The sequence below is a fragment of the Phaethon aethereus genome (genome assembly GCF_964289735.1).
Source record: "Phaethon aethereus genome assembly, chromosome: 21".
Lineage (NCBI taxonomy): Eukaryota > Metazoa > Chordata > Aves > Phaethontiformes > Phaethontidae > Phaethon > Phaethon aethereus.
Genome location: NC_138597.1, coordinates 6,814,426 through 6,885,192, shown reverse-complemented (window position 1 = coordinate 6,885,192; position 70,767 = coordinate 6,814,426). Strand labels below are relative to the sequence as shown.

Below are 70,767 nucleotides of genomic sequence, written 5' to 3'. Positions count from 1 at the left end.
GATTGCAGTGTACATGTCCTCTGCTGCTAACACCAACAGCCTATAGAGAGAGGCAGTTGGGGGCACCAATGTTGTTGCCTTGGGATTTGACCTTTATTTAAGCCCACAAATCCACTGTAAATAATTCGGGTTTTGCACCAAACCCCTGTATTGAAAAGTTGTCTGCAGTGCTGGGATGAGGGTTAACTTTCCGTCATTGACAACCATGACTGAAGTAGCAGAGGGAATTCTGCTACTACAACATTTGTACTCCAAGAAATCTCAAACTGTATTTTTCCAGCTCGCATGTAATAACAAACCCTGTTCTCGATCACTGCTGTCTTGGTGAGACAACCTCAAAGGTGCATCGCACCCTTTGGCCACATTTGTGTGGCTGAAATTACGGCAAGGAGCAACAAGAAGTTAAGTGATCAAGGCAAGCACCAAAAAGCCCCATCAACAAAAGGCCCTTGATCAGAGAAACCAAGCAGCTGAGGTGAGTTCCACCCACAGCACCTTTGCAAATCCCAAGGAAACCTGATTTTCCAGGTGCTAACAGGAATGGTGTAGCCCACGCAGACAGGCAGGCACAGAGCCGTGCCTAGCTACTGACAACAAACTAGAAGAAGAACAGTGTTATCCACACCCTTATTCAAGTGCATGACATCCTTAATTGCAACAAGGCAAACGGGGTTTCTGTCCTACTGTAGCATATGGAATACTGCACTATTAATAAGAAGTAAACCAGAAGGCTGAATGAACTCTTTCCCTGTAACCTGAACTAAAAACCTCTTGTGGCCTGAAGAAGTCTGACTGATTGATTTCCTCTCTATGCTGCTTTTTTTTTCTTTCCAGATTTCTAAGTACCTGGAGTCCAGTTGTGACTGGAAAGCAAATGCCAGAACATCACAGGCAGAGTCTTTGCCTGGTGCATTTGGCTCAGATGGAGTCAGGAAGCAACAGCAAATTAAACGGCAACTCCGTCCCGCAGCAGCGTGACGTGCAGCTGGTGCCTGCAAGAAAAGTGGTCTTTGTAAAAGCGTCTATCCCCAAAAGCTGATACAACTCCACCCTCCCTGCCCATGGGTCATCTCCAAGAAGAAATAAGAGCTATCCAAAAGCAGTTTGCAGAAAGCTGGTTGGGTCTCCTTCCCATGTCCTGTTGTGGTAAAGCCTGAGTGACTAGCGGGAAAGCCAGTCCCTGGACGTGCGGCATGGCTGAGCTCATTTCAAGAGATAAGGATGTTTCTTTTCCAGCTGGACTCAGCTAACACTTGCTCCTTTGAAACAGCGAGTGCTGTGTGAGTGGAGGAACTTACGTCTCAGCAGCAGACACAGCTTTTGCAGGTGATTTCGGGAGGCTAAGGCGTCCTGGATGGCTGAAAAGGTGGGACTCTGAACGTAAGAGCTGGTCGCCAACATGGGACCACCATCACCACAGCTAAAATAGAAACCAAAAGGCCAACGTTCCCCTGCTACCACTGACCTCAAGGACAGGCTGGGTCACAGCAGTGCGAGGGCTTGCTAAAGCGATTGGTGTGGAGGGGCCAGCTAGGCCCCCGTGTTCTTTTTCATGGCGAGCGTTTCTCTGTTTCTACCAGCACCGCTCTAAGCTCAGCCACTGACCGCTGCAGTGGCCTTGAGGAGGTTTCCCCCGGGTCCCCCATGATGCAGAGGTCTTACAATCCTTTGCTCCTCACATGTGCAGTAAAATACTGTTGCAGCCCGGGCACTGTATTTTTTATTGATAAACACATGGCTCTCATCAAAACCACATCCAGAAGCGTTAGTCGTGCCGCTGGAATACCGCTCCCTCCGTGTAGATCCACACACACAGATCCACACGAAGCAGGAGCGAGACGCGCAGCCTCAGGGGAGCCCTGTTTAATGCTTATGCACGTGGCACCAGATTTCTAGACAGGGACGGCGTCTTTCAAACTGGACAATAAAGACTTCTGTAACTCTGCTAATGTCTGTGGGAATGGGCTATGAACAGTTTACTCCGGAGCACGGGCTCAGCAGGTCTTTCCAAAATGTGCTAAGCAGACCCCCAGCCTCAGCATCACAACTGGTGCCGAAACAGCCCGGGTCAGTGGGAGGAAGCTGATGAAGGAGTCAAGAGGACTTTTCAGGAACAAAGCAGGTATTCTTGGCCTTCAGCAACAAGAGGCTTATGTCTGGGAGGAAGTCTGCTCCCCTGGTTTCTATTTTTACTTCTGCTCATCTCTTTAGGGTCTAGGGCTTGGTTTCCTTAGTTCTATACTGTGTGCTTGGGAAACAATGAAAGCAGACACAAGTGAAACTGGTGGCAACTGAAAGCAGAGAAGCAAACCAGACAGCACCACTGTTTCCCTGACTGGTTTGTTTGGGTTTTTTTTTTTGCCTTGCTTCTTATCTTTCCCTGAGGTTCACACAAACCATTGAAAACCAGGTCCAGCCCTGCACATCCTGTCTACTTTATACCTGCTGGAGGATTGCCCACCGAGTCTCAGGGGGCAGAAGCACGTCAGCATCTTCTGGTTTGACCCAGCAGTCCTTCCCAGCATGGTTTGCTTGACCTTTGTGATGCCAAGCCCACCAGTCTGTGCCGACAGCGGAACAAATTTCTTCACGCAGAGGTGCCCTGTCTCACAATGTAGCCCCAGAGACGGGACGTCAAAACAATCTCCAGCCCCTAAAAGGGTTGAGAATGACTTTTCAGCTCCCCCCTAAATATCCAGTAAGATAACTTGTGCCCGTAGATCTGGTCAGACCCAGGTTTCCAGAGCCTGACAAGTATATGCTGAAACACCACGGGAAAAGAAAAGGGGCAATGTTTCCCCTTCCTCCTCCCCAAATGTCTGTCACAAAAAGTTACCTTCAATGGTATCAAAGGCAGGCCACAGCTGGTCTCTGCCTGTGGGAAACCCTCAACAGCCTTTAATTGTATTCTGCTCAGTCTCGCACCCCGGAGATGCCAGGGATTTGCTGAGCGGCTCACTAGCAGCAAGGCTTTTATGAGCGTTAGACCCCACGTGCAGATTGCTTTCATAGTGACACCCATTAGAGCCAACTGCCTTCCCATGTTTTCTCCTGCAGACGAGGGACCCAGAGCCAGCTCCCTTCACACTCTTGGCCACCTGCCCTTTCAGTTCCCAAGCCGGCCCAGTCACTTTCCCTTCGCAGTTCTCACCGTGTTATCTAAAACCATCTTCCTTAGGCAGGTTCTCACTCGCTAGAGAGAGACAAGATAGGCTCACGGAGGCTGGGAAGCTGCGATTATCCCCTTGCACGGGTAATCACATTAGCTGCTGGCCCACACAGATGGGCAGAACAGCCATAGTGTTATTAGGATGGCAACACTTCACAAGGGCTTTAACATAAAAACCAGTCCCTGCTTGGTGCCATGCAGATAAAAAAGTGTTGACGGAAGAGTAATTTTAGCACATTGGTGTATTAACGCTGCTGCTGAAGAGCAAGAGCAGAACAGTGCTTCCAGGTGAGCTGGAGGAATTAACCTTCCTGCTCAGTGCCATGTCCCTGCTGCCACGGAGTCGCAGACAGAGCCAGAACCTTTGTGACGTGCGTGCTGTCTGTCTGGGTAGCTGCATACAACTCCTTAAATGCTCACCAGCTGGCATGGCTCCACAGGCAGCTCCAAGTTAGGATGCTCTTTAAGGGCCAGCACCCCTTTCAATAGCTCCCAGTCATCTTACTGAATGCAGGGAATGTCCCGAGTAAACATCCTTCTACTCCTCCTGCAGCTGGCTCAGGAAAGAGGAGTCCCTGGGCGTCCTTAGGAAGGAATCCAAGGACAGGTCCCCTGGGAAGCGCTGCCGGCAAACCAGCGTTCCTGGAGCACAGCTTTAGATTGCACTTCGTTTGGTGTAACTCGCGTAGATGCCGGGAGAGTCCCTTGTCCTCCTCTCCACGGTCCTGGTTACACAGTCACCGACGCCTCTCTGCTGTGTAGCCAGGGAGGAGCTGGCTGAGAAAAATGACTGGGATTGAATTGCTTCTGGCATTCAAGTGCACCCACCCACAGCACGGTCTGGTCCTGACACATGGCAGGCTGTCCTGCCCACATCGGCTGCCAGCATTTCCATGAACTCATGCACTGGCAGAGAGGATAAACGCAAAGCAAAACCGTGGCAGAGGCGACCACCCTTGCAGCGCTGAGCATCCAATGTGGACAATTCATGGTTCTTCTCATGAAAAGCGGCTCTTTTGTTGGTCTGATAAATGTCCTCATTTTTCCCACTGAGACCAGGCCGCAGTCAGGACCTGGAGAACGGGGTGTAGATCCTTTGCTTGGATTGCCACCGCACAACCCGGGAGCATTGCCCAGCCTGCCTCTGCGTTGCTCTTTCACATGGGAATGGTTGCAGCCCCTAACAATCTTGCTGCCACAGAGAGGCACAGTGATTACTCCAGCCAGCAGCTCAGCAGTGTGGGAGTCAAGTTCATGTTCAGCTGCAGGAAGTGGTTGGGCTAAGGTCAACGGGAAAGCGATGACGACTGGCTTGGGAGGTGATTGCTGGAGTTACAGAAAATGTGTGCATTGTGCCAGGACACACTGATGCCCTTGAGTTTTCTTTCGTGAAACGACACTAGTTTCCATCAATAGATCGTAGGATCATACCGTCATATACTCCCTCCCCCTTTGCATTTTTCAGCCCTCACCAGCTAAATAGAACCACGTCTGGCCAAATCTCCAACGACAGATGCTGTTAACCAGAAATGGCCTTGCGTAGTCAGAAGGGATTCAACCCAGAATCAACGTCCAAGTGCGTGGTTGCAAAGACAGCCTCCAAGATGCTAATGCTGAGCCAAGGCTCAAACTGAAATGCTGATCCAGCCCGTGTGCCCAGTGCCACTTCCACCCAGTCCCATGGCTTTGTGGGTTCTCAGTCTGGACATAAAGCACGGTGAAGCCAATTGCGTATCGCCTTTCCGGCATCCGTGGTGCTGGCTGTAGCAAACGGCAGGGTGTCCAGGACCGGCTGTCCCAGATCCGAAGGTCTCACTCCAGTCTGGGTGCACCAGAGCACACTGGCATGTTCCAGGCTCAGCCCCACAGCACCATCGTGAGGCCTGGGCACACGGGAGAAGAGCTGCTCCGCCAGGCCCAGAAGGAGCTACACCATGCATTTGCAACCAATATATGGCATTAGGGGAAATTCCATCCTGGAACATGACAGTCAGCTAAAGTAGGACCAAAAAAGATTGGACCAGAGGCCAATCCAGCTATGCACTTCCAGACACCAGCCCCAGAAACACCATGGTCCTGATCGGCCCAGTCCTGCTCCCGGCCCCTGCATCTGCTGTAGCAGCTCACAAAACCACGGCTCACGCTCCTCTAGAGTACGGCTGCACATGTTCAGCGGAAGGTTTTGTGGCACAGAACGGAGTACCTAATCTGAACCTCCTAGGCAAAGCACCCTTGAGGAAGTCCCAGACAACACCTAATGGTGCACAGTCTCTCCACCCACGAGAGCTACATAAGCTGATAGATAAACAGATATAAATCTGATTTCTTTGGAAATAATTCCCCTTCCTCCTTGAGAAACAAAGTGATTTTTCCCCTTTGAATTTCTTGTGAGGAATAAACATACCATGAGGACTCAAATGGGTGACAACTTCTAGCACCTGGAGGTGCCAGGCAATATTCTAGAACGCAGAAGAGACCTCCAGATTCCTTGGCATTATCTGCACCCAGCCTGGCTGGACTTTGGGAGCCTGGCTATTAACACTATTCCTCAAGTAGGGAAACAAAGGCACTCAGTTACTTGGAGCAACATTTACTTGCACTTAATTCCCCAGAGGTTTACTTTTCAGAAACACGTACGTGTTGGTGATACCCGAGTACTTCTCTTGCTCTAGTCTGTCGGTTTTGAAGTGAAATCTTGAACTGGTCATCATAGACTCCAACAGCCTCTTTTTGCTACTTATTTTCCAGTTTGTGTTTTTAGTGTACAGACCACTGAACAGAGATGCGTAATGGTAATTGGTAGGGTTTTTCTAAATTGCAGTCTCTGTGTCTCAAAGAGACCTGGGAAGTACTGTCTACAATGTCTAGCAGATGTACACTTCCAGACTTTTTGTGTTACTATTGATTTTTTTTTTTTTAAATAGAGTTCATTTATTTTCACATTCTTCCACAACTCTTAAACAACAAGCCCTTTGGCAACCTGTGCTTCACGGATAGCTTCAGAGTGGTATTAGCATTTTAACAAAGCTACACAACACACTTGAAGAGGTATACAGTTTCTCTCTTTCCTTCCACCATTCAGAACTTCCAGGGGCGGGGAGAAACCGTGGGCATTTTTGCTGTGAGGGGCTAGTTTGATGTGGGTGGAGGCATTGGTGTGCCAGAAATGCAGGTTAAATTACCACTTTTCATTTGCACGACAGCTCACACAGTGCCCCAGTCAAGTCCCAGGGAAGCATTTCCAGGACAGGTCCGCAGTCTGTGCCCCGTTCTGCGGGCACTTATGTACTGGGAAGGTCTGTTGACTGAGTGAAGGAGCCCTCGGCAGGCTCTCCCTGATTATTCCTTCTTTAGTCGCTTCCATTCATTCTAACCAAATTTTCCAGCTGGAAACCATCATCAGTGTTGAGTTAGCTCAGTGAAAGAGAAGGGAGGTGAAGGAAGACAATGGAAGTTTCCCCAGAGACATTCAAGTTACAATTAAGCAGTTAGCAACACAAATATAGAGAGCAAAAGAAATTGTCAAGCACATGTGTCATTGGAATTATATTACCATGCAGATCCCTGCCAATTAGCCTGGAGAGTTCTTCACAGAAAACTAAGCACACGGCGTATTAAACCGCCTGTGCTGAGATTGAGCGCAATCGCCAATCTCCAAAGAGCACTTTGCAAGTGACTGGTAAATCTGAATCCCGGGAAGAACCAGAACCCGCCCAGGCGCGAGTGCTTGCAACTGGCATTGAGTCTGGTTCCTTTTAGCATCTTGCAGTGCCCTGGATGGTGGAGGAACCATCCCAAGGAGGAACCCTGATCCCCAGTCCCTTCTCTTTGCTAGATGCTGCACGGCTATAACTGGGATCATTCCCACAACCAGACTCGCTGCCCGCAGCACAGCCAAGGCTGACAGAGCACCCCTCGGGAGCAGGTAGGATGCTCAGTTTTCGGTCTGACTTCTTCAGCAGCACAGGTGGGGTGCAGCCAGGCAGCCATAGCCTTACCCTTGGATCGAATGGTCTGCGTTCGGCTTCCTCTCATGGTACGTGCAGCAGGTTCCCGCTTCCTTTCTGCTAGCCTCCCTCAGAGGAGAAATTTAGCATCCTTCCAATAAATGCTGTGTTGTCCTTGGCTCTAAAAGAAGATCTTCCTGATCCGAGTTCAGCTTGACAGATGGTTTTTATTTGCACTGCCCCCAGCTGAGTGCTCCAATAACTGAAGGCATCAGCAGACCAATACCCAGCTGAAAGCACTGGGAAATGGCTTAAATATTTCAGCTAGAATGTTTGCTGAACTCAGAGGCTTCAGCTAGCAAATGCAGGGAACTGGTTATTCAGTTACTGGTTTCCACTGGCTTAGAATGTCCTTGCGTTTTGTACAGGTTCTGCATTCCCTCGGGCTAAAGCGTGCTCTCATTTACTCTGCTGCAAATCTAGAGTGTCTCCACTGATTTCGGTAATGCTAGGCCAGATCTATGCTTGTGCGAGAGAAGAATTTATGCTTTATTTCGGGAGTGCCTGGGCTTATTCATCACTAGCTCTTAAACACAGTACAAATCAGAGAAATTACTTAATAGGCCTGTATGTTGAGAGAAGCTCTTCCTCTTGCGGAAACCTGTTAGTGTTCACTTCCGTCATATTAAATCCATATATAATTGTATATAAAGATTCCATAAACATTTCTCCACAGTGATGCTGAGGCCCATGACAAAGCCCGCCTGTGGAAGCAGAGGGGTAAGGTCATCGGCTCAGTGCTGTCCAGCCGGACAGGCTGTAACAGCACTTCCTTGCGAGGAGGGAACTTTTACAAGTTAGGACTCGTTTCTTCCCTTGCAGCTATATTGCACTTCTTTTTTACCTTCCATAAATCTGTCTCAAAGAAGCTGTGTCATATCATTCGTACTAAGAATATATCCTGCTGTGGCTCAAGGTAAATTCCCTGCTTGGTGCCAACTGTCAGCACTTTCAATTTGTTCTGGGTGATTTTCTATCCTAGGAATTCACACTGCAGAAATTAAATCCTCCTGCAAATGTTGGTTCATTTCACAAAGCACAGAGTAATGTTTTCAACTCACCTTTCTGGATATTTTTCATAGTCTTGAAGAGCTCTTCATGTCTTACCAGGCTGGCTGGGTCATACTCACAGGTGAAGAAGAACTCTCAAATTGATGCTTATAAAGAGGAGAGTTTATCCTAATGACAATGAATGACTTAATCACCGCAAGGCAGGGCAGGAGAGCTGTATGCCCTTCAACAATAGCTGATTCAAAAAACTTGTATTCTCTTATCAGGCCAGATGCATGATCAAAACAAAAAAGGGGAAAAGGAAAGGGAACATGAAAATCATGTGAGTAGGACTGGAAGGGACCTCAAGGGTCTGCTTTTCAGCCCCAGGAGAAAACAAATGCCACCCACAGATATGTATAATTAGTGCTATAAAACACTCCTGGTCTTTCTAGGGAACTCCACCATCCTCCCCAGTCTCCTAGTGCACTGAGACTATTCCAGGACACGAGAGGTTGCTGTCCTTGCAGTCGTGCGTGAGAGTCTTCCAGCCTTGTGGAGTCCCTTATGCAATACTAATATTATAGTAGGCGCAACTACTTTTAAAAGAGCTGCTATTGCACAGTATTGGCTGCAAATACCGCTTTTATCTAAAAAAAAAAAAATTAATGATATATGCTCACAGCACAGCTTATTTATCAGTGCCCTCATGCTATTTTCAAAGGGCTGCCCAGCAGTTAGGTGCCTGATGTTTGCCTTGAAGCCTGACTCAAAGCCAGGAATGCTGGCAAACACCAACATGTGTGCAGGCTGATGAGGAAACCTGTATTGCTACAGCACCTGAGCCCTCGGACTCCTTCTGAAACCTTGCCTGGGGGTATGAGAACTGGTCCTTGTGCTCTAGATGACGATGCAGCAAAGCCATTTATGAGCAGTGTGAGCAGTTGATAACAAATTGAGAGGAAAGGGATAACAAATGAAATACTAAACACTGGTAACCAAGAATACCTTTCTGTGCTGGAGAAGGCAGCTGGAAGGGTTAAAGGCAGGCACATGAGCAGCAGTCCCTAATGAACCCCTTGATAACATGACTAACAAGAGACAGGTGAAAGCCTGTAAAAGGCCTCATATTTTGCTCAGCTTCATGATTCCCCTTGTGTACATTTTTGTTTGTCTATGGATTTAGGAGCCCATCTCTGCGTTAGCACTTGGTCCACTGAATGTTCCCAGGCATGGCATAGGAGTGGCCGTGCAACCGCGTCTCTTCTGTTTTCTCCTTTGCTGTAACAGCTGCTTCCAGCCCTGGTGTGAAAGGCTAAGTCACAGTTAAACACCCACTGAGACATCGCATCCTTCTAGTGATTTCGTTGGCTTTGGGTCTGGACCACTCAGTGATGACAGAGGGGCGGGGAAGCACAAATAAACACTGTACCTGACCAAAGTCTTGTTGGGTGGAAATACATTTTAGTGTCTTCTGAGGTACACCAGTACGAGGTTGGTGCCATGGCTTTGAATCATGGAGAAGGGAAATTAAATGCACACGTAGTTGGACTTCAAAAATAAACCCCTGTTAAAACACTTTTCTTTCTGTCCTCCTTCAGCACCTTGCTAAGCAGAGCTATGCTCTGGAGCTCCACATCGGGCTGGGAGCTCACAGAACAAAGCCTTGCCTATGAGAGTTTAGAAGAGTAGCAGCCTTTCCCTACAACATGTGTGGGCATAGTCCCTGCCTGGCACATCAGCCCTGCAGAAAGCAGGCTGGCGCAGCTGCACTCAGGATTTGATTCAAAGCTGAGGACATTAAGGAGGTCTCCATACTCTCTACAGGAAATTTAGAATCAAACCAGTTTCACATCAGAGCTACAGCACTGCTTGCAATGCATTGTTGTGCGCTCTGCCCATGCCAGGACACCCCTGAGATACAGCCTGAATTCTCTGACATGGGATTTGTCCTGCTGCAGAGAGAAAGCGTGCTTTCAGCTAGACTCATTTCCCCTTTGTTATTAAAACTCTCTGTAGAGAGATTACCAAATTCAAAAAAATACCAAAAAAGAAAAAGAAATTACCAAATTAAAAAAAAAGAAATTACCAAATTAAAAAAAAAGAAATTACCAAATTAAAAAAAAAGAAATTACCAAATTAAAAAAAAAGAAATTACCAAATTAAAAAAAAAGAAATTACCAAATTAAAAAAAAAGAAATTACCAAATTAAAAAAAAAGAAATTACCAAATTAAAAAAAAGAAATTACCAAATTAAAAAAAAAGAAATTACCAAATTAAATCAATTTCTGTTTTATTAGAAGGTCTGTTGCCAATAACTTTTAATTTCTTCTGTAGGGGCAACAATGGGAATGGTTCACTACAATACTTGCACCATGGCTAGCTTTAAGAATACTTTCCTTGTAACAGCAGTTGGATTAAACGACAGGTGAGCAAAAGGAACACGAGCTTCTATCAAATATCTGTACTCAGTCAGCAAACATTGCCTCCAGGCAAAACCTTACTATCCTGTAGCACTGTATCTCCTTTTCATGAAATGGAACTTTCTTCTGTTTTTCCTCAATCCTGTCAGAAACTTAAGACTATTTCTCTTCTTTTAACTCTTCAAGATGAGCCAGCCTGTCAGCAGAGGTGTAGGGAAGAAACAGAAGGCCACACAAAAAGGGAAGAATGGCGATGAGTTGGCGATCACAGTTGGCAGTGTGATCAATTGCAATTTCTTTTTTTCTTTTTTTTTGATGGCTGTTCTACTTCTCATGGGCTGAGGCACAACACGACAACATGGGATAACTACCAATGAAGAAGGCTGGCAGAATGACTCGGTTGAACACACACACGGAGCCAAAGTGGAGATATTGCACTGCTGCCCATCTGTTCACAGCACAAAGATACCTGCTAAGACTGTGACCATCACAAGGTAATGTGAGGGCCAAAGCGCAAAACAGAGGCTCTAAGTCTCTCAAAACAAGAGGTCCAGCAACAGTGCCATGCTTACCTCCAGCTGTCCCAGTGATGTCTGTTTTGGTGGCCGGTCTGAGTGTCCCACTGTCCATGCAATGGGTATTTCCTGCCAATTCAACTCATTTTCACCTGTAGCCACCACTGGTTATTTCTCTGGGTGGGAGTAGGGCTCTGCAAGCTACATAGACTGGAAAAAAAAAAAAAATCAGTCCTCAGAAAAACAGAAATTACACTTTAACTTACAGGAGTATGTACAGCGGTACAATGGGAGCCACATGGCTGTTTCTGATGCAGCCAGTGCTTTGAGACAGAACAGAGACAACCTCCCTCAGTGGAGATTTAGCGTGATCTTTATTTATACATAACACTTGAAATGGTTATACTTGGGAGACAGGGGACCAACAGCCAGTGGGTTGCAGTGATTACAGCTTGCAGTGATCAATAGCACACAGACCCCGCTGACCCGAACGCTAGAGACCCGCAGTGATTTGAGAGAACCGTGCATCAAACTGCCATGCTTTCCCCTACCTGCCATGCCTCCTCACATACACCATGCTTTTCACTCAGTTGGAGTTTATGGCATGTCATATGACAGAGGATCCGTGGTATTGCTTCAGACATCACTGAAGTCAAGAGGGAGATCCAGTTGACTTCGCTAAGCATCGGTTCAGGCCCTGTGGGAGTTCTGCAGAATCACAGGAGAGAACACAGGCTGGGTTCCCCTGCTCAGCAGCCTTCAGAAATACAGTGCCTCTGTAGGGAACATGCCCCAGTTGCCCCACACATCCCCTCGGGTATTGCAGATCACACATTCAGCACATCAGACTCCCCAGGCACCGTCTTACTGACATACTAGCATTTTCATGAGGGCCAGTCAGTCTCTGTTGCCCATTCAGTCCTTGTTTCACACAGAGAATACATACAGTGCCAGTGCTGCAATGGCTCCTAGGTCCTGCAGATAGCCAGCCTTATTGGGGCACTAGAAGATTCACAGCATTCATTAGTCAGTTTGACCCTTTCCAGCTCTCCATGAAACTGCAGCACTACCTAAAACTAGGTAGCTGTGACCCTCAGAAAACAAGACATTATACACTGTCCCTCACAGGCATAAGCTCTTAGCCCAGACCTTGGAGGACTTGAGGTGCTCAGTAGCCACCATGAGTCTTCAGCTCCTCTTGCCTGAAATTCTAAAACTGACCTGAACCCTCAGCCAGATTTAGCCCCAGGAAACACAACCTGACCACACCATAAAGGACAAGGAGATATTTGCTGGTTAATAACCATCAGCCATTACCAGACAGGCATATTTCAGATCAGCAGCTGGCAGGGAAGGACCCAAAGATCAGCATTTGTTTCCACAGCTAACACAGTGACCTGACTGTGGTTAGGAGCATAAGCACTGCTAGAGCCTATGGGAAAGAGGAATTTCTAAGTGGGAGAAGAATATCTGATGTGTAGGAAAGTGGTGGATCCCAAACATCAGACGCAGTGTCCTACAAGCACCTTTGCAAGAGGTTAGAAACATTGGCAGTCCAACACTTGGGAAAACCACAGTTGATTTCTCTTGGCTGGATGCTTCACCAAAGACTGCCTTTCCTGAAGAGACCTCTCCAAGGCATGTAACAAAGTCAGGAGCTGCTCACACCACTGTTTAATCCTGTACACTTGTACTTTATGTCCCACGTGAGGCAGAACATGCTGCCAAGACTGGAAACAGTGCTGTGCTCTGAATGCAACAGGCACTCGGAGGAGTCCGTGTTCTTTTCAGGGCTGAACATGGTCTTTACCATCAAGGACCCGTTTTCTGTATTCCCCTCTCAGTGGGCAGAATCCTACCCACTGGCACAGCTGTAGGAGGCGGCTCATTAACAGATCTCCCTTCCTCTCACATCTAGGTACTACACAGCCTTCATCTGCAGAGACCCCAGGATGGTGATTCTGGGAGGTGATGGTGGGGAGCAACAGGCCAGGGAGAAGAGGGTGCTGGCTAGGGCAGGGCATCTGATGCTGCAAACTCATACCCAGGCCTTGACTTGCGTGTTCCACCCGTTGGCGCAGCTGGACAGGCCTCCCTCCTCGTACCAGCGCCATTTTACCCCCTTGTACAGAGCCCTGCTGTACGGCTGGAAGCACATGAAGAGATGGAGATGCCTTGCCAGGCTGCAGTAGATGGCCATGGCCACCACAATGAGTGGGGACATGATGACAAAGCCAAGGATAATGAGGGCAGAAGAGCTGTTGTCATCCAAGACGCTTTTGCAGTAGTGGGCAGCTGAGTGCAAGACCTGTGGGAAGAGACAGAGCTTGTCACAGACCTGGTGGTGGATACAAGTGGTGATGAAAAAACCCTTGAGTTTCTAGTGATTTCACAGAAAAACACACATCTTCCCTCTCTCCAAGCTGAACTCTGCAATCTTCAGGCTACGCTACATGACAACACATTTTAATCAAGCTTTCAATTATTTTAGCATCACTGTGAGACAAGGGCATGACACACTGATCCCGAAGCAGGAAACACTAATCTTTATTAAGTCATCAGAATAGCAGAGCTTAGCATTTGATAGGCAGAAACCAAATAAAAAGGCTTCCTGCTGCTATATCGATGTGGGCAGCACAACACACTGAAAATTATAACAAAATAAATAAAATACAGCAAGATGTTAGATTCTGCAGACAGAGGTTGGTCATTCCATAGCTACCCACTGGCTGGAGACTCTCCAGACTCCTGCCCTGGAACAGACCCCTTTGTGTTCTGTCTTCTGTGTACACAATGTACTCATTTCTACCTCCTAGCACCAGTTTGCACCGCAAAATCTGCTAGGAAAGCCCATTCTCCCCATGTTGCTGCAAAGCATCCAGGACACTAACTGGTCCTTGCTGAGTGGTATTTAAGACCTTCCTTTCATCCTGGCAGCAGGAGATCCAAGTCAAGCCACTTGGTTGTTCTGCATTAACAAATGCTACAAATAATCCCCATGTCCCCTAGCTTCATTTCCTTTTTCCATATTCTTTCAGCAGTACAAGAAACACAATCCATCATACTAAAAAAAAAAAAGTCCATCTAATGGACCTGCAGTGGAGAAATCTGCCTCTGACTCCTAGGAAGGCACTGGAAAACAGTAACCCACAGACAAAGGACCAGTCTTGTCAAACCATACTGCCACAATCCCTCTCTATGCCTATTAATGAAAAGTTTGTGTTAAAAAACTCCTTAGAGCTGATGGCAACACAGTGCTTTCACTTCTGATGCAGCTGGCTGTACTCAAAAACCTTTTGCATTCCCACAAAGCCTTCGACTGGAGAGCACTGTGTGTGCAAAGAACTTGACGTTTTCCAAGCTGGAAGGAGTCATTCCAGGAGGCAGTCCTCATACTTTTTCCCGTTTTGGGTCCAATTTGAAGTCCATATTCATGACTTTCAAGGACCAGTTTCAGATCATAGGAAAAATTTAAGGGATTTACAGGCAATCTCCTACTAAACCTACCCTGAAAAGCCTGATGTCTTACAGAATCTGCATCTACACTGCACTTTTGGAGACAGACCAGCCCTGTTACCGAGGCAATGGCCCACACTGCACTTTCTCCTAAGGAGAATTTATTAGGTTATTTCTTGTGAAGACTTATTCTTCACTAAAATGAAAGTCATCCTACACACCTGCCCTTTTGTATGCAAAAATCCTAACAGCCGTGGGCTGTAAAAGGAAAGTCTTGCAACCTGCAAAGAAGGGTTACATCAGGACCTCTCTGAGCCACTTTTACCCTCTGTAAGCCCTACAGACCCTCACACTTTACTCTGTTGGGCATCACACACATTTGCATCCCATAGTAAAACATTTCCAGAAGGTGTCAGAGCCACAGTGGGAATTGCCCAGCCCAGAAGTACTTGATTTCTCTATGAATTATGCTTCACTCCCAACTAGCAGCAGCACTTGTGTCTGCCCTGTTCTACAAAATAATTACCGTGACAGATGTGTCCCCGTTCATCAGTTTGCAGAATCACGAAAAGCTTTTCAATAACAGCAGCTATGAGTTGTCATAGTTTCAGGGCAATAAAAACCAAAGCCAAACTTCTCAGACCAGCAAATACATCGGTACTGAGAAAACAATAATAGCACAGTCCCTTTGTCAGGGAGCTTTGAGACAGGGAGCTGTGGGCTGACAATTAGTGTTGCTGGGATGTCAGCTGAAAAATACAATGCAATGGCTGTATTGGAAATGGGAAAAGAAACAGCACACCCCCCAAAGCTGTAAACACTTGGAGACGACAGTATGTCTTAGCATGCTGTTGTGTCTGAGGGTTTAGAGGCTTCAAGCGAGCAAACTAAGATTCTATGTACAGAATGAGCAACTTTACCACGTGTCCACAGCTCCTCAGAATAAATATCACCGGATTAAAAGTGCTGCCAAAGAAGTCCTCCCAGAGCTGAGTGACACTTTACACAACTGGGAAACAAAATTTTACACATCAGCTAGGCAGAGAGGGTGTCTCCTCCTTCACTGTGGCATGAGACCTCCACAGCTCTATCCATGCACAGCTCCATAGCAGTCAGTAGAGCCTTACTGGGTTAAACTGGGCAAATGGCTGACCCCTGCTGCATGGCTGGATCCTTTCCTACAACCCGTGCTAGGGTCTGCTCACTCAGACAGAGGTCCCAAGGACTTGGGTGATTAGATAAGATGCACAGATTTCATTAAAAGAAAGAGGAAAAGCTTTCTTCTTTCGATATTTCTCAGGTAATTACATCAGTTTGAGAATATTTAAATAATCTTCCATTTATTTCAGACGCTGTGGAACAGGGAGACCAATAGCATCTATATCTTGAATCAATTTGCCCTGCTGGAAGAAGGTATTACAGTGTGATTTTTTTAGCCAAAAGTAGGAAGTCAGAGAGCTCTTCTAACTTAGGATAGTCAGCAAGAAGTCATATCAAGATAGTCTAACAGTTACCGCCTACGAGGAAAACAGGAGAACTGCTTTTTCACATCCACACTTAGTCAGGTGATTCCAAAAATACTTATAGGAATATACCAAGAAGAAGTTTATAAGTAATGAAATAATGAAATCCAAGGACAGCAACCAGCTGGAACAGACATGCACACAGCCAGAGCCCTTACTGCAAGGTAGGCTCATTTGTTGGTGTGAGAAACTGTACAGCACATTTGGAAACACATCTGAATGTTAGATTGGCATAAGGAGGGGATTATATACTGTTAGACTTTACTAGTTCTATAATTAGTCATTAGGCAGATCAAATATGACAAGCACTGTGGAGGGCTTACTTAAATAAAATAACAAACCCTATCAGAGCCCATGTAGGACTTGTGTGAATTATGGAGGAGTTCAGGTTGGCAGCTCTCAGTAACAGAGGTCACAGGAAAAAGAAAAAGAAAATAGAGAAATACTGTGACTTTAAAATGCAAACGGTGACTCTGTCAAGCCAGGGAGTGTATTCACCTGACCTGTCACAGCTGCTTGTAATTTCCATGGGAATACAACTTTATTGCCCAATCAAGCTTCCATTTCCCACAATACTGGAAGAAGGGAGGGGTAAAAGCGTATCTTGCTTGTTCCTGCCAGCATTCAGGTGTGCCCGCAAGACGGGCATCTCATGCGAGCTTGTTGTGAAATGCTGTAAATTTATCACTGATCACTTTACACTTAAACAACTGTACAATGCACAGGGGATCAGGACCAAGGGATCCTATTCTATCTCAGTCCCCAGGGAGCTGGGCGGTCACAGGCAGCTTCTGTCAGAGTTGTTCCTGCCTCTTCAGTGGGAGCCCTTCTGTGCTAACCTACTGACACTGAATGTACGGGTGCCAACCAACTACTTTACTACAATTAGTCCAGAGACCATAAAGCCTGTACTTCCTTAGACAAATCCACATGCCAGCCTCGCCTACAGCTGTGTCACAGGCACCAAGCAGGAGTCTGCTCCCTTGCACAACCAAGAGCCTGCAGGTCAGCATGAACTGCCGTAAACCTGTTCTTGTCAGCCTGGTCTATACACATAGACACCCTCCCGGCCCCTTATGAAAAAAATTCTATACACGTATACACCCCTCATGAAAACAAAGCTGAAGCTTGGGGCATCTAGCTTTACAGCCGCTGTTCCCCATGGGCTAAAATAAAAGCCTTATGGACAGCCCTGCCTTAGGGGTGGCTGTCAACAGCCAAATGGAGCAAGGCTCACTTACCCGAGAGTGGCACTGGAAGCCAAAGTAAACCACCACAATGGTTGGAAGCAGCACAATGGTGAAGATAACAAACATCAGGAGCAAATTCATGAAAAAGACCAAGGAGTTCATGACGACTACCACCAGGGTCCATGCCAAGCAGCACCAGGCATTCCGTGGCTCCCTGGGAAGAAGCTGGTCATCCATGTCATATGGTGGGAGGCTAGGAATCATCTGAGACTTGTCTGAGAGGTTTTCTGATCCAAAGTCCTCAGTGACCTGGCCAGACATTCTTCAGGAAGATTGCTAATCAACCCACACTCTTGTCCAAAATCGTTGCTCTGCTTTTGGTAACAGACGTGGGAAGTAATTTACAGATGCTTTTCCGACCTCTTCCACACGTGGACAAGAACACTTAACCAGAGATCACAATCGAGCAAGGAAGGAGAGGCCTCTTTTGGCCACCTTCTTTCCAGTTGCTGGCCAGCACAGGTTGTTTCCTTTCAGAATGTTTTCCAGCAATGTTCCAACCTCAGTTTCAAAGTAGATGCGGTTGCTGGAAGTTTGACAATAGCTATTACTTTGCTTTTGAATCCATAGTACTCCTAAATTTGTTGTTGTTCTTCCTAGGATTACGATCTCAAGAGGTCCCAAACAGTTGCTGTCTTAGCTTGGGTAGGCTGCTCGGTTCCAGAGAGTGCCTAGCTTCTGTATCCTACTCCACCTTTGAGCACTGCTGTTTGCTAAGAATATCAGGCTTAAGCACTTTCAGACAGTTTCTTGACTTCAAATCATCTTTCCATGCTCTTCACCCTGTATCCAAGTAAATATTCCTGCTCAGCTCTCATCCAAATGAAGTGACCAGTGAAGATAATGAACAGCAGCTGTTTCCCCACTCTCTGCCTTGCTGCAGTCCTTGTCCACACCTCACAGAGCTGGAACTGGAGCAGTGTGTGGTTTCTCTGCTCTCATCTGCCTGCAGTCACAGCCACTCAGACACAAGCAGCCTCGTCCTTTCTGAGCTGGCTCTCAAAGCTTTGCAACATGGCTCTTGTTTACAGAGTAGATTCTGAAGCTGCTTTCTGTGCCAGCCAAGCCTTTACATCTGTCTCACTACTGAAGTGATTTCACACACAGCACCAAGAGCCACGCTGAGGCCATACGTTCCCAGGCCAAGATGGTCCTTTTCAATTTTAATTATTCTGCCTCTGATTATTTTTCTACAATTTCTCTAAGTTAAAAACCTTAGAGAAATTTACAATAAACACTATATACCTCAGAAATCTTCTGTTCCCTGCAGTCATCACGGTTATTGTTTGCAGAACATATTGATATTCTTGTAGTGAAGGCTCAGCAATTACCAGTTATTTCATCTGCCTCATATGATCAATATTATTTAAGAATTTCAGTGGTATCTGCACACTTATGTAGCCTTTCAGATACATTCATACATGCACAATCATAGTACTGCAGGAGGCAGAAAACCACCTTAACTCCAGAAGAAACTGAGGTAGCATAGGTCTTAACAGAAGGCACAGCTCATCTGTGGCACGAGTCAGGGAAAAAATCCCAGAGTCCCGTGTTCCGCTTGATGCTATTTATCTCAGAAAATTCTGCCCTAGAAAAAGGTTATCAGAAAAACAAGGTTTACTCAATGCTAAATCTAAAGTGGTTTTATAATACAGATGAGCGCTAGCTTTCCTTCATTAAATGCTTTTGTTAAAAATCGTACATTTTGGGTGCACATGCCCCTGCCATTGCGGGCTCTTTTGGTGTTTTTATCTGCCTTATTTATTTACTGGCCAGCTGTAGCAATATGCACAGCAGAATTAAAGCTAAGACAGTTTTCTCCAAGGATTTGGACAGACCTGCTCATGAAGCATTTACCAGCGGCCCATTAGAACAGCTCTACTGGATAAGTTAGGGCTAGTGGATCTCTGAGCAGCTGCACCCCAAACATACCACCGGTTAAAAACAGCCCCTGACAAAGCCGTGCCACTAAGAGGAGGTGACGAGCACACCACAAACGCAACGTTCAGGCTCGATATTCGTCACGCAGGGATGAAGCAGACCGTTACTGATTTCTGGTATTGCTTTTAACTGAAGTTAAGCTTCATAGTGCCGGGCACTCCATACACGTTAACTAAGTGCATAGCATACCTCACCGTGCAAGTTTCAGAAGCAGAGGACAGGCATATGTAGAGTTAAAAGGGTTCCCCAGGCTTCTTTCAAAGCTAAAATTCGGATGTAGATTTCTAAGTCACAGGCCACTATTTCAATTAGTGAGCACACATGCGTTACAGGAGTCATTTTCCAGACTGCAGAAAGAGTATCACCCTACAAAGATACAGGCCTGTGTAGCCAGAAGGATTGCCTTCTAATTGAAATAGAATATAATTGAACAGCCTCTGTCTTCTTGCTGCTGAATGTGCCTTCTCACCCTGGGCTGGAAGACTGTTACACGCTACTTGTAGAAAGCAAGCAGTGAGACAAATCAAGACTATGTGCAATCTCTCACAAAAGAGAGGCTTTAAAATTGAAGTGAGTTGAAAAGCTGTGTGAGGATACAGATTTCAAAGGTGTAATGAGTGATACCAGTGAGAAGGAAGACTTTTGAAACAAATAAGTAGTATTTACTGCTATATTTACCATAGTGGTAATAAGTAACAAATAAACAGCTCAACAGTGTCCGTACTTGTTATGCAGTTCCCCAGCTATGAAAGTTACCAGTTGATCCACACTTACCATTTCTTTTATAGCTCTTCTTGTAGAGCCTCTCAGAGATCCAAAAAAGTCTCACAAACTTCAGCTCAATCAGTATCCAGAAGTAAAAATTCATCTGGCTAATCTGTACCAGAGTACAAATCGGGTGCATTATTCTTACTAACAGCAGAAATAACTCATAACTATGTGGGGCACTTTGTTCCCTGTTTACCATTGACAGATATCGAAGCCCATCAGAAAGATACCTAGCTTCAGCCACCGGAGGCTGCGAGAAGCTTGGCAATAATTAAGTTCTTCCCACTCCCTAAGAGCTGGGGAGCCAGGCACAATACCACAGCCAGCAAGGCAGAAGATGGCTAGCCAAGGCTCCATCCCACAGTATCCAACTAAGGTGAAACCGGCAGGCTCTGAGATGGACGTCAGATTCAACTAAGAGTTCAAATACTGCGGGCAATCTTACAATTACAAGGCAGGCCCGTGGTCAACCTGGGAAGTCAGTCTATAGGTCAGAGTCCAAAACAGGGTCCATGACCAGCCTTGAGATGTACTCTAACTAGCCCCAGAAACAGGTACTCCTACAACAGCAACTCAGACAGAAAGGATGTTCCCAGGCCTGAGCTTAAATGGGCCCCCAGGCAGAGGGTGCGGCTGGAAGCCCCAGCTGAGGTTTATCATGGCCATTAAGGCCTACTGGTGACCTGAGGGCCCTAACACCCCATCTCTTCCTCAGCCCTTGGTTCCCACCTCCTTTTAACAACGAAACCAGATTTACTAATCAAAAGTTTGCTATTAATTTGCTGGAAACACACATGTCACTGCTACTGTCAGCCAGCTCCCTGAGGATCCAGGGTATAGAGCTGGAAGACACATAGTGATGAAAAAAAATATTTCCCAAGTGAGGGAAAAAAGGTTAAAAATAGACTCTGAGGCTGCCAGCAGCCTGTTCCTGTTTTGTTTCAGAAGGAATATACTGGTAAATAAGAGAAAATGTTAACTTGTAGCACAGGTTAAAGTCAACCTGTATTGAACTCAGCTGCCCTTGAAGGAGCAGGGTAGGGAAAAGTGTGAAATCCAGAAAGCAATTACTCTCCTGTGGGCAGCAGGTACCAAGAATTCCTGGTACTGGGCTGACCAAAGCAGCGAAGGTATTTGTCCACAGCCAGCCTGCCAGTTTCCCAGCAACAAAGGGGAGTCCTGGGCCATCTGAGCCTGCCTCACCAAAGAGGAGTGAAACCAGCAGCACAGAACTGAACAGACGGAAGGGGTTGAAGGAGCCAGGGCATAAGCTGAATTTCCCTGTGGAATACTGCCCTGAGGAATCCTATTTCCTTCCACTGAAAGATGATTCTTGTGTTTGGTTACCCCACATAGCTGGAGTGCTAAGGAACATCTTGGGTACCACAGTCTACTGCATGCTCTCATCACAGGGAATAATGGTTCTCCTTGTTTTTCAAGCTGAAAAATATCTCTGAATATTACTTCTTTAAACTGATTATAAATTTCTTTACCACAGCTCTGCATTGTAAGTCAAAAAACAATAGACAACTGTCTCACAAATATGAAGATGTTCCTCTACTTTTTCATTTTTGAAAGTCAAGCATTGAAATATTTTTAAAAGGTGTACTAAATAATCCAGATGCTTAAAATTTATTTCAAAAGCACTTCTGCTTGCATCCCATCTCTTCCCTACAGCCCTAGACTAGGCCTCTCACTCCATGCTGCCACTTCCCTCTTGCCAAGCCCCTGGCTGATTTGCATTTTGGGACTCTGTGAAACTCACTGCAGGGCAGGTGTAGGAGCCAGAAATGGCTCTGACAAGCACCAGAGGAGCTTGAATAAGGAACTGTTCTAACAGCATCTACACCCCATCACCACAGTGATTGTCCTTGTGCGCATTTTATTCCTTTGTAAATACAAACGGGTTTTAGCATCTGTCGGTCATGTGGTAAAAAACAAAGCTGCTTAAGTAGTCAGAAAAGTGCCATCAATTCTAAAAAGCTTTGCTAAATCCAGTGAAACTTTCCAAAGCTCTTTTGCTACAATGATAATGCATTTTAACCTGTGGGAGGTCTGAAAATTGCATTCTTTAAATTTATTTTCCTTTAGAAAAAAACACACATTCTAATAGTTCTTCTAATAACCAAGTGAACATCATGTCATACAAATCCCAGTGATAGTAAGAAAGATTCCCCAAGCCTCTAATTCTGTGAAATTTCCACATCCTTAACAGATACCTGCCCGTAAGTGGGAAAGATATCTTGATGATGGTGCAAGTTATGGAGCAGTTTCTAACAGGAGTGTCATCGCTTTGAGATGCTGAAACTGCAAGTTATGGAGCAGTTTCTAACAGGAGTGTCATCGCTTTGAGATGCTGAAACTGGTAATGATTAAAGATGATCAGATTAATTCATTAGCTCTCTTCTCTGACGGCAGAGCGCCTTATTGCTAAGAAATATTTTTCCATTGTCTATAATGACAGCACCATCTTGTGGTTTGTTATCGTTAATAAATTTTCATTTTACATCTCACAATCTCTTGCACACAGAAGGATACTATAAGACATGCTACCCAGTATGGAATTATTCTGGTCACTGAAAACAAAACAAAAACTTTTCACGCTGCTTTCGCATTGCTAGTTTGAGCACTACTAGCAATATAGACCAGTAGTACAGAGATGGGTACCGAACAGCGACTGCAAACGAGGCCAGGCATTCGCGTAACTTCATAAATAGCTCCAGTACCTCGCAGGACAAACAGCAATGCAAAACGGCAAAGCGTTTGGATTACCATTTCACTGAAAGCATTTTGCTGAGCAAACTTGATTACCCGCCATGTCTAAAGAAATAAAGTTTGAGGCTTTGCATACCAATAACAGGTCATCATGTAACTGTTTTAGACTGCAGAGACAGGTCACTGATTATCAATATGTCTGCAGTTTAACAGGGCTATCACAATAACCTTTCCTTGACTACAGTTCTTGTCTAATACCATTTGGTCTGTTGCAGTTGCACTTACCTTCAAAGGCTGTCAGCAGCTGACAGCTAAGTCACTGATGGAGTGAATCTATTGTTATCTTTGACTAGAGAAGAGCTTAGCCAACAACAGAAAACAAAAAAACATGGAAAGCAGTAGACCTGTAGATTCTTACTGTAGAATGCAGTGCTGACAGCATTTCTGAAAGGAGTTTGGTGAACAGAAGAAAAGGCATTACCCTGTCCACAACAAAATATTAGCAGTGACCACAATTCATTCAGTCTCTTGACTGAATGAATTGTAAAAAGCATTTGGCATCATGCTACAGGCAGGAAATAAAGTGTTTTAAGAGCCTGTATACCTCATTCTACAGTCTGTGGTCATTACCAGGAGTAATCAAGCACTGTCAAAGGAACACTATTGTGCTTTATCCCCAAACATCCACTAAATCCTCTAGATCCACAACTACTGAGGTGAATATCAAACAAAAAATACAGGCATAGTTCAGACTGAGAAATTATCCTGGCTTAGAAATTTCAGTGGTAAAGGCATCAGAGTAAAAGATGAAGGCAGGAAGGTGTAAAGGCTTAGCTTACACGGCAATTTCCACACCTGCTTTCTGCAAATATGTAAGAGAGAGCTTTATGTTACTTAAGGTGTTAAAAAAATAGCTCAAGTCACAAAAACCGCTTGAAAGTTTAAGCGACCAGAGAAAAGGTAAACAGAAGGAGAAGCCTTTGAAAATATAAAAATCCAAACATCACAACACAAACCTGAACTATTATAAAAAACCTGAAAGTTTGAGTTTCAGAAATGAAACAACAGAAAAAAATATTGTTTTTAAAAGAAACTTTCAACAACAATGAACAGGCAGTGACCTATAGACAAGGTGTAAAGGCATTCTTTATTAATAAACCAAACAACAGTTTCATGATGTATTGTATAAGTCTAGTTTCCAAAACAGGCCTCAATATTCAAAAAATGCTTTAATAACACTTATTTCTATGAAATCTTACACTCAAGTTACGGCTTCCTCAACCAAAAGCAAGCCTGCGCAGCAGGCTTTAGGCTTCGTTGCAGACGTCCAAGAGGGTTGGAGACCAGGGAGGAAGGGCCAGGACTCTGGACACACATGGTCAGCGAAGGGGCCACGGGCTATGCACGCACAAGAGCCTCACCCCACACTTAGACGGGGGGCTCGTTCTGCAACTGGCTCAAAAAAGCTGCCTCTTCCACAGGGGCCGAAAGAAACAGCTTGGCCCCTGCACTCCAGGGAGCCCAGGTGCTCAAGGCACCACAGGCCTGTCCGCTTCTCAGACCGGCAGCTCTTGCGACTGTCACTTGGGCCTAGAGGTAGGCAGCTCGCGGCTTCCACTCTGCTGACAAGGGAGCCACAGCACGCAGGCTCACATCGCGTGGCATAGTGCCACCGGTGCAGAGAGCGGGACCCCATTTACTGGGTGGTCCCACGGCTCAGGCCTCTAAAGAGCTCCCTCTCCGCCAGAAACGGACAGCCTGTGACTTCCTCCCTCCTTACAGGGCAGTCACAGTCAGTGGCCGGCAAATGGGTAGCTTGGCAACAGGCCAACTGAGGAGAGACCGCAGCCCTCTTTACAGGCAGGCCTCGCTGCTCAGGCAACAAGGGGGCTCAGGAGCAACAGCGAAAGCCAACCTGCGTCCCGAGCCCTACCCACACGGAGGTGACAGTGTTAAAAGTCCCTTTCCTTCTCTGCCGTCTTCTGTCACTTGCATCTTCGGCCTCAGAACTTGGTTATCTCTGCTTTTTGTTGTCTTTTGTTTTTCTTGTGTTCTGGAAATATTTTTATCATCATGGTCAGGTATTAGACGAAATATTTTTCTACAATTTGCAACATCTATTTTAGAAAAAATAATAGATATTTGATGATATTTCAGTATTTTCTGTACTACCATCTATTTCTGTTGCACCATCCACACTCATAATGCATGAAATACGGCCATGTGTCTCATGTGTCTCTCGAGCAATACCATTTACAACGAATTCCATTGTCTCCACTCTGTAATTCCTTTACAAAATATATTTTTCTCCTCAATTCTAGCAGTCAATGCCTTTTCCTCAGTGTTATTTGCATAGTCTTTACATAATTTCTTCCCTTAGTATTCCCTCAAAAATTCTTATCTTTATATCACTTCTCAGTGCTTTTCATAATTTTTCCTGTTTCCCATAAGCAATTCCAATCACAACCCATTCGATGTGTCCTCTCAGATAGGCTTGTTACTCCTTTAGAGCTGCCTCTCTTTTCCGTGGTTCCCCTCTACTTATTCCTCATCGGTGCCATTATTTTTTTCTAGACAAATCCTTATCTTTGTTTCACACCTCAGAGTTTCCTGTAATTTTTGGTCTTTTTTTCCCCTCAGCTTTTCCCGTTAAAAAATAGGTTGCCCCTCTCCCCTCAGAATTTCCTGCTAAAGTATTTCTGCATCACTCCTTCAAAACTTGCCACCATCTCTCCCCTCAGAGATCCCCTCCAATCTGTCCCTGTGTCTCCCCTTAGGAATTCCTGCCAAAGCCACTTTCCATGCCTCACCTCAGCAATTTCCTAGAAAAACTAGCACTGTTTCTCCCTCAGTGTTTTCCCTAAATCCCATTCTCCATAGCCCTCTTCAGGGCTCCCTGACACCTCAGCACTTCCTCACAAGTCTTTACGTTTTGTCACCCTTCCGATCCTCCCGTAATTATCTTTCCATCTCTCTCTCCCCTCAGTAAGTCCGAGGAAAAAACCCTTCTTCCTCTCTTCCCTCAGAGATTCCTGCCAAAACCTCCCCGCTCCGCTCCCGGCTCCAGAGCCCATGCCCGGATATCTCCTCAGTGACTCCTGCCAGCTGCCGTCGCCTCAGAGCCACCTGGCCCGCCTCAGACCAACGGCTGCTGCTGCTCGCGCTCAACCCCGCCGCGCGCCTCCCCTCGCGCCTCCACGCGCTCCCGCTCCGCTCCCCCTCTCAGGCGAGGAGAGGCGGGGCGGGGCGCGGCCCGGGTGCTCGGCCCCCGTTCGCCCGAGGCTGGCGCTCCGGGACGTGTTGCCGTAGGTCCCCTGCCACCGTCGCCCGCGACTGGGCCCCGTCCTGCCATCACCCTGTCACCTTCAGAAGAAAGGTCCCCCAAAGTTGTGACCGTGCAACACGGGCTGACGCGTTCCTCCCCTCGAGCGGGAGGCAGAGCCGCGGGAGGGAGGAGCGGCGCCCGGCCCGGCTCGCCGTGAATAAAGGCGGGAAGCAGAGGACGGAGCTCAGAAACAGCTCCATCGTGGGAGCTGCCGCCCTGCTCTTTCCCCTCAGCGACACGCATAGTGCAGCCCTGAAACAGAATGGCTGGTAAGGAAGGCGAGCATTTTTTAACCCTTTCATGTGGCAAGTTGCCAGGGAAAAGAGCAAGCTTTAGTTCCTTTATTTTTTCTCAGGGAAAAAAAAATCTCCCATTTGTGTTTGTTGACTCTTGCTTTTGGAGCAGCTGTAAAACTCCAGGGGTTCTCAGTCTGAGTTTCTTGATGTTACCTGTGGAGGACCTCCCAAAGCAGCTAGGAAGCCATACTGGGCAATAAAGGGTTCTTGTTCTGATTTTGTTTTGATCTGATTTGATCATGACGGTTGCTCCCTCAAAATGCTGCTTTGTATAAGCTAAGCTGAGCTGACCATATAGATGTAATACTGCCAGGGCACATTTATTTGACCATCATTCCCATAACTAAGTATTTTTGGTTTCAACGTACTAACCGACAACTTGGCTATAGATTTTAAAAATCCTGCATCTCCTTTAAAAACGGGCATTTATGAACTATTCATCTTGAAGACTGTACCTATGAGAGCTATGAACTATTCACTGTGGCTGTACCTGTGAGAGCTTACCAGTGAAGGAAGAGGAACAATCTCCAGACCTATGGCAATAGCTGAAAGAGGATGGTGTTTGACAGAAGAGCCCCAGGTGTGTCTCAGAATACCAGCTACTTCTCAGAAAAAATAGCATTTTATTTTTGGAGGCTGCACACCAGAACTGTCAGATCTCTGTCTCAGTCAGTCATCCATAGCAAAGAAAATAAGAGCAGCATCAGCAGCACAGAAGTTCCTGTAGTCATCAGGACTGCCAGAGACCTTGCTGTTGATGCAGAAGTGCTCTACATTAACAGCAAGGTTAAGTGCTCTGACCCAATAGTGTCACCTGCTGCAGAGGTGACAATATTTTTGCCATAGCTTTCCCATGTAACACTTGGCATCCCTGCTTATATTGCTCAAAACCAATACAATTAGTATTCATTGCAGCTTCCAGGGCTGGCTTTTGTGGAGTGGCAGTATCCACTATAGGAAACAGCTACTTCAACAGGGGGCAACAACAGGTGAGCACTAAGCAACTCACTGTTAAATTTCACCCCACTTCACCTGGCTTCCTTTCCTCTCTTCCTTCAGTATTCCTGACATCTATGAATTGAAGGCTTCATTTCTGGTTTTCCCACGTGGATGAAAAAGGATGGACACCTTTATATGCTGCAACATGGAATGAGTGCATCCCATAAGTTAAATTACTGGTGCGCTACAGAGCAGCGGTAAGTGCTGCAAAGTCTGCTACACACCCCTTCACCAAGTGATGTTGAATGGACACCTCCAAGTAGCTCAGTTGTCTTACTCAGGAAGTTTAGCAACAGTTCCCCGAATGCAACCCCATTACATCATGCAGCAACCAAGAGCTTTGTTGCTGTAGCTGCTCCCGCAGTGAGGTGCAGATCTGGCCTATTTTGGACAGCGCTGCACTGGACCGCACCCAACGCCCACCTAGATAATCACGCTCGCAGTCTTTTGACAGAGCTTTCACCGGACTTGGGCAGTGGCAGAAATACCACAGCCCGGCATGTCACAGAGAGCATCCAAAACAAGGCAGCCTAGCGCCGCGGGCAGGGAGCAGTCCCTGCCGGCACCCCGCCGCGGCAGCCGCACGTCCCCGGCGGCGCAGGGCAGCGGGGGCCGCCGGAAGGGCCGGGGCCCTTTGTCCCCGCCCCGGAAGCCGGCGGGCACCGCGCTGCCGGGAACCGGCGGGGGAGATGGTGCTGCTGAGCGTGCCGCGCTGGCTCCGCAGCCGCGTCACCGACCGCTTCTGGAGGGTGCAGGAGGTGCTCAAGTATGCGCGGGTGAGTGTGTTCGCCCTCCGCCGCCTCCCGGAGGTGCCCCGTCCTCCCCGGGTCTCGGGAGAGAGCGGCCTGTCGTCTTGTTCGGGTGTCCGCAAGCCCTTCCCCAGCAGAGGGAAGTCAGGCAGTGAGCAATCCAGTGGCGCTTCTTCCTAGAAACGTCGAGGGTCCGTGAAGTTGACTTAGGTCAATTTAGCAATTTCTGTGTATGTAAATTTGTCTGTATTTGAATAAAGCCGGAGACCATAAACGCGTCTGGTATTTGTGCCATAACACAGCACATGTGTGCATGTGGATGGGTATGACTAAAAGTGAGAACCCTGTGGCAGAAGGAGTACAAGCGCCACAGGCAGAGCAGTCTAAATACAGCACGTTGTAGACTGGTGTTGGTTGTGTTTTTTGGGGGTTGGTCGGTCTGTTTTTTTTAACTGGCTAAAGGAGCAGGGGGGGGGAAAAAAAAGATTTTAACTTTGCTCTTCAAGTGCATTTTAGAAGGCGAAAGAGACTGCTTCACAACATGATTTCAACTGAAGTTCAAGCTATTGTACCTGGGCTCGGGAATAACCTTTTTCAAGGATAGACTGTTAGCATTCTGGGAGGTACTATGTCTGGCTGTAGTATGCAGACAGAAAATGTTGACATAAGTGACAGTATCTTGCTCTTGTAGTGCCTAAAGCTGCCCACAGTACCAGTAGTATTTATTTCTCCGACTGAAGCACTGGCTACTTCTTACATCATGTTAGATGGATGTCAGTGGTAGCTCCAGTAAACTTACATTATGCTTTCTGTTTGGGCAACTGCAATGTTATTGACATACCAGAGGCTCCTGTCCCATCCCTGGTTTTGTACTGACAAAACTGAGAGGGCAGCTCAGGAATGAGAATAAATGCGTGAGTTTAGGGGTTGGCTGAAAGCACTGAAGATGATTTTGTGGTTATGTTCCCTCTGGAACCCCAGCCTAAAATGGGGTCTGGTTTTGGCTCCCTCCTGCTGGACTGAATTTTTTCAGCCTGCTCCAACTTTTCAGTTTCAGGTTTCCCATGCTATAAAACAAGGAAAGAATATTTTCATTATATGCCAACTGAAGGCTTAGCTCATGTTTGTGAAGTATTTTGTGATCCTTGTTATGAAGAGTTGTGAAATGCAAATGAGCATATATTAGTATTACTGAAGGGTTTAACAGCCTTAAAGATAACTGAACAAGAACATCTTGGTTTTGTTTCAGCATTTTCGTGGAAGGAAGAACCGCTGCTATAAGCTGGCTGTACGAAGTGTTCGGAGAGCTTTTGTGAAGTCTACAAAGGCCAGAAGAGAGAAGAAGAGATTCTTAAAAGCGGTAAAGAGCAAAATGTTAGGTGTAAACGTTAAAATGGGAGAAAAGCAGAACTGAAATAGCCATTTTCCTTACTGGGTGGTTCCCTCAAAATGTTTAACCAGTGGGTGAAAAATATGAGTTTAAAGTAAGCATAGTCCCTCTGGTCTGAAATAGCTCACATTCTGAAGTTCATACATGTATATGTTGCACTGAGAGACTGTTAGGTCTGAAAATGTTATATTTACTAAGTTTAAGCAGATCAGCATGACAAAAGGTTTACTTTTAAAATATCTTATCATGCAAAATGTTATTTTTTACACTTTTAGCTCTGGATCACTAGGATTGAAGCAGCTTCTCTTGAACATGGTTTGAAATACCCAGCTTTCATAAGCAATCTGCTTAAGGTAAGGATGATGCTTGAGGAATAATTACTTTGAAACAAAAAAATGGAGAAAATGTCTGATAGAGGTCTTCTGAAGTGCCAGGCAAATTAATTTCTTAAAACTCTGAAATCTTTCAAGTAGATGTAGTCTGACAAAACATATCAAGGGGTTGTTGGTTACTGACTAAGAACACAACTGCAAGGTGTTGAAGCCTCCACTTGCCAGTCTTCCAAGAATAATGGTGGAGACTTCCAAACTGGAGCCTGAGCAGGCAATAGTGGCATAGGGCATGATGGAGGGATTGAAAAGCTCCTTCTGTCAGACTGAACTTCTGACAACACTGTCCTGCTTCTTAGTTCTAGTGATGAAAGGCCTTCTGCTTATGAAAGGAGTTTTGTTCACTTCAGGAACTAAGTTCCACCCTAAACCTGTTTCTCTTCCTTATATGCAGAATTCCCTTTTATCCTGGTGAACGTTGTTGCTCTACACCTTGTTCTGTCCCCAAAACTTTTACTTCAAGAACAAGACTTGTAATATGCTTTTACACTTGTTGCTACTGCAGGCATTAAGTGACAGCTGCCTTTACTTCAACGCATTTAAAAATACAAATCTTGGATTAGCAAAACCAACACTAAGAACTCTCCACTCTTTTCACTATTAGCTTTGTGTTTTGGAGAGCATGGACAATGCAGACAGTTGATGCCATTGTTCCTTGTTCTTAAACATGCTGGGGAATTGGTTTTAATTTATTGATACTGCAACTGTAAAATTAAAACTTGTTTCTCTTGGCTGTGATCATCATAAAAAGGTAGTGGTTTTGCTTCTTAAAGTGGAACTATATATAAATCTATAGCATACTTCAAAACATTTTATCTATGTTTCAAATAAATAGATAACTTTCTAAGTTTTCTGACATTTCCTGTAAAGTAATACAGTTTCTGAAATTTAAACACTTGTTCTCCTGGTTACTCTTGTCATACTGTAACCAAAAGAATCAAGCACTGCCTAAAAGCTAAGTAATTTTTCTTTTTTTTCTTTCCCCACAAGATGCCTGTCCCTTTGATTCTTGTCTCAGAGCAATGTATTTTTGTAATGTTTTATCTTAAAAGATCCAAAAGAAGCAACCTGTTTCATATAATACCTCCCTCCTGGAATATGCAGTTAACTGTGCAATATCTACCATTGCTAAGAGTATTTCATCCTGCAGTCTTTCTTTCTCTACTCCAGGACACATTTTAAGATACCAAGCAACTTCTAGCGCGATAAGTAAAGCTGAATATGTCTAAGAAGTGAAACAAATGCCATGGATTAATTTGTAACACGTGGCCTTCCATGAAATAAGACATTCTTCTTCAGTTTTTGGTTTCTACCAGACTTTGAGAAAGTCAGTAAACAAATTTTATACAGTGGCTTAATGAGAAATCCATGGCCAAGTAGTCATGTCTGACAGTTCTCTGACTAATAGTTCCAAAATTGTACAGCACAGAAAAACATAATTTGCCTTAAGACCTCAGCTAACCATTAAGCATTGTAGTGTTGTTCCTAAAAATTACAGTACTCAACCAACAGTTTTTCTTGCATTTAGTCCCAGGTGGAGCTGAATAGGAAAATGATTGCCGATTTGGCTATTTACGAGCCGAAGACATTCAAGTCCCTAGCTGCCTTAGCCCAGCGGAGGAGACAAGAAGGCTTCCTTGCTGCCCTGGGAGATGGAAAAGAACCAGAAGGGATATTTTCACGTATTGTACACCACTATTGATATTAAAAAAAGTCTGAAGATACATGTTATAAACAGGAACTTGTATTGCAAATTAAACTTGCACAGTGACTGCTGCTAAGATCGTAGCTGTGGACCAAAATCCTCTAAGGATGGTTCTAGCAGGAGGGTGGGGTGGTGGGTCTGGGTGCGAAGCTCGCACCTTGGTGACTTTTTCTGCTGTATTATTGACACTGAAACACATTGAGACAGAAACCGCAGTTTGAAGTTAGCAGTGCAAAGTCAGGCCTGTAGAATTTCCAATGTTAACAGCATATATAGCATGCATACGCTTCCTGTTCTGTTAAGGGCTTTAATAAAGTGGGGTGGGTTTGGTGGGGTTTTTTTTGGTAACTTCTACTGGAATAACGATGTGAGTCGTGACTTCTGGCACTGCATGGGGAAAAACCCAGCCCGGGGGTGGATCTCGGCACTCCCAGCAGCAGCCCGGCTTTGGGACAGGCCTAGGACCTGTCTGGGGAGAGCCGCCGGGCCTGGGGAGAGCTCAGAGCGGCTCTCGCCCACCCGCGCCCCGCAGCAACAGCACGGATGAGGGCGGGGGCGCGCAGCGGAAGTCCTGCCCCCTCCGCCCCGTTCAAATGCCCAGCTGGTGCGTCACGCCGCTCCGTTCAGCCCAGGGCAGCGTCAGACGTCGCGGCGGCGGGGCCAATCGGCGACTGACGCTTCGCTGCGCCCCACCAATAGGCGGCGACCGGAGGTGGAGAAGGGGGGGGGTAGCGCTGGGGCAGAGGCGCCGCCCAGTGGGGAAGGAGAGCTGAGCCAGGCGAGGCGGTAGCGGCACCACCACAAAATGGCGGCGGGGCCGGGCAGCGCGGCGGCTGTGGTAGCAGTAGGAGGCAGCGGCCCGGCGGGACCTCAGGCTGCCGGCGCTACGGCGGCGGGATCCGCCCCGGTGGGGAGCGGTGCGCCGCTGCCGGGCCCTGGGGCCGTGCTGATCGGGGACCGCCTGTACTCGGGGGTGCTGATCACGTTGGAGAACTGCCTGCTGCCCGAGCACACGCTGCGCTTCACCCCGTCCATGAGCAGCGGCCTCGACCCCGACACAGAGACCGAGCTGCGCGTCACCGGTTGCGAGCTCATCCAGGCGGCCGGCATTCTGCTTCGTCTCCCGCAGGTGAGGCTGGGCCGCGGCCTACCCCGTCGGGGTGGCGAGGCCTCTCGCTAGCGGCCGGGGAAGAAGGCCCTGGCGGGACGCCTGTGGGGTCGGGCGTCGGTTCTCTCTGGCAGGGGAGAGCTTTGTTTGCTAGGCTTCGGCCTGTTGGCGCCGGCGCGGCCCCCGGCGGAGCCGCCACTCGATCGCTAGGCCGCCATTCGCAGTTACAGATGCGGGGAGGGCCGGGGAGCTGCCCCTTTTGGCTGGGGTTTGGGACGTGAGAGCCGCGGGGCCTGCGGCCTTCCCCGCCCGGCTGGGAGCAGGAAGTGGGTGATGTAACCGCCTTCCCGCGCCGCCCCCACCGCCTCCCCGGGCCGGCCCGGGCAGGGCGGCGGCTCCCGCAGTGCTTTTTTGAAGGTCGGGCTTGCGGAAAGAAGGATTTCTTGGACTCTTTTGAATTGAGTGACCTCGGAAAGGTTTTGTTTCCTGGCGAACTCTAATCGCAAACAGTCTTCTTGCTCTCTGAGTGTAAAACTTTCCAGGCATCTTCTAACTACTGAGTCTCAGCTGTTCAAATTGTGTTATGAGTACAGGCAAATCATAATATGATTGGATTCCCCTCCTCCTTTCACACCGAAAAAGTGAAGTTTTTCTGTCGTATTGTCATAACTTCCAGTTTCATTGTGTTTCAGTGTCTGGGTTGTTTATTATTATGAAAGAAGTTTGCGATTTAATGTTTGCGTTTTACTTGCATTGTTTGTGATGCCGATAACACTTTGGGCAACTTTATTGCTGAGGTAGAGGCGCTAGTTTTCTTTAGATACTTAAATATAGCATAGCTAGTCTTCTGAGTCTTAAATCTGTTGAAATCATTCTAGGTAATTTCTTTTTGGAACTGGTAGGAGTTTTTTGTTAATACCTGTTGTGGTTACTTCCTTTTTAGGTGGCTATGGCTACAGGACAGGTGCTATTTCAACGTTTTTTTTATACCAAGTCTTTTGTGAAGCATTCCATGGAGGTAAGAAAATATTAAAATATGTATATTGCTACAAATGTTATTTAATCTTCGATCTGTTTTGGCAAGTTGTTGATTTAAATGTGATCGGAGTGTTGGTAACTAGCCTGTAGACTTATTGTTCAACATGATTTTACGAAGCTACATAGTACTGATTTTGCCAAATTTGTAGTATTTCCTTGCTTTACCACCATTTTCTCTTGTTATCCCTCCTTAAGCTGTTGGAGGCGATCAGTTCCTGTTTTGAACAAAACATCAGTATCTTGCAATACTTATATTTCAGCATGTGTCAATGGCCTGTGTTCATCTGGCATCCAAAATTGAAGAAGCACCAAGACGCATAAGGGATGTAATTAACGTGTTCCATCGCCTTAGACATCTACGGGAAAAAAAGTAAGCTTAGACTTTGAAATAATCTGAAGCATTTATATTATATTTTAATTATTAAACTTCATGGGCCGATGATGGTATCATTCCCTGTTTCATAAATCAGGGACCATCTTGAAGAGATCTCATGAAGAAGAAAAGTGAGTTGACCCATTTTATTAAGTAAATATTTTTGGTGTTATAAATAGCGATGTCTTTTACGCAAACACAGTTTAAGTTGCATATGCATACTCTTTGAGGTTAAGATTATCTTCTTCAGAATTTGAAATTGTCTTGCAGAAAACCTGTGCCTCTAATACTGGATCAAGAATATGTGAACTTGAAGAATCAAATTATTAAGGCAGAAAGAAGAGTGTTAAAGGAGTTAGGATTTTGTGTTCATGTAAAGCACCCTCATAAGGTTTGTACTGTATAAGTTAACTTTATAATCAGTGTTTCACGTGCTGTAAATGCTTTGAGTAGACTGCTTAACTGCATGGAAGCTGTATGGTTTGTACATGATAACGCTACTTAATATAGTAAAGCTAGCTTCTTATGATTCCGATGTCTTCTTTCTCATTTAAGAGATTACTTGTTGGTCTTGTATCACTGCTGAGTGACGACTGGACTTAGGTTAGATACTGCTAAGTATCCCTTGAAGTCAAATTATATAAGTAGGTAGATTTGGTGTCAGAAGACATCAACTAAACTATTCTTAAGCAGAAAGGAGTTTAGAGACATAGGGTTGTTATATCCTATTAAAAGGAAAACTGGGTGTGTCATGAGCACTCCTTATGGAAACATGCTGAGGTTATTAAACCCTTATGAGCTAGTTAGCAGTGTTTCTTATGTTCTAAAAAGTACACTCGGGTGTGAAGGGCTTGACTAGAAATGAGACAGTTCTCAATATTTAAATATTGTGTGTTAGACTAGGATGATACTTGGAGGATGTAACCACTGCGAATGTTTAAGTTGGTGCTTTAGTATTCATTAGCATTATGTCTTAAGTAGCTAAGTGTGGTAAAAGAATCTCCTATTTCTGTGCCAGCAGAACTTGGGATCTTCTTCCTACAAAACTAGTGCTGTCTTAAGGTCTCTTCAAGCCTACTTGACTTTCAGAATTCACTCATGTTATCACTACCCCAGAGGGCAATTGTACTTGTTTGTTAATTGGTATAAATTTTTGCTATTAGAGTAGTCTTTATCTGCATCTTATTTGCCTTTCAAACCTAAGAAAAAAAAACTAGAGCTGAATAAACTGGTGACACACAACATGTTAGATTTGTTCTCTGCAAATACTGTTATACTTCTGTTACTACTTATTGCAGCTAGCAATATTTTCTCCCAAGTTACAGCTAAAAAGGAACCGTGAATTGTATAGAACATGCCTAGCTTGAAAACAGTTGAAGACAAGACATCTAGATGAATAGCATGATGACTGAGCTCAGAAGACGGAGAGCTAGGAAGGTCAGATCTGGCTGAGTGTCAACTCATGCAAACTTTTGCATTGGAGAGCAGAAGCTGTGTGGATAAACACTGGGGATGTTGCAAACACTCCAATGTGCAGTGTTTTAGAGCTTGAGAGAGAATAACAGATGCCTCATTGGATGTCCCTCTGAAATAAATAGGTGGCTCTCAAGATTCTTGTTAATAACTCAATAACCCATATCTTCCAGATAATCGTTATGTACCTTCAGGTATTAGAATGTGAACGTAATCAACACCTGGTCCAGACTTCATGGTAAGTTGATTTTCTTTGTTATAAGAGACCAGCAGGGGCAGTAGCAGAAATATGTCACTTGAGGCACTCTGGGCAGCATTGCTCAGAAATGATTGTGGGCCACACCAGACAGCTCCAGTGTTTCTTGGTGTGCCCCAAACTACTACCCAAATGTTGATCAGCCTCTTAAGTTAGAGGCACTGTTTTAATGGTAAGGTAGCTTTCCACCCTGACTTCTCACTTCCCTCCTCTTTGCTTTCACTTTTCAGCTGAAAGGAAAATGTTCAGTGGGTTACAGTGTTTCCTTGTTTTTTTTGTTCTTCAGAGAAAACTGTGTGTAGTTAAAGTCTGTTACCAGTGCTGGGAAACGGCTTTTCCCAGGGCTTGAACTCGATTACAGGTGTATCAAAAACGCAGCACAGATAAATTTATTTATATGGATAATGCAAGATGTCAGCTTCTAAGACTGGATAAACTCAATGTTTTCATGTTTGCCAAGCAATGTCCTGCCTTGTCACTTTTGTTACAGTAAAGATTTGCTTGGGGCTGGGAAGCTTATGGAAAATTTCAGGTCTTAACAAATAGATAATGCTTTTAAACAATAGTGGTTTTTCACAATACTGTGGTTTAAAAACCTTTAGCGAATCCAAAGATCATATTTCTGCTGACTGAACTGTCTGGTACTGTGACCTGTGTGAAGAGAACCAGTTTTGACTTTTCTTTTCTGTACTCTTTTAATCAAAGGGTAGCCTCTGAGGGTAAGTGACTAAGACTTCTCCTCTGCTGCCCAAGCGCTATGGTGCAGGGATAGCTGCCGTCTTCAGTCAAACCAAAGCAGGCTCTACAAAGAGAAGGCTGACTCTAGACAGGTGGTATATACATGATAGTATAGTAACTGGCCAACTGCTTCTTGTGCTTATACTTTTTGACTTTTATTTTTATTGTGCATTTTGACTGTTGTATATTTTATAACGTGATCGTTGAATTTCTGAAATATTTTTAATGTTGTGTTTCTATAACTTTAAAATTATGTATCCTTAAATGATAAAGCAAATTAAGGTGGGATTTAAGTCTTAAGGGATGAATTAACACGACAAAAACTGAAATCTGGTTTCCATTTGTAAACTAGTTAAAAAGCATTTGAGTAGATGTATAAAGCTTGGAGTCAAATATTATACTGAGGACTTGGAGAAACTTCCCACTACCAGATTTCCCAGTATCGTTGCATGACGTACTTAAATGTGAGTTACAGACTATTCATTGCCAGTTTTCTATTTGTTGTGAAAGGAGGGGTAGGTGAGGAGGAGGGATGAAATTACCCTGATTGAAGAATGGTTCAGGTGTTAAAATAATGTATTTGTGTACTGATGCTTGTTGCTTCCATTACCTGAAAACTGGTGGATATCCAGTATCATTGTTTTTTTTGAAATGTATGTTTTTACAACGTTGCCTTTTTCTTAAAACATTGTGACAAGGATTCATGCCCTCATGTGTCTGATTCTGAGCCCACAGGGAAAATATGCAGAGGCCAAACTTGGAAGCAGGCATGTTTTTCAATTTGGCAAATTAGAAAAAGGCTGTATGACTTCCAGATGTTTGAAGTACCACTTTTCTTTATCGCTTCTTTTGCCAAAAGGTTTGTGCTCTCTTTATAGTGGGATGAGAAAAATAGGTTATGAAGTTCCTTTTTCCCAGAAAGATGAGCTGATGTTTAGCATTGCTTCTCTGGGATAGCAGCTGCTTTTCATATATACAAGAGTGTAAGACAACTGGGGCAGGTGGGAGTTTGATACTCTTGGGATTCAAGTTCCTTTTGTCTTTCCTGTGTAAACTGGTTACAAGTGTTTGGACTGTGGGTCTCTGGTTTGGATGTCTTGGGGGTTTGTGACTCTTTGTATACCCATATGAGGCCATATACATGGCTACCCACATGGTTAATTACTACTTTCAGAAAGCATATTATTTTGAAGAGTTTCTGCTGTGTCTCGTTTTAGCTTTTCCCAATCTGATACATTGCTTGACATACATGCTCAAAAATCTAGATCTTTTTAAGCACGTCAGCTGACAGATTCAGAGCAAGTTACTTTGTGTATTTAAGATTTAGAAGAATAATGCTTAAGTGTACTGACTGGAATATATGCAATATTTTACAGTTTTCTCATTCTGTGAATATTCATTTTAAGCAACCTTACTGAAATGGGACAATTTGGAAACCGTATTTCGTGTGCCAAAGTGGACATCTGCCTGAATACTGAGTATTCTCCTGAATTGATGTTTCCAAACACCCTGATTTCTTCTGTGGCTGCTTTTTGCATCAAAAAGAATTCTGTTCTGGATGGAAAATAATGCTCCTGAAGGAAAAGGGACCCCTTAAATCTCCAGTGAAAGTTGACGCATGCTGAAGTGAACTGCATTTTCATGGGAGAACTACTACGGGAGCTGCAGCTTTCAGCAAACCATCAGGGTTCAGCCCTATTGCAGAGAAACATGTGAACCTAAAAGTCTATAACTGAGTACTTCAGATTATATTGTATGTTGTCTTGATGAAAATAACTTGTCTATTGCATGAGAGCAGGCCAGTAGAGATCCACAAGGAAAAGTGAAGTTAAAATTGGTTCTCTTATCACAACTGAATTTTCAGCAGCCAGTCAATCAAATTTAATTTCTGTCACATATCCCTCCCCTTGAGGGATTTTTTCTTTTTTATTTTTTTAGTAAAATCATTCAAGTTTTCTTTAGATTTACAGGAGTATAATGTTGAAGTCTAGTAACTGAATGCAGAAAGAAATAGTCCTTGTAGAAGTAAAAACAAAACAAAAAAAACCTACCAAACAACTTTGCGGTGCCATGCAATTTTGCTGATATCCTGTCTTTCAGGAATTACATGAATGATAGCCTGAGAACAGATGTCTTTGTAAGATTCCAGCCAGAAAGCATTGCCTGTGCATGTATTTACCTTGCAGCTAGGACGCTGGAGGTGAGCATACAGTTCCATTAATTTCAGGTTTGTTAGGTCTTTTAATAGAAGCAGAAAACTGAGCATGTCTTCCCCTCCCTTTCAGATTCCACTTCCTAATCGTCCACACTGGTTTTTACTCTTTGGAGCAACAGAGGAAGAAATTCAAGAAATCTGCTTAAAAATTTTGCAACTGTATACTCGGAAAAAGGTTTGCTGATTTATTTATTAATTTGTTTGTTTCATACTGTGAGCCTTCATTAAAAGGTGCTGCTTAGAACATGAACTGGAAAACCGTATCCCATTTGAAACTAGCCACAAGCCTTTTAATAAGCGGTGCTCCTGTTGTTCACAGGTTGATTTATCTGATCTGGAAAGCAAAGTAGAAAAGAAGAAATTAGCTATTGAAGAGGCAAAAGCACAAGCTAAAGGTCTAGTACCTGAGGGAGCCCCAAGTTTGGATAACACATCAGGATTTTCCCCTATCCCAAAAAATGGCAAGTAGTGGATAACATGTTTTTAATAAATCTTTCTCATCTTAAATGTATATTTACCCTTTTGGGATGCATATACTTTGTGGTTTGTTTTTTTTAAGCTGGCTTCTAGCAACTATTCAAATGTCAGAGTTTGAATAACATCGTAACTTTGTAAGGCTAAAATCAAATTAGTCTAAAATTAAGGCTAGTTTAAACTTACATAGTACAGGGGCTTGTTTTTATGTGGTTTTGCAATAAACTCGAACAAATGCTTGCAACTGGTATGTTATGCTAAAGCAATATTAAGGCATAGGTATGATTAGGAACTGTGGCAGGAGTAGTATTTTCGGGTAATAGGTGGGGAATATTTTCCTACATACTTGGTCTAAAGCTTCCAGTCTTGTGCGTGTCTTGCCTAGAAGATAACATTTACCATCTTCCTCCTTGGTTTGCCCTTAAAAAGGTACTGAATAATTAACAAGAAAAGGAAGTTGCTGTTCTGCCTTCTTGAAGTGGCTTTGAAAGCAATATGCTACTATTGCAGTTAGCTCCCTGGTGTTACTTCAGTATTTTCGCAGAAATGTTTCAGATTAACTTCTGCCTTCTGTGAGCTTCTTCAGATCTACTTCTTGTGGCTGGTTGTATATGTGTGCATATATATGCAAACTACATGTATACAGTACTGCTTATTATAAAGATGATGAAACAGGACAAAGGGAGGCTTCAGTCCTTCTTTCAGTCACTATCCATACTTTCAAAATAAGTTAACAAAGGCTTATTTTTCTAGAGTCTCCAAAAGAGGTTAAAGGAAATAAACCTTCACCGCTACCTGTTCAGGCAATGAAGAATGCTAAAAGGAAAACAGAGGGAGCAAAAAGAATGAGTTCAAATAGCCCAGTAAACGGGTAAGGCTTTCATAGTGAAGAAGCTTATTTTTTCCCATTACTACTTTTAAGCAAAATAACTTAATTGTTCCTTGCAGTGTTCAGAAAGGAAGAGAAAGCAGAAGTCGAAGTGGAAGTAGAGATCAAAGTTATTCAAGATCTCCATCCAGATCTGCATCGCCTAAGCACAGGTATGTACTACTGTAAAAGAAGGACGTGCTTTGAGGAGCTCCCAGATTAAAATATCACAGAGCGAGCTTTGGTAGCTTTTCAACAAGAGAGGCTGTGCAATAACATAGCCACATGTGCTGCTAGTTAAAGCTCCAGAAATGTTATGGCTAAGAGTTGTATTCGCTTGGCTCACAGGTCAAGGGAGTGGCAGTGTCTGACCTTGTCATATCTGTGCCAATAGATGAAGAGTATAGGGATATTGGGACATTTTTGAATACCAGCCTGTTTATTGGTGGCATATGGCCCATCAAGCAGCAGGGCTTGTTTGTTATTTTGACACTTTTATATTTAAAGCTGTGTGCTTGTGGCTACAACTTCTACGTTTTTGCTGAACTGTTAAAGCATTTTCTGCAGTAGATGAACTCAACTCCAGCCTTAGTCTTATTGGCAGTTGCTTCTGTAAAACCTTAATTTATGAAATACAAAATGATTCTGTTTTGTATGTAGTTGAGAGTAGTAGAGATTCATGCTCCTCAGTCAATGCAAGTTTGACTACTTATTCAACAGTCTGTATCCCATTGGGTTTGGGTGTGTACTGATAAAAGTATGGCTTTGTATTGATGTGTGTATAGAAAAGGTGAAAGCTAACATCTGCTGGATTAAAATTCTTCAGTGTTGAATTGAAAATTGCATTTTAGTAATTATCTGAATTTAAATGAAACATCTTTAAAATTTGCTTTCTGTACTGCCTTCAACTTTGAAGTTCAGCATATAACTATGGTACCCACAGAGGGGAAATCAAAGAGACAGAAAGGAACATTAACTCCAGGCTTGGGCATTTTGGTGACAGTATTACTATAACTGAAGCAGGAAAAGCAGTTTTACCTTTTGTCTTATTGCTGGCAGCACTTTGAATCTGGCAGTTACCCTTAGCTATTCGAGCATGTTTTCTAAGTAGTGAAGGAAAAAAATCTAAAACTGAGACATGACTACTATACTCCAAAAGGATTTGAGTTTCTAAAAATCAGTATTTCTGCTGTAACCAGATGTGATCAAGTCTGGGACACAAGATTAGTTTTCATGGGATACTGAACAACAGAATACAGAATCAAGTGCCTGGTCTCAAACTGTGCTTGCACACCTTGGCTGTGTAAGTGACAAGTATTTGTCTGTATGGTACTTGAAATAGGTATGTATTGTGACTACATTTAGGCGCTAATAGTAATGTAGAGTAATTCTATTTAATGTTAAGAAAATCACGTGCTTTCTGTCCTGTTCTTTTTATTTTTCCATAGGAAAAGTGAAAGTTACTCCACTTCAAGTGGTTCCAAATCCCACAGCCGTTCTAGGAGCCGCAGTGACTCTCCTCCAAGACAGTTCAACCACAGTTCTAGCTACAAAGGTTCCAAGGTGAGAAGTTACAAGAAATCAAAAGACTACAAATACTCAACACACAAGCCACGGAAATCACGCAGCAGGAGTTCATCGCGTTCCAGGAGCCGATCCCGTGAGCGCTCTGACCATTCGGGGAAGTACAAGAAGAAGAGTCACTACTATAGAAATCACAGGCATGAGCGTTCACGCTCCTATGAGCGAGCAAGTCATCGCTATGACCGAGACCATCCTGGCCACAGTAGGCATAGGCGATGAATAAAGCAAAAAGTTCTTTCCTCTTGAATTTAAGCAGTGGAGCTCTTCCCTATTTGGTCTTTGCAGTATAGGGTTAACCTGGCTTGTAAACCACCTAGCTTGAGTAATGTCCATTCTGCTGACAATTCTATATTTACTATCATGAATCCAAACAAAATATATTAACAGGACAGGATGGTGTGAAAGACTTAATCTGATAAATGTCTTGGTGACTGTTCTGCTGGAGCATCACCTAATAACACTGCAGAACATGTCTCTGGATGCTCCTATGCCTGCTCTTTAGTAATTTGCATACCATAGTGCAGTGGAGTGTTATTTGGGACTTCCAGTTCTGCAAACAGGACCGCTGTTGCGCAGTAGTTGCAATACTGTGCTGAACAGTCCTTCCCTGTGGAACTAGAAGGCTCAAGACAGTTCATAGAAACCATTGAAGTGGCTTGGTGCTAACAACGCTGTCTTTTCATACTGACTCAATTATGTTGTACAAATGTAAGGTGACTTTTTTAGAACTGTTGCCTATATTAGGTTATATATGTGTATATATATTTTGCAGTGTTACAGTACAGTATGGTAATATGGCCTTACTAGCCTTTACACTTTATCCACAATGTAAATAAGCATTTGTTTAATACAGGTGGAAGATACATACAGAAAATTCAAAACTTGAATTCTATTGAAAGACTTGTGTAGAAAATTCTGATAAATGTGAAAGTATTTAGCTCTGTGTATCGAGAGTAGTATATTTTTATCTGTGCAATGCTGTGTGCAGGCCACCAGCTCATAAGGCATTTCCTATATATTCATTTTAAGTGGTTTGAAATTCTTGACTCAGGATCTTTGACACTCTGAAGAATTAGTAGTTTGTCAATCTGCATGCTTGTTGAAGAACAGAGCATTTAAAAGAAAAAATAGCAAAAACCCCACAGCCCAGTAGTATCAGTTCTAGTGGTATATCTGAGCTGTTACTCTCATGCTCCCTAATTTCATTAAAGTATTTGATTTTCTATGAAATTTACTTGATAGTAGTTTCTTATGAGCTCTACCACTGTGCCTACTCACAAGGAAAGAAATTTGATGCTGAATGAAGAGGTTGTCATAGTTGTAGTAGATTTAAGACTAGCCTCAGTTGTTACACCCTGAATATAGGTATAGTAGATGTCATGCTGGGCTCGTCCTGGAGGAGTAGACTGGTGTCCTGTGTGAAAGAGGGTGCTGTTATTTCAGCCTTTCAAGCTCTGTGAGTAATCTGACTAGAACCACTGCCTAATGGTTAAACTTCCTCTGTCCACTCCAGATGCATGAGGTTTTTTCTGGCCAATCTTGTAGGTGCCTCAGTGTGACAGTGACTCTTCTAACACTTCTTCTAAATCCAAAGCAATCTCTTGGCAATTTTTTTAGTTTTTGATATGGAGGCAAAGCAGCTGAAAGGATTTGTGGTCAGCCTTCCTTTAGCCAACCTCTAGTCTACCAATTTCCTGAGCAGGAGGTTGTGTAGGATTATTTTTTGTAGTTACCAGCGGATGTATCTGTGAAGTTGACTAATCTTTGTTTGAACTAAGTGATGCTTTTGACCCCGGCAGCTCCCTCTGACATTCTGTTCCATAACAGGAATCACTACTTCACACAACACAGTTAACCTCTTCTATATGCATTATTACTGGATAGTTTCAGTGAGTACCCCTATTTCCTGTGCAGGGGAAGACAAGTTATTTCCTGGTCACCTTGCAGTAGCAGTAGTTGATTTGTAGTTCTTTACCATAGTTCTGATTACATCTCAGCTGAGAAAAAATAACTAATTGAGATAGGCAGCACATACAAGGAAAGCTCCTTGGCACTTCAGCAGAGCAGTGCTGTGGTATGTAAGTTAATCTGTTCCTGAACTGGCAAACTGTCTGCCTTAACTTGACCTTTGTGCACAGGTGGAAACTAATTATTTCATACTTGCTGAATAATTGAGTAGAAGTCAAAGTATTAAAGTAGCTCGGACATAATGTGATATAAAAAGTAACTTGGATCTATTCAAACATGAACAACCTGAAGTAACAGTGTTCACTAGAGTTCCCATTTTACATCTTTCTTACTACCTGAATATTACTTGGAGCAGGTCAACCTCAACCCTCTGTTTACTAATTCCAGTTCTAAAAGATAGTCTGTGTTTCCTTGTTTAATTACTTCATTCTGCTCCGGATGCATCTGGAATTGCCTCTTGTCCAGTTCCTGAGGTAAACAACATACGCAGAGGCTACAGCCTCCTCCAGAAAGACTTCAGGAGGAATTACCTTAGTTAAGTCTACCGACGTGACCTTCCTCCAGTGCATGTAGCGCATGGACAAAGGTAAAGGTAAGACCCAGGGTAGGTACATTTGTCTACATGAACATAATGTCACTGGGCATAAAAATTAGCATCTGTGTTCTATAAACTACTGTGCTTATGTACAGTGCTGAATAAATAGTAATCTACTTTCTAGTACACTTCTTAAAATCTAGAGAGGATAAGAACAAGGGAGAAAGTGTGTATATTTTTATATATCACAGGACTAAAAGACGTCCTGTTCTAGAAGAAAACAATCTCTCTTTACCAGCAAGTAAGCCCAATACGAATACCTATGCAGAATGTCTTGGCAGTGGGGTGGGTTTGGGAGAAGATGATTAGAGTGGCTAGATTAAGAACTGTTGAAATATGGGGGCTGGTTTGTTGGATGGGAGTAATTGCACCTCTGTTGAGTAGAGGTGTGCCTTTTCTTACTGTGTGGTGGTATGGCACCAGCCATATGGGCAAGTGAGTGGTATATTGTTTCACTTTGCTCAGGAAGTCCAAGGTTAAAGAGTTATCACCTGTATTGGGTAACTCTAGGGAGATTTACAAGGAAGTGTTTTTTCAGCATTTAGTGTGTTGAGAGCTAAGAACTGTAGTGTCTGTCATTTCACTCTGAAAATAACTGGCTTGACATTCCAAAGCAGTTGTTCCAGAGTTTCAGTTTAAGCTTTTTGCAGTGGTCAACTTCCAAACCTTGAAATTAAATCCCTATTTCCCTGAAATTGGGAGTGTTGGGCATTCTGTTACTTTAGGTACCCTTCCAGCTGATACCAAACATAGCATCCACCAATCCACAAAAGTGTGGGATGGAACATGCATTTCTCTAACTTAAAATGTAGCTGGCAGATACCAGCTGAATTTCATGAACAGTGATGACTCTGGTCCTCTTCACCTGTGCAATAATGAACAAACTATATGGGTAACAGCTATAGTTGATCTCTGGGAGATTAGACCTGTGGTTCATGAGAATCTTGCCCCTTGAACATGGAACAGAGAAATGGGCAAAGTGCCAGTTCTTGGGGTATGCAAATGTTTCAAAGTGGATGAACATCTGTGATGGTTTTGATGTGAGCCAGCCACAGGGAACTGTTGGGACAACGTGAGGAAGTGCGTGCTGCTGACAACAAGTAAGCCAGAAGTCCGGTTAATGGAGCTGACATTATTTTCTCCTCTTCTCTTGGCACTGGTTTGCATTTGTTCACTTAATCTTTCGTAAGCACAGTTCTTATGGTAGGAGTCAAGTGGATGTGATTGGGCACAATACTGTAAAAGAGCCTGGAAAAAAGACATCAGCTCAGTCTTTGGAGAAAATGCTAAGAAATACTGCGTTGTCATATTTTTGTTCCTCATTTATGCTTAGCACCCTCTTACAACCCTACTTCTTGTCTCTCTACATCTGATTGTCAGTTGCTTTTGCCCACTGTTTCCTACAGAGCTGAAGGGAAGAGGATGGCTTTTTGTCTTAGAAAAACATCCTTCACCTTGGGGTCATTTGATGGGGTAGTAATCAGGAACCACTGGTATCTTCGGAACTGTGGTGGTTCTTGTGAAACGATACGAGAAGACAGTCTGTGCCCTAACCACAACGTAGGAAACCACCCTTCTGTCAGCCAGGCAGTCAGTCCTGCATGTGATATCTTGGGGAGCTTTGCAATTCTTGGGCAAAGAGCTTGCTTTCTGAGCCTGTTCTTCAATTTCTACTCGTTTTCCTAGTAAGTGGAGCTGAATATACAATAAGCGATGTGTAATCCTGCTCAGATATTGCTTCACTATTTACTGAAGGATCAGCTGTTGTTCTCTAGATACTAGTTGTGTTTGATCTAGTGCTGGAGAAGTGGCGCAGGCCTGCAATATGCCTGTCACTGATGATAACCTCTGACCTGACTAGTTCCTCCAGCTGAAACCTGTATATAGTAGTTTCACTATATTCATAGTACTGAGACCAATCTTTTTTTCTGTGGCTCCCTCCAGCCACCAGTGCTTGTGACTGTATCACAAATCATACAATATTTGGAACTTGTTTGCAACTTGTAGTCCTACTGCATAAGCAATTGTGACAGAATTTAAGTTTTCCTTTTAACATAAGAGAAAAAAAATCTAGTTCTTGTGGCTACAAAGATTACAAAACACCGAAGTCTGCATGTATTAGGCTGAGCAAACAGAAAACAAAAAGCATAGGTTTACCTAAAATAAAACAAACCCACCACATTTTATGTACATGTATGCATATACAAGTCTCAGCTCTTAAGGTGAGTTATGACTTCTGTTTTCTTGATATCTGAAGACTGCAACATGGTTCTCACTCATCAGAACATCTCTTGGGTTACTCCTCTGATCTATCTGGTGTTCACATGTAATTCCTTCTGCTTGCAGAGAGAGGTTATCTCACTGGCCGGGAGCTTTAAAGGGACAGTGCTTACTGAAACCTCTGACTTAGGAGGCACTAGAGTCTCGGCCAGGTTCTTTCTTCAGATAAAGCCGCCTTCCTCCTCTGGCAACACAGCCTAGTCATCCTCCCTTCATGGGAAATAATCCTTTAGGCTTCCTGGCTCATGTTTCTTCAACAACAGACTCCACAGCTATAAATCCAATGTGCAGGTGGAAGGTCACGCCTTCGGATCTGGATTTGCTCTGTATCAGCAGAGGGTCAACCAACAAAGCTTTCCTTTTTCAGGTGACAGCCTAAAGAATTATTTCCTCAAATATGACACTTGTTCAAGCTCAGTGTGTGCCAGGCAGGCAGTGACCAAGAGAGAAAGATCCCCCACACTGGATGAGCCAAAGATAGGAAGCCAGTGGCTTCCTATCAAAAAACAGTTGATACAGAGAAGAATTGAATGAACAACAAAGCTTGGAATTTTTAAGATCAGATGAGAAAAGCAGATTTCAATTCCCTGTTAGACATTTGGAAGAGAGGCTTTAACTGAGATTTACCATAAACTCGGTGCAGAAATTGCATCCATGCAGAGCTGGGTGCTAAGCCCTTTGTGCCTCTGGAAAATCAGTGTGGGGGGAAATGGAAGAGAGGTTCAACTTCTGTCAGAATCTGTCCACCTTCATTGCTGAGCTCACTGTGTCTGCTCCTGGAGTCTGGCCATAAGTTTGGGAGTCCATTGCCACCTCTGAAGCCTGCTTAAGATCTAATATGGTCAGGTCTGAAGTACGGAAACTGATCATGGCTTTGGCTTATGGCGGAGTCTTTTGTGCACCTCTGTTTGTGAAGGGTGGCTGCTCTTTTCATGTTTGACTTGTGGAGTCTGTTCAAACTGAATTATGGTGACCTGAAAGCTGTGGATTGGTGATTCAAAAATCATTTAGTTAGAGGGTGTGACTGTTTTAAACCTAATTTTTCTTGTTTTGCCCACAGACTGTCACTCTAATAATGATTTATAGTTCCACAAACACTAGAAATATTCTGATATGCTCTTGGGTGGAAAAAATGCCAGAGCCCTGAAAAAAAAAAAAAAAAGCCTTGCAGCATGTCCTGCACAAAGGTGCACAAAGGCAGACCTAAGCCAAGGAGGAGCTGAATGAATGGAGTTCACTCAAATACAGAAACTGCAAGTAGCAATTATTTAAGAGTATTCCTTCATGCAAAATAAAAAGTGTACTTTCTCCATTTTCCTGACAGGTAACCCTTGTTTTTATTGTCCTTAAATGTGGGTGAGAAATTACTAAGCAAAGCGATTCTGCCTCTGGTGTATCTAACTCAACTCAGGTTGAGCTAAACAGCATTAAAAATTTGCCTTACTAGACTGTGATTAACAGTATGCTGAAATCTGGACTTTACTTCAAGAGTTAGACAAAAGCAGGCCTGGAGGAACTAACTTCTGGTACGCAGAACTTGGTTAAAAGCTGTGGCAAATAGAGCAGTAAGAGCTGGGAAGGAGATGATGAGAGCTGGAGCTCTGGGCAATGTTTCTCTCATGTGCCTTGCTGTGTCTTGTAACTTGGATGTCTACCTTCTATTACTCAAAAAGATGCCTTGCTAATGGGACAGGACCTTGCTTGCCCAGGGGAATCTGTCACCAATTCTCTGTGTGACCTTGGGCTATATGACTGGACCCCATCCCACTTTCCCCATCTATAAAAGCAGAATAAGAGCTTTTTTTTTTTTTTTAGGAAAACCTTGGAGCTTTGAAAAGTATTATGTAGAATTCTGTACAAGTCAATTCTGTGTCTTCTGCAGCTAGACAATAGCAGGGATTTTCAGGATATGTTTTATTTACTGAGAAAAACATCATCCTGTAGTTAGACTGTTTCTTCCCCTTTGAGAGCTGCTCTGAATTCCAGACAGGAGACAAGCACCCTGTGCATGCAGTCCTAGCTGCACTCTGGCAGTGCCAGACTCGCCTTGACTTCAGCGGGGTTTGGCCCCTTTTTGTTCTACTGGCCAGCACAAAAGCTGCTGGCAGAAGATGACTCCAAATGGCTCAATAAAGAGGTGCATCCCCTGACAGGACCCGGACTAGAGGAGGAGCGCAGTAAGGAATGCCTGAGAAGTTGAAGGCAAGTAACAGTGAAATAGAGTTGAAAAGTGGTAGTTGTGGATTTAATCTGCAGTCAGCAACAATTATGTTTGATTGCAGGCACGGTGTAAAGTGCCTAACGGGTGTCTCCAATGTCTTGGGTCAGCAAAGTTGTGCTGTGATTGTGTCAATCCTGCTTATAGCCCTCTCGTGCTGTGGAAGGGGTGCCGCACGCTTTCCAGTGCTTGTGTACACACCAACACCAGCCCAGAATCCGAGCGCTGCCACTGCGGGCTTAACTCGCATGCACAAAATTCCAGCTATGCCTGGCAGCACTAGCACTCGTATGTGCTGACGGCAAGGGCTGAATAAATTACGAGCACAAAGAGGTCGACTAAGCAGTCTTATGCCTGACAGGGATTTTCTGAAAATTCTCCAAAACCAGCAAAATGCTGTTAGTAATGCGCAAAGAGAATTGTTCTGAAATTAACAGAGTACACATGGGAAGGAAGGTAATTGATTAAACCACTTGGAAAAGAAGAGAGTATTAGTGCCTGTGAGATGGAGAGAGATTTCTGAAATGGAGCTTTGTTTGGAAGAAAGGAGAAAAACACAGCTGTACAGGGGTACCTGACTGCTGGCTTGTCACAGCTCATCTTTGCAGATCAGATCACAAAGATGAGCTTTTCCCACTACCTTTAGAGAACAGTGGAGTCTAATTCTGTGGATCCACTTTAAAAAAAGGGTGACAGATCCACACATTCATTTTCACATATGGCAGAGCAATAATCAGACACTTACTTGATTGTTTTGATCCTCTAGACCCCCTTGGTATTAGCCCTTTATTTCTGTGTATGTATGGGAGCGCTAGCAGCTTATGCATGGCTGAATATGTATTTGTTCCAAACCTCCATGCGTGAAACTGGCCTCTTATCTGCAAGGCTGAGCTGAGCTTCAGTGAGTGACTACCACCCATCCCGGTCAAGGTAATCAGCCCCCCAGGCAATGCTGTTTCCTTAACCACTGAACCTTTAGAGGATGGAGGGGTTGGAGGCCCTTCACAAGAGTCCTGTTGTGGAGTAGTTGATCCACTCGTGGCATGTGAGTTCCTTTCGGTCTTTAGAGCACTTTTCCTTATGAAAACAATGCCATGGAGCCACCAGAGGACACGATATGGAAACACTGAGGGACATTCATATTGCCTGAGAACCTGGGTACCAAAGCTGGGGAATTCCCCCTTTCCTGTATAGCTGATGGGTAAAGGCAGGTATTTGAATTTCAATTAGACTTCTCCAAACCCTGCTCTGGATGAGTTTGTCTCTCTCGAAACTACACAGGAATAGCAGCTGCCTAAACAATGTGCCACACCTAAGCAGCGTGAACACGCTCTTGCTCGCTTGCCCAAGTTGACAAAGGAAGCTGTTGTATTCTCTACATCCTTCTACAAAGGAAGCTATATTCTCTAGGTCCCAGCTGAGCATCTGAACCTTGCTGGGGCCCAGGGAGAAACGGACTGGCCTGACTCTACTGCACGAGCAAGAGGTGGCACTTGTATCCAGTTGTGCCTCCAGCCTCCTCTGCTACAGGCACTAACAGCTGGTAAGGAGCCAATGTGGCTAACCCAGCCTCAAAGGACAGAGAATAATATTTATATGGGTGTAAGTCAGGGAGAGTATAATTAAAGACAATGGCATTTTCAACGTCTCCTTAGCAGTCCTCAGAGATCTGATAAAAAGCTATTCAAAGTAGAAGAAATCTTTCCATCACTTGCCTTACCTATCACTGTAATGGCACTCCTTGGCAATAGACTGTTGGCTTCCTTTTGTGAGCCTGAAGCACAGCGTCCCCATGTCCCCCCTCTCCTTTTCAATGTCCATTTCTTTCAGGTGGCCTGAGGAAGGTGTTGCACAATGCAGCTTCTCATGTTCACAGTAGGGAAAGGGGCAACATATATATACACAGTATTGAGTCCTTCCACAGGGAATATGTTAATCCAACCGGTTCCCATGTATTTGGCCCTGTGTGTGCTCTTCGTTCATTATAGACATGATATGAAATGCAGCAGCTTAAACAAGAGATGTCCACACCAGCCCATTATATCTCCTGTTTGTCACAAGAAAAGAATATATTTACGGGCACTCACTACAGCCCCAGTAGTACACAGCAAACCTGAAAAGCTGCAGCAAATTGGTTTGAAACCCATATAGAGACAATGGTCCTAGTTCCCAACTGATGTTTATGGGTAACCCTGCACAGGAGTGAATGAGGCTGGGATGATTTTCACACAAAGGCCTGGCTGCTTGTCCATAACGGCGAATGAACAAGAAAGTATCTGAAAACCAAGGTGGCCGTTTCCCTTTTGGTGTTAGTCATGCATGAGGTAGAGTGCAATAACTGGGTGTTGTCCCCTGACCTATGGCTCAGTGGCCTCAAGAAAAATCATTTCACCTCTGTTCCCCAGCAGTGAAGTGGAGCCAGCCACGCTTGCAACTTCTGTTACGTATTTTCAGACCTATCAGGGAAAGGGGCAATTTATGGTGAATATTGCCCTGTTGGTTTGTTTGCAAAGTGCTGTGTGTGTTTATGATGCCATAAAAAAGCAATATAGCACACAATTAAACACAACAAACTTTGTGCTTAAAACTTATGCAATGGGCAAACACTTTTTATCCGCTAAACCTTGGACTCGGTTTCCTGCTTAATGACAAAAACCTACTGAAGCATTTGTCTCAGTGAGAGCCTGGGACTCTGTACGTGTTGAAGCAAGAGAGCAAACTGGGGACCATTCTGTGTATAGAGACTTGGTAAATCAGAAATAAGCATCATAGTCATGACTTTCTACACAAAGATAACAACAAAAACACTGATCGAGAAGCCATGTCAGCGGTCAGCTTTGCTTGCAATCAACACACTTTTGTGTCTCCGATATATGAGAAATGACTGCAAGTATCTTGTCATGTTCATCTCACCTTGAGAGTGTGTCATGAATACCAAACCTTCTTTTGAGCTATCCAGCAGTAACAGACATTTTCAGATATGCAGATCCTGCAGTTGTTTAGAAATAAAGAAACCAACGAAAGGGAAATGGGGCAGGCTCATCAGATATTTTTGGCTTTTTTACAGAATTTGAAGAAATTACCAAATCTCTTTGTGCTTTAGTTTCCCAAGTACAAGGGGAGAGGCTATTCTTGACATATATCAGGATGAAGTTAATGTTTTAAAAGCTTACTGATCTTTTACTAAAGAAAATAGAGAGCAATATAGTACTAACAGATGTAATTAAACCCTTTATACCTACCTATGCCAATATACATGTACGAGCGTGTGCAGATCAGTAATAGACTATTCATCCGGGAAAGCGCACACAAGCACTGCGGGTAATATGTGTGAAGACTAACTACAGCAAGGAAGCCTGTAGTGATCTCCAGGAACAAGTCACCCACAATACAGAAGGAATAGTAAAGTAATGCTCGTAACAGCCAAAAAAAGGAAACTTGATCTGTGTCTCTGGCAGGAACCTGGGGAGTCCAGAAATGTGTGTTCAGTTCCTGCCTCTGCTTCACCACCCTGCTAGAGAACTTACATCTTTTCTCTGTTCTTCTTCCCACTCCTAGATGTCGGGGGTAGCGATTTCACCATTGTCCGTTTATGTCAGTCTTATGAATAAGAATTACTTCTTAGAGAGCAGCCACGCTCGGGGCAGTCAGTCGCGGCTATGGCGAAGAGGGTTCTGGTTTTTCCCTGCAGAAGTTTGCGAAACATGGCATTTAGGTAACTGTACAGGGAGCGAGTTAGGTCGCGATCTTTGTGAGAGAGGGAAGAACAGATTTATTTTCCTCTGTTGGAAAGCCAATCGTTTTCTGATTTTCTGCCGCGGGGCGGGGGACTACGGACAAAAACTCAGGCAAACAGCCCACGCTGCTGAGGGCTGGCTGCGCGGACCCGAAGCCCAGACCAGCCGCCTTCGCCGGCTGCAGCCGCCGCTCCCCCCGCGCCTCCCCGCAGGAGCCGGCGCCGCCGCACCGGGGCCCGCCGGGAGGGCGGGAGCCGAGCCCCGGGGCTGCGGCGGCGGCCGGGGAGGCGAGGGGCCGTGGGCGGCCGGGAGGCGCTTTGTCTGCGGCCAGAGGCGGCGGGGGAGGCGCCCGGCCGGGCCGGGCGGGGCGGCGGGGGCGGGAGCGGGGCGGCGGTGCCGGCTCCGCGCCGCGCAGGTTAAGAGCCGCGTGGGGCCGCGCCGGAGCAGAGCGAGCCGTGCCGTGCCGTGCCGTGCCGTGCCGTGCCGTGCCAGCATGGCCCAGCCGCGCTGCCGCTCCGTGCTCATCACCGGCTGCAGCCGGGGCATCGGGCTGGGGTTGGTGCGCGGACTCGTAGCCGCCAGCCCCTCCCCGGACTTCGTCTTTGCGACCTGCCGATACCCCGAGAAGGCGCAGGTAATCGGGGCGGGGGCGCCGCGGCTCCCGGGCGGAGATGCTGCCAGCCCGCGGGAGCGCCGCGCCTCCTCCACTCAGCGCCTGCCGGGCCCCCAGCCCCTCGGTGCCGGCCGGGCTAGGCTGGGCTGCCGGAGCTCTGCTTATCCAGGCGCACGCCGCAGGCGCCTCCGGACTGGAGCCTGGCTGGAGATGTAGCCCGCAGCACACGCCCTGGCAGCCTCCAGGCAGCGCTAGCCCGGGGGGCTGGCGGGGAGGGGAGGGGGGGGAGGAGAAGCACTTCTGGAAGCGCGGAACAGGTCGAGCATCTCTGCGACCAAGCGCTGGTGTCCCGGTAGCAAGTTCCCAGGGTGGGATGGGAGCTGGGGGCTGAGCTCCTGCCCGGGGTAGGTGGCCGGATCGGCTAGAGCCGGTGCTGTGAAAGTCCCCGAGGCTGGAGGTGGAATGAGCACGGGATATTGCTGTTCGGGTACTTGTGTGCGTTCCCCAGAAGAGGAGAGGAGAGCTGGAAACGCTGCAGCCCCGGCCCCAGCGGGGCAGGCGGGCCGGACAGCTGCAGCATCTCAAGCGCTCCTGCCAGCCGCTTCCTCTAATCGCCGAGTTTCTCGCTGGATTTGCAGCTGGAGATAAGTATGTCCTGGCCTTCTCCAGTTTTCACAGACCTGGAGCCTTGCAGGGGTAGTCCATCCCCCAGAAGCCTTCCCAGTGAAACCCATTACAGCTTTCCTTGTCTTGCCTATATGGTATGTCTGCGTCCCCAGAAGGAGCTGTGCCCCATCTGTGTCTTCACTTTCTCACTTGCAACAAGTGAGAAGGCCCAAATGAATGATGAATTAAACACTCCTCTTAGTGCTCTTCGTGGCTGGGCAGGGATGAGAGCCTTCTGCTGAAAACAGTAGCTTTTGTTACATGTTGCTGGCAGATTCACTTCCAGCCCATTCCTCTTTCAGCCCCCATTCCTGCTGCTACAGCATAGCGGTAATGTGTTTGGACTCCTTCCCCATCCCTAGACTGTTGTAAATGACTGTCAGACAAAGTAAAGGCACTCTTCAAGCTTTTAGGAGGGCACAGATTGATAATGAGGGTTATCAGTCTCCTCACTTTGTGGCCACTAGTGTCCTCTGTTGCACCTCTAGTTTGATCATGACTCTCGTCAGTAGGTAGGAAGCTGCTAGGGCAGCGCAGCAATCCACGCAGGTATCACCCTCTTCCTTTCCTAGGAAAACACTAGTGCTCCGGAGCTGCAAGAATGAGAGCTCTCAACTCCGTGACTGTCTCAAACCCCTGTGTATTGCCACAGGCATTCGGTAGGAGAACTGATACCAACAGCCTTGCTTCTGGTTCTCCGCTATTTCAAGCATGGAACAAGGCTGCCTTAGAGAACGGCAAATTCCCTGGCCATATGCAGAGGTAAACAGAGCTTACATGTCTGTTCCCTCACGGTGGATTTTATTCTTTTCAGTGCAAATGGTGATCACACCACGCGAGCAACAAACAAAATGTAGCAATTCTGTTTACTGCTTAGCTACGTAAAAACTTTAAAAGATGGTGCTGAGGCTGCCCTTCAAGGGTGGCATTACAGGGTTGTTCAGATAAAACCTGCAGCCGGACCACTTGCTTCTCCAGTAGCACTGTGCTGCTCTACAGGTACTTACAAAACTGAAGGAAAAGGTCTTAATTTTGTTTCTTGATGTCAAAACAATCTCTCCAGCACAAAAGCACATTTAGGATATTTCTGAATCGAATGGCTGAGAAACAGTCCAGCAAGACTGAAATCTGGTGCACAGACTGCCTTTCAGAGCCACTGGTTCCTACAGCTTCCTCCCTCAGCCCCCCTTCTGCACTACATGAGCTCCTGAGCAGGTATTCGCTACCATTCTGTTCACTTTTAACTCTTCTTGCAAGATCTTCGTCCCAGATGTATTTCCTATCAGTGACTGCACAAGTGTGGTGCAGTAGCGTACAGGAAAACAGCAGAGACCTATGACTTGTTAGATAGAAATCTCCCTGCTTAGTTGTTTGTTCGAAAGCTGCTTCAGCCAGTGCTGAGGGAGGTTCTCTTTTTCACCAGTTGGCCCTTTTGTTCAGTGGTGATTTCTCATTATAATGGTCTTGGATTAATTACATGGCGAAGTGAAATTGTTCCTTCAATAGGAAGAGCTTCCTGGGAAACATTATATGGATGTACCTTAACACAACTTGGGAAGTTTTTTGCATTGCCAGTACTTAAAAATCTTGAGCAAAAATGCTGGTAAAGATGCACAAGAAGATGAAATAGCCTTCAAATAGTGCAGCGTACCTGGGAAGAGTCTGGGTCACTCCTTGCTTGTAGCAGTAGAAGCCTGGAAAGACTGCCGGCAGTCAAGTCTCATGTAGGCAGGAAGCTGGCCAAGAGCCACATTCCAGTAACCCCGAGTGGTGATTCTGCAGGCCACGCGGGGTGCATCCTAAATTTTTTTGGGTTGTTTTTGGTTTTGTTTTGGGGGAGGGGTCAAGGTTTGTCCTTGGTGGACCGGGGTGGGGTTTTGTCCTTTGTAAGGACCTCTAGGCCGTGTGCTGTGCTTTGGCAGCACATCAATAGAAACCTCTGCAGCCAGCTGAAAGCATATTTCTAACAGATGGGTTAGAAACGGAAACTCCACAAGGAAGGGAATTCTTTACTAAAGGTATCGTAGTAGTCTCACTAGTATTATCTGTCCCATCTGCAGTGGATAAAATTGGCACAAAACTTTCTGACCTTCTGAGGTGTGTTTCCACCATGCCACTAGCCCTTCTAGCTGGCAGAGGGCAAGCACAGACGTGCTTGAGCCTCTAGCAATGGGAGCCTTAGCATCATATACAACTGACTCTCAAAGCTTGGATGCAATTTGACAGTGTTGCTTGAGTATGTTACAGTAAGGAAAGGCAAAGGTTCAGTGATTTTCTTTTTTTTTTTCTTTTTTTTTTTTTTTTCTCTCCAGAGAGAAAACTTTGCCTTCACTGACTTTCCAGGCAAATCTTCAAAACGCAGAATTCAGGTTCCTGCGCTCCAGAGGCTGGCACCGCAGACTTGTCTTAGTGCACATGAAATGGGCTTTGCCCATCTAAGACCTGTTTGTTGACCATGCAGGCTGGGCTGCAGAGTTGAGTGACTAGTTCTTTCTCTGCACACCGGAGCTGTCAGTGCTTGTGTTTCCTCTTGACAGTGATTCAAGCTGTCTAATTTTGTTTCCTCCCACTTTCCTTTGTGGTAAGTGACCATATGAAAAATCCTGCTTAATATGGGTGCGCTGCCCCCCACTGCCTCTCCTGGATTGGAGGATGAACTTGCAGAACAGCAACTTCGGACAGTTCTCTTAAATTCTGCTCTCACCTGGTTTGGTTTAGTAGCATTTTCCTGTTGCAGAAGGCAGGGAGGGGAAAAAGGATGGGAAGAGCATAAATGAAAAGCCTTTTAAAAATCATCTTCAAGTTTTTAGAGGAAGAGAGATTAAATGTGCTTAGCTACTGCAAATCCAGCGCCCATCTTGGGGACAATAGTCTGCAGCAATTCCCCGGTAGCTGAGAGTTATCCAGGGAATTCCTCGGCGGAGCGTATGCTGTCACACAGATGACTGCGTACTTTGGAGTCCTCCAGACAGCGGACAGACAACAGCTTCTAAGCACAATTAGAAAGAGATGCTGGAGGAGCATCTGACTTTGCTTTCCTCTGCTTTCTACAGAAAGCAGCACAGCTCCTGTAACTTGCTAACCTTGGGATAACGCTGAGCAGCTGCAAGCTTTTGCATGTGAGTCTGTGCTGGCAGAAGTTGTAATAACTTGAGTTCTGGTGCTGAATAGCTCCTAGGTGGCCTCCAGAGAACATTTGCCTAACAAATGGGCTTTAGATCACACGATAACGTGCAGCAGGCCTGCAGGCGCATCTAGATAACCGCTGCCCCTCCTTGAAAAGTACCATACTAGACTCCTTCAGCCACACTTTGATTCTGATCTGCCTTTACTCGGGCTGCTCCGGCACTGAGAGTGGAAGTAACTACAAATCTCTTGCAAAATAATCCTGACATCCCATCTTTGCGCTCCAGATGGACAAAACCACAGTACAGTTATTATTAGGCAGCCTCTATGGGCTCAGGGACCCACCTGTAATTCCCCGTCCCTCAAGGTTTTCTTTCTTCTCCCATCCTGCTTCCCCATAAAAGGTAACAAGATGCGGACCCAAAGGCTAAGGCTACAACTCATGGTGGTGTCTCCTACAGTCCCCCTTTTGACTCGCTGAAGGGTGGCAGGAAGAGATGGCTTTCCGGGGAAGCGAGGTAGCTGAAGGGATCTAAATGGCCGTGGTGGGAACCTGTTCCCAGTGCTTCCCGCACCCAGCTTGGCTCTGCTAGGCTGAGCGTGGGACCTCAGGACGGGAGCATCTCTTGTTCCTCCCGCTCTCCCCGCAAGCCCAAGCGTGCTCCCAGGTGAACAAGAAAGCCTTCGGTTCCTCACTGCTCCAGAGTCCCCTGCTGGGCTCTGGAAAGCTTCCAGGCCTTAATGTGCCGATTCCCTTCCTCTGAAGTAGGAGACAGTGTTACTAACAGTGCTGTGCCTGTTCCCTTGCCGGACGCGGAGCTCTCACTGAAGTGCTTCTGCACACTATCTCTGTCGGCTTTTGTTTTTTCTTGGCCACATATTTTAGCCATGTGGTCTGCTGTTGGGAAGAGCAGCTGAGCGATCTCTGGAGCAGTGCTCTAGCAAGATAGATGTGTTATAACAGGCAAAGGGGGCATTCTTCAGTTCTTTCTCATTTTGGGTTGTTGCAGTGGGTGGGGTTTTTTTGGTTTTTTTTTTGGAAGCGTTTTGCGCTTCTACAGCATTAAGGTCTAGCTCTTCTTGAGTCCGAGAGGACGGTTCGATTTGGGGCAGTCTGCAGCAGCTTGGTGTAAGCTATTATACAACCAAGCAGTACGTTGGCTCTACAGTATGACACTGAATAACCTGTCTGAGAGACACGAGCAAATGTGATACATCTTTGACTTTGCCCTGGGTACAAGCGGGATGATACGAAAGGATATCCAAGTAGCCTTTGCCTGACGAAGCTGCCTAAAAGCTATGTTAGTGTGGCTTGATTGCTTCCAACTGGCCTAGTATGACCAGGTTCTTTCCAAGAGCTTTAACTGAAGTGAATAATGCTTTCATAAAGAAGGCAAAGTAAATCTTGCTAAATGACAAAGACAACATAACATTCCTGGCTGAAATCTAGCGATAAATATCCTGTGTACTGATGAATCTGTATCTGGAGCCTTGAGTGCCAGAGGATCGTGTTTAAATTGGAGTAGGCTGACTCTTTGTTAATCGTAATTAAAATCAGCAAGCAGGAAACAACAGATGCTAATCGGAGTCTCAATTTTTCTTGGAATCCCTAAGAGTTGACTCTCAGGGGTAACTATTCAGGTGCAGAGTACTTCGAGAGCTACTATGCTAAGCACAGTATTAGGCGGTTGTGTTGTGGTTTTTTGTTATTTTTGTTTGTTTTTAAATTGGCTCTCACGGTACACCGACTAAAAATGCCTGAGCCTGGGATATGTTGGCTGTACCTACAGTTTTTTGAATGAAACAGCATAAACTGACATTAAAATACAAGCTGCATTTCAAACAGCAGTGCCAACGAGCTCACTCATCCTTACGTATGCTTTGCCACTACGGGCTGCAGCGGCTCTGTTAGACTGTGCTCCGAGATCCTGCCTTCACAGGGATTTAGCCTGTCTGTCCTGGGTGCAGTGCCTCTGCACTGGCATGCTGGCATAAAAAAAGTTGTCTGCAAGATGTTTTTGCAGAAGACTTGTGCTCACTTTGGTGGTGTGGGTTTGGGTTTTTTTGTTGTTTTGTTGGGGTTTTGGTTTTGTTTTTTAATGGAGGGAGAACAAGGCATTTTGCAGATGACTACAGTGAGTTTCAGGAAAGCTTATCCCTCCAGTGGGGAGACAATAACTAGTATATGCATGCATTGCAGTAATATTTTCAGAGTTCTCCGGACACAGGAGGCTTTTGATCTCTTTGATCAAAACTACTTGGAGTGGGGGAAGAGGAGAAGCAGCATACGTGACTGGTGGCTTGAAATGGCTATCTGTAATCTCGTTGCCATGAACTTGTCTCAGTCCTCTCTGCGTGTTCCTTCTAGTCACAGTGGGGAAAAGAATAGGGTTTTCTGCAATTTTTAGGTTTCCTAACTGCGTTTTTCAGCTTATGTTTATATCAGAAGGAGTAACATTCTTGAAGACCAAAGCTGTCTTAAGTTAGCTTTATGCCTGGAAGCTACTTCTGAAAAACTTAAACCACTGAAGTGGGAGTCACTTAACTAAGTAATTAACTAAATGGAAAAACCATTGAATTTTAAACCTGATTTGCCTGCAGCAGTTGTGATTTCATGGTGCTTATGTTCTGGAGGATGCTTAATGCTACAGTGTCTGGAGTTCTTGATTGAACATATTGCTTACCTGCTTCAGAAAACTCTCAGTTGCTGTCACTACACAAAACATCTCTGCCCTTTTAGCAAAAGTTAGTAGCTTGTCTCTGTCAGAGAGTATAAATAAATGAACAAACGAGAAGCCAGAGCGCTTCTGGAGTTTATTATCAAGTAAGTGATACTGTCAAACTAAAGTCCAGTGGACAGTCCAAAGCCACATAATTATTGCAGGCCTTGACATGGCAGAACTATTTCATGTCTGACTATCAATAAACAAGATAGTGTGTTCTGGGCCTTTAATCTGTTGAAAACTGTCCCATTAAGCCCTCTCCAAGTGGAGGAATGTCTTTTGGTTTTGTGCTTCTGACTTGTTCCCCTTCCTTCCCCCTCCCCTTAGTGCCTTAACTGCAGTTGTAGATTGTCCTCAGTGGGAGAATGAATTTTCTAGAGGCCTGGAGAGAATCCCGCAGAGTATGAACTGAGATAAAAGATGTAATGCATTATAACTTGACAGAGGACATGGAGTCCCTAAGTGTCTCCAAGTGGCAAAGAAGTACTCGCTCAAAATCAGCCCTCCTGACCCCTATTCCCAAAGCGCTCCTAAAGAAATGGATTTGCTTGAGCTGGAATGTTTGGCCACAGTTGCTCTGTCTCCTAAACATGACTGGGAATATGTAATCCATCTGTTACGTTTGGCCACGCTTCCCACTTGGCTACATGGCACAGAAACCTAAGTATTCCAGCTGGGCCTATAAATCCGATTTGGACACACTTTGTCCAGCAGCAACACCATTAGTATAGTACCAATTTTCTCCAAGAACACTAGTCATTCCTCTGCTGAGAGGTAGTAAACAGATGACTGAATTGTGGCGATCTAGCAGGAAAAGAATTGTTCTCGTGGACAGTTGCTGTGTAGGTAACAGATTTCATATGTGCTTTACCTTCAGTTACAAGAATTTAAGCTAATGAGAGTGCTGGGAAACAGAATTTCCATGGGAAAATTGCTAGGAAAATTTTCCTGCAAACAGTAATTCCAAATGGCTTTTCTTAAGCATTCCTGTTGCTCTGAACTGATGTCTAGCACTAGCTGAGCTTCAGAAGAATTACGCTTTTCTTACAGAAGTGGGGAATTACTGGCTTGGAATGCAGTTTGAGCACCAGGTCTGCTGTGGAACTGGCAACGGTAGCCGCTTGATCGAAGACCTTTGGTTACACTGCAAACACGCCCTTGAGAACTAACTCTGTAATTTAGCGTACTGGTATCTTGACTAAGCAGGTGAAGAGTCTAGGTTGGAGCAGCTGATCTTGCTCTCAGGAAAGCTGCTCAGCAGGTTGGAAAACAAAGTAGTACCACTGTCTTCAGTCCAATTATGAAAATAAATGGCAGTTACGATTCTGGAGGTACAGATTTCAAACTGTTTCATGTAATAGCCATGGATATGTATATACTAAAAAATACATACAAAAAGATAACCCAAATAATTTCTTGTTCCTAGGAACTCCAGGAGCTTAGCAAGCAATATAGCAATATCAAGCTCCTCCAACTGGGTGAGTAAAGGGCTTATGCAGAAGTATGTTCAACTAAAGTCAGGTGAGTGCATCTTAAGAAACTGGTCTCCTGGGTGATCAGTAGCTGTACATGACATCAAGCAGCTAAACATTATCACCTTCATCTTAAGATAACACTGGAGAAACATAATCTATGTAAAGTCTTCTGGGCATTGTCATCTCTGTGTGCTGCCTAGATGCCCCCATTCAGACTGATGTTTTTGCTTTGATTTAGCATGTGTTGTGTAGTGACGGGTGGCATTTGAACCACACAGTTCACTCTTCACTGTGGCTATTCTTGGCTCCTCTGTGTAGATGTAGTCTGTGAAAACAGCATCAAGAAAGTAGTCAAGGAAGTGGAAGAAATTGTGGGAGACAAAGGTCTGAACTGCCTCATTAACAATGCCGGCATCAATGTGCTTGCTTCCTTGGAAGAAGTCACAGCAGAGACAATGCTCACCATTTATGAAACCAATACAGTTGCCCAGCTGATGGTCACCAAGGTAAGAATTGAGAGGAATGTGCTTAATCTATGGTACTATAAGAGGCATTTCCACTAGTGAGCTAGACTAACCCAGGCATTTGTCACCTTGGAACTCCGCACATACAGGTCTGATATCAAATGGCATGCCTAGAAAGCAGCAAGAGATCCTTTCCATCAAAGACCTTTCTCCTTTATTTAAATCCATCTGGTACGAGATCAGTTTAGTGGACAGGCTGGGCTAGGTGGTGGACAGAAGAGACTGAAGGTCCTTGCTTCTTAAAGTTGGCTGTTATAGAAAGGTTTCCTATGGTCAGCTTGTCTGGGGAGCCATCACCATTCTGTGCTGGTACTGCAATTCTTCATAGAGCAAAACGTGAGATCCTGGCTTGCCTCGAATGGGCCAAGAGCAAGCTGACCAAATTAAAATGAACTCTTGTTTTCACAGGCATTTCTACCCCTTCTGAAGAAGGCAGCCCAGCTGAGCACAGGAATGGGCTGTCATAGAGCTGCTATTATCAATATGTCCTCTCTTGCTGCCTCCATGCAACTTGTCCAGGCAAATGAGATGTTCCTCAAGGTCTACCCCTACAGGATAGCAAAGGTTTGTAGGCTTCCCTGGGCTGTGCTCAGTGAGTTAGGGAAGGCCTGTGAATGAAAGACCACTCTGAGCTTAAGACAATGATCTGAGGTGTGCAGCACTTCCTTGGATAGGCTGCTACAGGAACTGTTATTTTTCTTCACATGGGTGGAAATGGGACCTGTGAAAACTGTACATCTGGAGCAAGCATGACAAATTCTTAAGCACAGGCTCACAAGTGCACCATCACTACTCTGCTATAGATCCATTTCAGGGGGACTTGTCATTCAGGGAAGGACTGATGCCATCAAATGTGTGTCCTAATAGCTGTGTTCCTCTCCAATCCAAGCAAGATAGCAGGCATGAAACTCAACAAAATGTGTGCTGACCTGTATGTGGTCATGCTACTTATTGAGAGGTGGAGTTTTTAGTTTTGTCACATCCAGAGACTGAGTTTGTATGAATAGTCACGATTAGACATACAGTTTCTCCTACACCACCTACTCATAAGCTGTTAATATGCTTGTTTTCCCTGTTCAGAAGTAAAAAACCTGAATGCTTGTGTAGTGATTATTGCAGAAAAAGAGTCCTTATGTCAGTATTATTTTCCCCACAGATCCTTAGGAGTTTCAAATACTACTTTATCTTTCATTATAACTTAGTTTCATCTTTGGGCAGTAAGTTTATGGCAATAGAGCTTTCATCTGTTAAGAGAAGCATCGTACCTCTGAGAATGAAGCCCTACTAAACCTGGATAAGTTACTGCGATACTGTTACTGCCCCTTCATTTGTCAGGAGACACCATGGTGGAAGGGAGATGCCAGTTAGCTTGGCTTAAGGCCTTGCTTAAGGTTTGTAAAACTAGAACACTAATAGATGGTTTCCACTCTTGTAGACTGCACTGAACATGATCACCAGGTGTCTTGCTGCAGACTTGAAATCAGATGGAATTCTCTGTATTTCTTTGCATCCAGGCTGGCTTCAGACAGACATGGGCGGAAACATGGTAAGTGACATTCTGGAAATGTGAAAGTATGAATCCCTTGTTGTCCCAACCCTTGAGCAAGAACCCACTGCACAGTATATATTTCCGCGTGCTGCAGAGGCATGCTATGAAACATGAAAATGCATCCATTTGATTCTAGTAACTCCTTAAATGCATTTGAGTCTTTTCTGTAGGATATTCCTAGTAATAATCTAAGCTTGATTTTTCCCTAGGCTCCCATGCAGGTGCAAGAGGCTATCCCAGGTATTCTCTCCGTTCTGGACCGTCTTGGTGAAAAAGAAAATGGTTCCTTCCTGGACTGGCAAGGTGAAACTCTACCATGGTAGAAGTGCACAGTGTACTACAGAAACAGCATGTCAGTCACTATTTAACTTGTGCCACTAAAGTCTGTGTCTCTAGGGTTTTCTTATATGCTAGTTGAAATAGCCAGTCTGAAATCCAGCCTCTCTCTAGGTATATTTGGAAAGTGAGGTGGCTGACTCTTTTACTTGGTATCGCTACTGCTCTGTTCTAATGCTTCCTGCAAATACTACTGTGCTATTAGTGATGGGCATCTCCGGGAACCATCTAAAATGGATTAAAAACTGCAAGTTAAATCCAGGGGCTGGTTCCTCTTTACTTCCAAAACCAAAGTGGGCCTCTCGCTCTCTGCAGAAGTAAATGACCTGACCTCAGAGTAAGGCCAGCGTAGGCTGTCAGATTCCAGTATGTTCAGTCTACTGGAGACATGTCTCTGGAAAAGGTCCTTTATTTTCCTTCAGTCCTAACTAAGCCAAGGCTGAAATTGCCCAGCTCTAAACTACATGAGTTTGGTACTTCTGTAAAGTCCTCAGCGATCTCCGACTGTCCCCAAGTTGACAGCACACACCAGGTACTTGCTTTGTTCCCAGTGGGTGACTAACATCCTGATACGGGGGTGGGAATGTTGTTTTGTACATAAACTTCTAAAGTGTCTTCAATAAAGTCTTGTTCAAACAAATAGTCTGTTTACTAAACTACTTCAATTAATTTCTCTATATGTAGGTTTCTCTTCCCTGACCAGGGAACTGTACTTCTACCTTGCAGAAAGAAACTTTAACAATTGCTGTCTCCTTTGGGCTAGATGGGTTTAACATGGTGGGGGGCACCTGAAACTGAGGCAGACCCTTGTTCTCATCTGAAATACTAAAAGCAGCTGGTGAAAATACCTCTGTGTTCTGGCTGAGGTAGGGATAAAAGCAAGAAGTTCTTTGAAGTCTGGGATTAGCTTCAACATCACTCCCTCATGCCAGCTGATGAGGCACTTTCATGCTGTGCCAAGGTGGTGGGTTCCTGCACCAAGTAAGAAAAGACAAACAACAGCCAGGTAAGTGGGAGAGACAGGTGTGGCTGTTCCTGGACAGCAGCCACTGTGAGATCTGCCCTCAGAGGCAGCGGAGGGTGTGTGAGGAAGAGGTATCTAGCTGCCTTCCATGATCCCCACAGAAACAGGGATATAGTCTCACTGTAATAACTGCTTGTTATGCCATGCTTCTGTGCTCGGACCTACTTTTAGTGACATGCTGCTGTGACCGAGCAGGTGAATAAAATGCAGTGCTTTCCTATCAGCTGAAAGCCATTGCTTGTGTGACTGTAGTATCAGTGCAAACCTGATAGGTAAGGAGCAAGCTCAGTTTGAACCAGTTGAACTATTTAGTTTGAATCTAATGTCAGATGCTGGGTGGCAAAAAGGAGTCTATGTGCCTTCTACAGCCTGCTGTGAGCAGTGCCAATGGCAACAACCCCTGCCCCATGGTTCAGATGGGTGGGGGCAGGAGAGATGGCTGCGGGGAAGGCCTGTTGCAAAAGCCTTGCAAATGCTTCCTCCCCTGGATGCTCCAAGGCAACAGGCAGTGGCAACGCAGGGCCCTGCTCCTGCCTGACCCTGCCCTGAGGGTATGCAGCCCCTGCGTGCTGCCGGGCTGAGGCGGGCAGCCCAGACAGGCCCGGCCCAGCCTGTGGCACCGCCGCGCCCCAGCACCTTCCCCAGCCTCCTTCGGGCCCAGGCTGAGGACGGGCCGTGCTGCTTGCGAGTGCCTTCAGCCTGCCCAGTGGCTGCCGAAGGAAACTCTCCCAACCACCGAGCACCCTCTCCCCGACCTCGCTCCTCCGGGGCGGCGAGAAACCAGGACCCTGTCCCCGACTGCAGCGCGGGGGAAAAGGCCAGGCTCGCGGCGTCCAGGCTCGGGACCGCGCCCGCCCGATGCCCCATCCCGCCCACGCTTCGCGGCGCCTGCGCGGTAGTGCCGGAAGGCGCCGCTGGGGGGCGCTGCTACGCCCGCGCTGCCCGGCGGCCGCCGGAAGTTCCGGGGCGGAGGCGGACGGGGCGGGTGAGTGATGGCGGGCCGCGGGCCTGAGGGGAGGGCTGGTGCGGGGTGCCTAGTAGCCTCGTGCGGGCCGCGCTTCGGGAGTGAGGACAGTGGTGGGGCTCGCTGGCCGGGCCTCGGAGAGGGAGGCTGCTTTCCAAGCGCGGGGGCGGTCCGGCCTGCGTCGGTAACGTCCCTTCGCTGTGCCGTCCCTGAGGGCAGCGGGCGCCTTTTTTGCGCTCCGGTTTCTGCTGTGGAAGCAACGCCTTCACACTGAGCTGGGCAGAAGTGTGCCGGTGGGTCACGGGCTGAAGTTACCTTATTTTTAAACCTGGAACAGCTGAGGTATTATTAATCATCTCTGTAACTGAGTTACGCCAGTGGTTGTGGGCCAGGCCTCTACTGCAAAATCCGGCAGTGCATTGGTAAAATGGGGAGGGTGCTTACAATGACATCTTTTGGGGGGTTTGTGTTATATTTAGAAGTTTTTTTAATGTGTAAAAACAACGTGTTTGTCTCATTGAATAAATGTTCTTATTTTAACAGTCATTACTGGCTCTGACAGTGAATGAAGTGAAACAAGATGTTAATATCACAGCTGACTTCGCAGTTATTGAAGGCTTCACGAATTGCAGGTAAACAGATGTTCTGTGACCTAGTTTTCCGGTTTTTTCCAGGGGTTAATTAGGCTGCCATAAATTTATTTTCTAGCAAGCAGTGTGAGAGTGGTGAGGCTGTTGTTGATTCAGTGGTTGTGGAATGTATAATAACATTCTCTGATCTATTCTGTGAGTATTGTGTAGCTCTGATTTGACCTCTTTTAAGCTTAGGAGGAGATTCCTTAGCAGCAGAAAGGCTTAATACAGCAAGCAGTTCTTAGCCATTCCAAATTGCACTTACAGTTTACACAGTAAAATACTGTATAATGTAATTTTAGCTGATGGCATTATGGCAACATGATTAAGTTAAAATTAAATAATTCTTCCTTGCTTTTGTGATGGGAATATAATTTTTGTAAGCAGCTTCCTTTATAAGATTATTCTGGCTACAGTTGTCTGGTAGTTTGAGAGCTGGTCAGAGCTTTTCTTAAGATACTGTTTGAAAATTCTGACTCTTAAGTGAAATTCTTTTCTTCTCAAAGGCCACCTTTTGCCAAGGTCAGTGTCTTCCTTTCTTTGCTATCATTCTACATCTGCACACTATAGCACACAGCCATCTAACAAAAGTGGAGCCCAACCTCAGCAGTGGTATGCTCTGGACCCTGAACTGGAAGAGATGCTGATCCCCAGAAAACTTTCCATCAGCCCCTTAGAAAGCTGGCTGACAGTTAAATACTCCCTTCCTAAAGCAGAAGTCCTTAATGCTCAGGAAGAAGTGGGCTATGAACCTCTCCAGCGATATGACTGTCCCCCGGCTGGTGAGGGAACTGATGTGGAGGAAGGAGAAGGAACAATTAGCAACAAGCTTCAGTGTAAGAATGTTTTGAAGATTCGCAGAAGGAAAATGAATCGGCATAAATTCAAAAAGCTGCTAAAGCGAAGAAAGTTTGTACGGAGGAGGATAAAGGAAGGTCGCAAGAAGAAACGTCAGGTACGGTCAGGGTAGAGACAACTTCTTGACATACATGTGCCCACATCTCAGACTGGCCTCTGTTCAGGTATTGGATGATTAGGTGGAATTGATTTGGAGAAAAATGGCAACAGCTCAGAGAGCCTTAATGAATTCAGTATTTACTGGTACAGTAGCTTTTTTTCTGTTTTGTGTTTGACCTGTACATCTTCAGAAGTTGTAATTTAGAATATTTTTGTGGTTTTAAACATAAAGGTGTGATAGTTACTAGGGTGTACTTTTTCTTGCATGACAGTAACTTACAAATATATGTGGCTAATGGAGAAGAATTTTAGTGTTTGTGTGAAAAATTAATTAATGAGTCTGTGTTATATCAGGGAGACTGGTTTAATCTTAATTTTTTTCCTGTCTTGCCAACATCCTGAAGTGCTTCCCATTGTCTTTTTCTAAATAGAAGCCTTTTACTTCCCTCAATAGAAGGGGTGAGAGAAGGCATGAGCCTTCATTCAAACTGTAGATGTTCTCTTTCAACACTGCCTTTCAGTAGTCTGTTAGGTTTGCTATGATATAATTTAATTCTTTCTCTGGTAATTTAAACCTTGTCTAGGTGCAAATTTGGATTAATTGTTATTTCATTTCTTCAGATTTGTGGGAAACAGTGCTGAACACTTTTTGATGAGGAAATCCTCTTAATTTCCTTACAGTTTCATTTTCCATCTCCTCAGTTTTCCTTGCACAGGACTTTTAAAATAATGGTACCAAGATCCTTATGCATTTTAATGTATTTTCTGCAGTAAGGCTAACTAGTTTGACACATAAAAGCAGCTCCCTACTTAAAAGGATTTGTCTCCTTTGTGTGCATTATATCTAGATTCTCCTTGGGACACATGGGCAGTGGCTGAATACTTCGGTGTTGCTTCTGAGCTATGTAAACATTCCTTCTTCTTTGTTTCTGTTTTAGATAAAATTTGAGAAAGATTTGGAGCGCATCTGGAAAAGAGCTGGTTTGAAAAATCCTCCTGCGGGATGGCAAACACCCAAGATATTTCTGAAAAGTTCAAAGCAATAAAAACACTTGTAATGAGTTTTAACCTGTAACTGTAATTAAAAAATATTTAAGTACGTGGATTACTTTTAACTTTTTTCTGAGTGTGATGAAATTAGTAGGAGGAAACTTTCAATCTTGGTGAGCAGTTTTCCAAGGGCAAGCTTGACAGCAGTATGCTTTGCCTACTCAAAAGAATGGTGTGAGCCCTTGTATAGTGACTTGGCACTGCTGTGTACAGTCCTGTGCTGCTGCCCCCAACTGTATGTCTGAGAAAAGGTGTCTTAGACTGCAGGCAAATTTCTGAAGTTGCTATTTAAGAGGAGACTGAATGATGTACTATGAGAACAATCAGTTGTGGGAGATGGGATAAGTGAAAGAATTCTTCTGATTGTAAGTGTAACTATATAAGACACAAACATTTTGAAAGGTTCTTTAAAAAATCATGTTCTTTCATAGTCTTACTATAGAAGGGTTGGTGTTTACTGAGAGTTATGGTGAAATAGGAATTGGATCAGTATTCCATAGAGTATATCTGTAAAAGCTTTAATTTTCACTTATCTGAAGCCTTGGTGTGCATGTGCCTTAGACAGGCCTTGCATGAGCATCCTTAAAAGGCCTGTCTATTTTTCTGTTCTGTTTCGTGCTAATAAAAAATGGTGGTTTTTTTTTTTTCCACAATTGACTCCTGTCATACAGAACATCTAGATATTGGTATTGGTAAAAGTTCAGAGCTAATTATTCATTAACTACAAAAACTGTTTTGTGGCCAAGAGAACCCTGTTGTAATATGCTGGTTTTACATGGTTGAAGAGAGTCATGAAAACTGTGGAAAAATATGGATGTTTATTTTAAGCCCTAACAGAGGACTTTATGTCTGGGTTCTGTTTTGGGTTCTGCTTTTGATTGTTCTGTTTGAGGCAGTTAACTTCAGTTCTGTGTGATTTAGTTCTTCCCTGTCTGTATGCCAGCAGATAGATGGGGTGGACTGACCTCTGCTCTTCATTCTGCAGCATACAGGGAAGCTACCCTGAAAATGCATTCCCTTTTATCTGCTAGGAGCACGACACTTGACTAAACTGAAAAGGAAGAAAAAAATAATCTTTGGAACTCATTGCTACAAGGTACAGTTTAATCTCGCTGCAGGAAGGACGGGTGACTCCAAGCATACGGTGAACATGCCGGGTTCTGTGTGTGGCGCTCGGCTCTTCTTGTCGCTAGATGGCAGTGAGTTCAAAGCCGCTGAAAGTCCTTGGCCATTAATGTAGAATCTAGCTGGACCTTTATTTTGGTATTTTAAGGAAAGGGTACACCCACATTTAAAAGTTGATTAATCTTTCTAGAGAACTGCTGGCATTCTGAGAACGGTACTGAAGTCCTGTAGAAACATGTGGTTAGCACATTTTTATAGTTCTTTTTTCCAAGTTCTTTTTTCAAGTAGGCAACTTTGATCAAAAAAATTAAAAATGTTCCACCCTTTTTGTGTTTTAAATAGGCAGCAGTTGCTTTTTAACCAAGACCAGTAAGACTCTTTCAGCCTTTTGTCAGGATTTCAACAAAGAGGAGTATGTCTAGCCATGAGCCTTAGAAACTCACCAAGCAAGAGAAGATCAAGTGTTGATTCTGGTTAGTTAAATATGCAGAGTGCATCTAGGCATTTCTAAGATCAATATGCATTCCCTGCAGAAAGACGCATAGATGAAAGGATGGGGCCTCAGAGGATTAGCACCTGTGAAATCAGGTCCATGTCTTTTTTTCCCCAGTCATGTTTGTTTTAAGAGCCTTTATGCCAGCATTGTTGTTCTCTGTCAGTCCTACAGCTTCTCTTGGTCCAAGCTTGCTGTTTTTCTGTCTGGGGAAAAACGGTAATTGGTTTGCACATTTCCAGGAGATTGCTGGCTGCTGAAGACTTGAGATGCTTTTGGAATTACACGGAACAAAAGACTATAAAAGACAGCAGTGGCATGCCTTGCTCATTTATCAGTGCTGTACCTCTGATTCCAGTTTTGAGGTTTATTCTTCCTTGATTTTCTTTTTGTTTTAATCCCATAACTTTCATCTTTGTTCTCTGTTGTAGTCTCTAAATCTACAAACTACCCAAGGGTATGATACCTGTTTTTATCCACTAAGGCTTAGGTTGAACTTATCTCTCTCTAGCTTGACATAAAAGCTCTCCTCTTCTTGGGAAGCATCATGATGGGGCTGTAGATCACAAGCTTGTCCTTCATACTCATGTCTGCTGGGATCATGCAGGCAGAGGACTTTGCCATTTTCCGGGATCAGCACCACCGCCTTGCTCTCTAGCTTGTTTTTACATTGGGATAATAATTAGAAAAGAGAATTATTGAAATAGTGCGAATTGCAAAGCATAATCATTCAGTATCTTGTGATGCTCAGTGCAAGTGAACTCTTGTATTTTGTCAATGATCCTGTTACATTAGGGTACTTGTGTGGTGAATTGCAAGTCTCCACGAAGTAAAGTAGCTTATTAAATGGTATGCTCTCTAAGTAGTAGTCCAGATTGTAGTCTGCCAATAGTAGTCATTACTTCTACATCTATTAGACATAATTACACAACCATGTGTAGAAGTCTGGAACTACTGTGTAATTTACAAAAGTGT

At 44.9% G+C, this 70,767-nt stretch overlaps 6 protein-coding genes across 6 annotated transcripts; 5 read left to right on the top strand and 1 right to left on the bottom strand.

Moving 5' to 3' along the window:
* Positions 1-13,142: 13,142 nt before the first annotated feature.
* Positions 13,143-17,594, bottom strand: TMEM278 (transmembrane protein 278; the record flags this gene model as incomplete). The annotated part of the gene is made up of 2 exons (XM_082009438.1): positions 13,143-13,412; positions 17,325-17,594. The coding sequence occupies 2 exons, from the start codon at positions 17,592-17,594 to the stop codon at positions 13,143-13,145; spliced, it is 540 nt and encodes a 179-aa protein (XP_081865564.1).
* A 10,472-nt stretch (positions 17,595-28,066) lies between these two features.
* On the top strand, positions 28,067-31,607 carry MRPL20 (mitochondrial ribosomal protein L20; the record flags this gene model as incomplete). Its single annotated transcript, XM_082009372.1, has 4 exons — positions 28,067-28,153; positions 29,376-29,486; positions 29,792-29,869; positions 31,434-31,607. The coding sequence occupies 4 exons, from the start codon at positions 28,067-28,069 to the stop codon at positions 31,605-31,607; spliced, it is 450 nt and encodes a 149-aa protein (XP_081865498.1).
* Positions 31,608-32,415: 808 nt separating this feature from the next.
* LOC309412357 (cyclin-L1-like) lies at positions 32,416-35,844 on the top strand (the record flags this gene model as incomplete). The annotated part of the gene is made up of 5 exons (XM_082009242.1): positions 32,416-32,739; positions 33,662-33,736; positions 34,017-34,126; positions 34,400-34,520; positions 35,776-35,844. The coding sequence occupies 5 exons, from the start codon at positions 32,416-32,418 to the stop codon at positions 35,842-35,844; spliced, it is 699 nt and encodes a 232-aa protein (XP_081865368.1).
* Positions 35,845-38,218: 2,374 nt separating this feature from the next.
* LOC309412456 (cyclin-L1-like) lies at positions 38,219-41,956 on the top strand (the record flags this gene model as incomplete). Its single annotated transcript, XM_082009359.1, is given in 7 exon segments — positions 38,219-38,796; positions 38,882-38,986; positions 39,131-39,265; positions 39,267-39,276; positions 40,039-40,156; positions 40,234-40,326; positions 41,602-41,956. Coding segments are annotated over 7 exon segments (909 nt in total). The 5' UTR covers positions 38,219-38,703.
* Positions 41,957-53,028: 11,072 nt separating this feature from the next.
* On the top strand, positions 53,029-63,534 carry LOC309412519 (C-signal-like; the record flags this gene model as incomplete). The annotated part of the gene is made up of 6 exons (XM_082009437.1): positions 53,029-53,169; positions 61,090-61,141; positions 61,457-61,644; positions 62,071-62,226; positions 63,098-63,208; positions 63,421-63,534. 6 exons carry the CDS (start codon positions 53,029-53,031, stop codon positions 63,532-63,534), a joined length of 762 nt encoding a protein of 253 aa, XP_081865563.1.
* Positions 63,535-66,115: 2,581 nt separating this feature from the next.
* Positions 66,116-68,170, top strand: AURKAIP1 (aurora kinase A interacting protein 1; the record flags this gene model as incomplete). Its single annotated transcript, XM_082009241.1, has 3 exons — positions 66,116-66,167; positions 66,674-67,122; positions 68,063-68,170. 3 exons carry the CDS (start codon positions 66,116-66,118, stop codon positions 68,168-68,170), a joined length of 609 nt encoding a protein of 202 aa, XP_081865367.1.
* Between the last annotated feature and the right edge of the window lie 2,597 nt (positions 68,171-70,767).